The sequence below is a fragment of the Halictus rubicundus genome, chromosome 14 (genome assembly GCF_050948215.1).
Source record: "Halictus rubicundus isolate RS-2024b chromosome 14, iyHalRubi1_principal, whole genome shotgun sequence".
In the NCBI taxonomy this organism is placed as follows: Eukaryota; Metazoa; Arthropoda; class Insecta; order Hymenoptera; family Halictidae; genus Halictus; species Halictus rubicundus.
The window spans coordinates 148778-220866 of NC_135162.1; the positions used below are offsets into that span (position 1 = coordinate 148778).

Genomic DNA, 72089 nt, shown 5'->3' on the forward strand with positions numbered 1-72089 from the left:
TGAGCAGCTGGCCGTAGAGGTCAGCTCCGATAAGTAATTCAATGGGGTACGAACTCATGGGATCGTCGTCGGCGAATTTCAACCCTGCAAGGTAACCCAAATTAGTGATGCTTACGTTGGACTGCGGCGTATACCTAGTTATATTTTGCAGTATAATTGCCGTAGTCAAATATGCAGGCTCAACTTGATCGGTGGACGAGAGACGCACGATCGCTGAGTGCGTTGAAATCGACGCTGAAGATCCGATCCCGGTAACGCAGACGGACTGCTGATCGCGCTTCAGTCGGAGGCGGCGTGAGAGGTCAGCGGTGATCAGTGTCGCGACAAAGCCCTGATCCAGCAACGCACGCGCTTTTACGGGGTAACCGCTGTTCGAGTACACATGTACTCGCGCTGTCGAAAGTAAAACAGTACGGTTAGTACATGTTTTCGTGACAATATCAGAACTTAACTCGCTCGTGTTTTCGTTAGAGGTCGCCGAGTCATTCTGACCGCTTTTGTTTTGCTTCAGCGATTTGGTTGGGAAGTGCAGGAGCGTGTGGTGGGGCTGGTGACACTCCTTACATTGGTGGACGCTCCGGCACTGGGCGCCGTCGTGTTTCACGGAGAAGCAATTCAGGCATCGACGTTGCGATTTTATGAAATTATTTCTTTCGGCTGGCGTTTTCGCGGGGAATTGATCGCATTTGTAAATTAAATGCCCGCCCTTGCACACTGGACAAGTGATTGCAACAGCGGTGGCGGCGTGAGCGGAAAGGACCTTCGATTTGGTGGGTTTGATGTTTAGATCGATCGGTCTTTCTGGTCGAAGTGGAATAATAAATTCAAGCGCACTAATTTGCGACTCGAGAAACTCGTCGAAAATTTTATACGCGGGAAAGTCTGTTGTGGTTCCCAAAGTTAATTCCCACGCTTTTCGAGAGGATCGATCCAAGCGCTGGACCCCGAGAAACACCAAAATGTCGCTCCAAGAATCAACCGGGCGGTTTAAATTCTTAAGCGCTTGGATGGCTCCGTTCAAGCGATCGCGAAGGTTTCGTAATTCCGTCGGCGACTCGGTTGGAACGGTCGGCAAAGAGAACAGAGCGTGGAGGTGTGTCGTTATAAGTCGACGATGGTTCGCGTATCGCGATGTGATAATTTTCCACGCTATATCGAAATTCGCGGCTGTGATGGGAAGATGCATTATCGCGGCTTTCGCTTCGCCCTTGAGCGCGGAACACAGATACTGCATCTTCTCTACGCTAGAAAGATTGGTGTTGGTCTTTACCATGGACGCTAATTGGTCGTGGAAGCTCTCCCAGAGGTCGAGGGCGCCGTCGAACGTTGGTAGCTGCAGGCTTGGAAGATGGCTGCCGGAACGCGGGATGTCGAAGCGGTCGTCTTTCCTTCGTCTGCAGGGTTTGGCTTCGTTGGGGCCAGACCAGTGAGCCACTCCGCCATGAAGTCCATGGTCTCGTTGAAGTTTGTCTCGCTGGCGGCGAACTGGTCGTCCGAAAAGTAAGGGATGGCGGCCTTCTCCTTGTCGCTCACGAAGTCGTGCAGCTGGGCGTCCAATCTCGTGCATTCAGCGAAGATTTCCTTCATTGTTTGCATGCGGCTTTTCGTGACCGCGGCGGTCATCTTTTCTTTACCCAATTTTTTAAAATTGGGTAGAGTGCGCTCGATTGACCGCATTGCGCACGTCTGCTTCGTCAGCGTGGATGTTAACGCACTCATGTTCACTTGTGGCCTTTCGGTTCACTTCAACTGAATTTTCCGCGACGAAATCTGGCTCGAAGGACCAAAAATGTTCGTGGCTGGATCTATCCCAGAATGGGGGATTTCTGCTCGCGGTTGGTCGAACCGAAAGAAAAACTAGCCTTTTGATAAGTGAACACGTGGTGTGGTCGTGTCTTTATTATAAGTCACGCGGTCGCGCACTTCCTGTGAACGAAAGTAACTCTACGATTGACAATAAAGTCGGTTGAAATAGCTGGTGGGTTTAATGAAACCTTCGAAATACAAAAATCGGTCCGCGTGCGTGGCGCAAGGCAAAACTAAGTACAATTGGTCGCACGTGGCTTCTCTAGAACGACAGAGACGGAAATGAGAGCGAGACGAACGTGTAACGGGCCGACGTTCGTCTTGCCTAGTCTTGGGGGAGGGGATCGCCGGCGTAATTAATTGGCACGCGTGTGTGCGCTCGGACGGGAATCGCGAATTGCGAAGTCGCGGACTCGGTCGAGTCGACGAATCGCGTCATTACGTTCGCGACGGCTGATCCGCCAAACCGGCGCGATGTTAAAATCTGAACACAGGTAATTTTCCTCAGCCTTCTCGAAGTGGTTGTCCGTGAAGTAGGGATGGCTCGTTGTGGCTTTCGGGTCAGCAGCAGCGGTGAGTCTAGCGTCGAGGTCTTGCTCTTGGTTGAAGGCTCCGTTCTGGACGGCCATCCGGTTCTGCGTGGTTGCTGAAGTTATCTTGGCCTGACCCAGCTTCTTGAAATTCGGTAGAGCCCTCTCGATGGATCGGAGAGTTTGGTTCTGCTTGTGAAGCAGCTCGTCGAACTGGTTCCATGGCGTCGGCAAGGGAGTCTTCGTCTCAATGGCGGCGTTTCCGGCACGTGGTTCCTCGATTCCAATCCGGCTCGGAGGACCAAAATGTTTGGTAATGGGTGGCTGGGACAGCCTTATCGAAAGGCTTGGAAGATCGAGGCGGAGGGTCGGAAACGGGTAGGGCGAAAACTCCGTGCGCGCCGGATTATGCGGGCGGAAAATAGGATCGAGCACGTGGTCGGTCGATAGGAGAAGAATGTACCCCACTTTGTAGAACAACACTTGTACTTTGTAATAAAGCTCGGTATACAATTGAATAAACTATGCGTGTTCAATACAATTTCTGTAAATTGCACCGTAAGCGCGGTACAGTTCAGAATCACGGTTCGACGAGAGACGTTCTGGATTCACGCGGTGTCACGCAGACGGTTCGCGGAAAAAGAGGCTCGATTCCGGGAATCGCTCGCGGATGTTCGCGGCTCACGAGTGCGGCAATTGGTTAACGTGCCGTGCGCCGATTCGCGGAGAGGGACGTGCTCGGGAACTAATTAGCGCCGCGCTTGAGCGCGCGCGGGTTTAAAGAATCGTTACCGATCCCCGAACAAATAGGAACGTTGTTTCAATGGGCAACCGAAATCTATTTACGAATTGCTTACTGAATGTATCGGGTGTCCTCGCGTGTTTCTAAATTATACTCCGACAGCACGAATTTGGCGCAGTTCTACCGCGAACGACGGAAACGCGGAGCGTCGTTTTATACGCGAACGGCGGAATTACGGAGCGTCGTTCTATACGTGAACGGCGGAAATACGGAGCGTCGTTCTATACGCGAACGGCGGAAATACGGAGCGTCGTTCTATATGCGAACGGCGGAGACGCGGAGCGTCGTTCTATACGCGAGCGGCGAAATGCGGAGCGAGTTGGTCTTGTCGTTCGAATAGAAAATCGGGATCGGTTTCTCGGCTGCGGATGGACGGCAGGAACCGCCGCGGCTCAGCTACCTTTAGTGAATCGTGTTTCCTGCGTACTGCTGAGCTCGCGGGGTCGCGATTCGTTGCGTCGCTGGACCGGCGGGACGCCTCGCTTGCCGCCCCCGCCCAGACCGCGGTGTGGGTTCGTATGTACAGGACGTATACCCTAGTACGTATTTCCCCGCCACCGGCCCCGTTACCCGCTTGCGGGAGTATCCCACAGAACGAGCTCCGGACGCGGCTGCGACTGAGCGACGACTAAGCGTACGAGACGTGAAGCACGGTCGCGGTTTGGAGAGCGGATCGCAGGAATCTGGAAACGGATCTCGAGGAGGGGGGAGAAAGAGCCGGAGTGTCGTTGCGTCGTTGAGCTCGGGAGCACAGCCGACGAGCGACTGCCACCTCAAGGCTTGCTCGCGGTCTTGGCTTTCCTCGCACTGGACGTATCCCCTAGTGCTTGTACGACCAACACCGGCGTGCTCACGCACACACACGGTAGTATACCGTAGAATGCGCGTTTACACGCGGCGGCGAGAAGTCCGGAGCTCGGAGATGTTGCTCCGAGAGCTGCTCCAAGCCAACTCCGGTACTGGCTCGTTTCGGCCGGACCCTTATAGACGAGCGCGGATCACAACGAGAGCCTCGCTTCGCGAAATGCTCTCTTGGCGACGGCGCTCGCGGATTGGTTCGCACTTCGGTCTCGTTGCGGATTGGCGCGCGGTAAGGTCTCATCGCGGATTGGCTCGCGCCTGGTTCGGAATCGCGAGCTCGCGACGGAACGCGAAAGTCGTTTCGTCGCAAATTAAGAAATAACAAAATAAATTAGGAACTAACGAAATAAATACTAGATTACCAGAATGAATAAATAGGCAACGAAAATGGTGAAATAGCGTCATAAATTAGAAAATGGTTTTCTAGACTCTATTTTAAATTATCTTGAGAATTCCATGCTTTTACTAGTCATACTATGGATTTATTAATTTCTGGAATTTTTACTTGATTCCATGGAGATACACATTATTTGTTGCGAATTATTAAATTGCCTAGTAATTGAATACTGGAGGTGGCTGGAGTGGTTCCAGTCCACTCCGTGCTATGCCGATCGGGAGCGGAAAACACAACGTGGTTGGAAAAACGTGAGGTCGGAGGAACAGCCGTACACCGAAACGGATCACGTCCTCGTTTTGATAATTAAGTCAGAATGATAGTTTAATTCTCCCTTACGGGACGTCCTTACACAATACACAATTCACGACTTTCTCCGGCGGCGTTATACTTGCCGAAAAACGGGCAGGAGGCAAAAGACGGCGCGTGCACGTGGCGAAAAACGGAGAAGAACAACCGGAAATCTTCCTCGACGCGAGAAGATAGAGAGTGGGCAGGGCGGATGACGGCTCGCGACACCACACGTGAGCACGTTAATCCTGCTAATTAGCGACAGGTAAACTGTATCGCGTCGCACTCATAGATAGCGCGACAGGTACCAACTAGGCGTCTCAATTAAATAGCGCATGTAGTGTTTGGGGGAACCGTCATCCGTCTCCTTGCCGGAATTCGTGCAGAATTCCGAACATTATTGAATGATCATTATACACACTTTTTCATCAATAACATCTCAACAGTATGTAGAATCACCATTGCTGAAACATCATTTGAAACATTGCATCGATAAATAAATCATCATTGTAAATAACATTTCTGTTTCGGCGTCGACCGACGGTCGGAGCAGCCTGATGCCGGGACCACTCAGAGTTGAGCGCGCAAAGGAATCCACAGGATGGGTCAATGAGAGGTTGAGACAGAGAGAGAGAGAGAGAGAGCTGGTATTAAACTGCACTTTATTTGCCGAATACCGATCACAGGCAGCACGAACGGCTGGTCACTCGCGAGCGATTGAGAGAACGAGAACGTCGCGAGCGCTAGAGAACGGGAACGTCGCGAGGTGCGCACGATTGAGAGAGAGAAAGCGCGAACGAGAATCGCGAGCCGGCGGATGAACGGATATCTTGCGCGTGCAGATTTCTGCCGTCGGATCGCGAAGCAGAAATCTTGAGCGGTACGAAACGCGTGCCGCCGCGATACGGAAATCTTCAACGCGGGCGACGGAGATCTTCAACGCGCGGCAGAATGCACGTAACGCGGCGCGGAAGATTGCAGAAATACTGCGAACGAGCAGTTCGAGATCGCGAGAGTCTCCGAGCGAAAGATTTTGAAATCTGAACTGAGCGAGACTAGCACGAGCAGCAAACGAGCGCGAGAAATATGACTGTGAAGACGAGCGTTAAGAGCGTTAAGCAGCGTGATGCGAGTGACGAACATTAAGAGGGCGAGAAGGCACGCGCAGGTGCCTTAAATAACAAGGACCATCGAATGTGGAGCACCGTGATTGGTGATCCCGAATCGGATGATCCTTGTTTGTCTCGATTTGAAGGATTCAAGCGTTGAAATTCGGCCAATGGGAGACGAAACTGTTGCTACGCGGTGTCGAGCAACGGCGACACGCGTTCTTGCCGCGTGTTGACATACGAGACAAAAACCGTATGAAACAGCGGACGCCAGCTAAGACAATAGCCGCCGAATTCCAACGCTTGAATCCTGAACAATTTCATATATAGCATATCATCATAAATAGTATTTCACAAATAAAATATACCACATAATAAATCGTTTGACAAATTTTTGTGTCGTTGGCTCGTCTTTGTAGCGTTATTCTATTAGTTCACGAAATGGGTATCTGTCTTCGCGACGCAACGGTACCGATGGCGTTCCGACTTTATTCCCGGCAACGGAAAAGAATTTTATCTGTGAGTGTCCCGCACTCTCCGCGTATCTCTTTTTGATGGAAAAGCCCTTGGACAGTTTACTTTCCCGGCGAGATATCCAAATGTTCGGGCGCCAATTTGTCACGTTGCCCGAATTTTCATTCTCGTCTGACGGGAGAAAACCTGGGCAACACCGGGTTTTTACAGGCCGTGAGGCCGGGCCATGCTCGGCCGCGCGATACGTGGTCCACCCGGGACAAACGGCAGCTCGCAGACTCGACTTTCCCGACGGATGTTACGAGGTTCGGGACTCAGAACGGGCGCCGGACACTTGGAAGTGTCACACGAACAATTTTGCCAAATTCGAAAAGCGCGAATCGCGAGTTCGAGCCTGCGAGAGCCGCGCGATACCTTGGATAGCGGCAGTCCGGGTCAGGGTTCTACGCGGAGGGAATACGGGATGTTCCTCGTGGCGGGAAGGTTTCTCACAAGAAAGTGTAAACGGGTATGGGCTTCTAATTAACATTTATTCAATCCGGCTGTTACAGAGGGCTGCTAGGAACGCCCGGCAGCGATGGAAAAGAAGCCCGCGCGGTTTTACAAAATACACGACAGGTGAACGGTCGCTCGCGCTTATTACACCCGAATCTACTTTTCTCCGCGTCGAACTCGATTGCGGACGCGATGTATGGCGCACAGTGGGCAATTTGTACAAAATCGGATTCAAAATCAAGGAACTTTCGATAGGAATGAGGTAGAGCGATGAAATTTTTTTTAAATGAAAGCTGCAACTTTGTAGAATATGGGAAAAATAGAGAGATTGTGGTATGAACGTTTGGTAACCTCGAGAAAATTCGTTAAACGCGCACAAATTCAAGAAAATTTTAGTTTTTCCAATACCACGCGCGGAAAAAATTTTTTTTTAACATGCTATACATCATTTTCCATAGATTTTTTCACGCTGATTTCAAATCTGGTCTCAAAATTTGTCTACGACCTCAGGATTTTGCAAAAAATAGATTTTTGTGACAAAAACTAATGAAGTCATTTTTTCGTTGAAATGATCGGATGGTAATAATCTCTCTATTTTTCCCATATTCTACAAAATTGCAGCTTTCATTTTAAAAAAATTTCATCGCTCTACCTCATTCCTATCGAAAGTTCCTTGATTTTGAATCCGATTTTGTCCAAATTGCCCACTGTGCGGCGTCTATTATCGACAATTAACCGGTCGAGAAGCGACCGGGTTCAGATGGACTACGCGGCAACCAATTCTATACGACTGTGGCCGTCGGAAGCAGTCGGAAACGGCGATACGAACACCGTAGGACATCTCGAGATTGGCCAAATACACTAAAAATCGGGAACGGTACGGATCCCCCGCGAATCCGCGACTCCGCGTTACGAACCCGGCGACGTACAACCGCCTCGTGGCGGTCACGCGACCCCCCGCTGTCCGGCCGGATTCGCGTTCTCTCAACCCGTTCGTTTCCCCGACCGACGACCTAGAACCCTACACGATCTTCTTCTAGTCGCGATTTTCGGCGTTACAAGGTTACGTCTGTACGCGACTCGATGTACGGCCGACATACAAAAACGCTAGCCGAGCCAATGCGACAGAATCGTTATTAATTGAAGCCTAATCGGCACTTACCACTCGGTCTTACGGCTACCCGAGGTTCTCTCGATACGGCAGCTAACCCTCGATCTACTAAAGGTCGGCTCAAACAAGACCGGGAAGAGACCGTGCATGTTTGGCCGCTGGATTCGAAACCAGGGTGGAGGGTTTGAGTCGACGGAGCTTCAGTGTTCTCGACTATATTTCTGCTCGCCCCGGTTAAAAAAAAATGTTTTTAGGGCCTTCACGGTTCCTTAGGTAATCTATCGGTATCTCCCCTTTACGATACCATGGAAATAGGAAACCTTCCTGCCTCTTGGTGAAACAGCATCATACATCCTTGTATTATATGTAAATTATACATACATATATTGTAAAAACGAGAATAGTTGTTATTTTTTTTTAAGGAAATATCCACATTAGGAAGGGAAGGACATTCCATGTGAATTCGATCATTTTTTGGGGACTATGTTTCGAATTTTGATGACATTGAAGTATGTTGTGGTCCAAGAGAAAATGGGAGGCGGGGGTTGAGCCTGGTTATCACAATAGACTGCTGTTTGTTACGTCCCGCGGGTTACTCGCGTAAAAGCGGAGCGATTCGCGATTCTACCGCGGAATAGAGGATTGAAATGATTCAACCTTTTGGCTCAGGCGACTCGTACGTTCGACGTCTAGCCGGGTCCACGGTTCTACGTGCATATGTTGAATGTCTCACTCACCGACAGTCCTGAACAGATTGCGTGATACAGAGACAGTTTCGGATACGCGTCCTTCCTCGGGTCGTCCTCGCTGAGGCGGTCGGTACCCTTTCTTTTTTCCGTGGGGAAAATGCTTTTCGCATACTCCGGCTCCCTGGGGAGGGAACCTTTTTTTTCTTTTTTAACGGAATTTCTCTCTATTTGAATATTCAGGTAAGTACAATTCGTGTAAAATCTAATATAAAACGCCGCAGTGATCCTAATACTAAATGGTTCGGTAAAACTTCTAATTCTATTTTGGCCTCATTTAATCGCAGTTATATTATTCTAACCGTTTTATTCTATTTTACTCCTAATACCTAGAATAGTATAGTTTATCTAATCTTTTTAATTGATTGTTTATTTATTTTCTATTAATACTCGTCTAATCTAATATTAAGATTGTTCGCCTTATCGTTATACGCTTAATTCTAGTCCATTAAATTTAAATTAAACTAATATTACGGTATACCCGAGATTTTAACTCTGTTTTTTACACTAATTTTCTAAAGTAAAGATCCTAATTCTATTTTGTCCTATTTTATTCGCTGTTTAGCCCAGTTTCATCGCTGTTTAGCCTAGTTTAATCGCTGTTATTCTACTTTTTTACTAAAAATCGCCCTTTTCGGGGGTCGGCCCAAGAGGGAAGTGGGGGTTTTTGTATAATTGACCCCCAATTTTTATTGCAGATCTGGATAGCCCTTGGGCTACCCAGCGATCGGCCCTTCTTGAGTTTTTTCGAAACTCGTCTCCTTCTCGTAGTGGGTGCCGATATCTCGAAGGGGGGGGGGGGTAGGGGAAAGTTTTTTTACCTGGGGGAACTATGTTCCCCCCTCCCAGGTACTTTCTTACAATCCCGGCCCACACCCACCCACGCGCTCAGAACAAATTTTGGTGGTCGCTACTTTGTGGTCACCCGTTATACTAAAGTACTACAAGTTGTCCGATCTCAACGTGCTACGGCTCGTTGGAAAGCCCGAGCCGAGCCCTTTGCTTTTCCCCGGACACTTTCCCAATTTACGCCTAAATTCGAAAACTACTTCCCATATCTCGGAAAGGGGTGGGGATTTTTGAAAATCTTTTCCAGGGGGGAGAATACTTCTCCTCCTTTGCCCCTTCATTCTCGCCACCCTCGGAAATAGGTCTCTGTAAATTTTCGTCCCGATTAGAGTTAATTGACAATCTATCTGCCCTACCTTGTTAATATTTATTTATTAACCTCGAGAAACGACAGACACCTCGCGTTGTGGTCTCCTTTCTCTGTCTAACTCCCTCGTTGGTTTTTTTCCTTTTCGAGTATCCTCCCGTTCGGCACTTTTCATTAAAATTGTTCAACTTTTTCACTAATTTCAGTTATTAATGTTCATAACTTTCTTTCTAACTGTTCTAATTTTCACTCTGTCTTTTCTTTTTCAGGTACACCTTTCCGGATAAAACTGTCGGGAACTGCGCGACGCGGTTTTTTCCGGATAATGCGGCCTTTTAACTCCTTTATTCACCCGAGTTCACCCGGCTGAACTAGATTTTCCACGTGAGTATTCCCGAAAAATAAATCAAAATTTATTTAATTTTTGTTTCAGGAACTACTGCGCCCGGATTTTCGAGAATTTCTCCCTTCCCGAGAGGTTTTTAGCCCTGCACTCCGCGTTTTTATTCGCGTACTGGCTATTCACTCGGATCTACTTGAATCTTGCTCACTTTACTTTCAAAATTGAAAAAGCTAGCTTAAAATTCGTAACTCTGCGATTTTCTCCCGATGCGTGTTCGGTGAAATTTCGATTCGCTCTGGTTCGAAATTTTATCCTTGGGGCTCGGGAGGCCTAGGTGACTTACCCCCTCTACTTAGTACTCCAACCGTTTTTCGGTCGTGACTTGTTATGTTGAGCCGCGACAAAGGAGTTGAACTCTAGTAACCCCGATATTCCGAAATTTAAGCGTTCTTGTTATGCCTAACTGTATTCGCGCGAGGTCGATCGTGTCTTGTCTTTTTTTACTTTTACCCTTGTACTTTCGTTGTCATAGGGGAGCGTGTCCCATTTCTTACAGTCTATTGTAACCTAAATAAATAACTTAATAAATTAAATAAATTATCAACTGTCTGATTTAAAAAATTTGTCTAGTTTAGGTTCATTGCCTTACCCACTCGTTTCCTGGAGTCGACGAATTGAACCTGTACCTTTATGAGGAATTAGGTCGCGTTCACACCGTTTCATACTTTATAAAGCCCCTGTAAATTCCAAACTGTTGCGACAAGGATTGTCAGGAGGATAGCCGGAATTATCTTGACGAAGATATACAGTGACTCGACGAACACCAAAGAAAACGACACTTATGGTTTGGACGCACAACCGAAAAGAATTGACTTTTTTTAACAAAAAAGTATTGAAAATCACGGCACACTCCGGAAACGATAATATATATATATATATTAATAACGTCGAATCCAGAGGGGCGCGGAAGACACACCGTGATTGGCACGGATAGGCGACTGTAAGCGATAAGCGCGTGTGGTTCGTACAATGTCTCGTGATACAAGTGACGAAAAGTGTGGTCTCGCGATGACAATAGACGAAATCGATCCAGTTTAGCGGTCGACTCGCACTTTTCGTCGCTGTGTTGTGTAGCGCTCCCGCGAGGTCGTATCGCGTAACGATATTCACAACATCATAATTCGCGGGAATCGTTGAATCCTAAACACAAACTATTTGTGCTATCAAAAATCTAACTTCGTACAAGTGCATTAAAAGATGCTGGGCTTTTAATTATTTATTCATTTTTTAACTCCCCCCACCCTAAAAAATATCTTCTAATCTAGCCATTTTTGAGAATTCAAACCTGTCCCAATACATTCGTCGAGCGGCAGGTTTCCGAACCGAACCTCCTATCCCTTTTAATTTGTAACGGTACGCGTCTCGTACGGGAAGCGTAGCGAGACGGGTAAGCCCTCCCCGGATTGGCTCAGCGGCCAGGGTTCTTTGGGGAGGGAGGAGAACAGGTGATTAAGTGAAATACCTGGTTGCGGTGAAAAACAAAAGAATATTTATTCAACTTGAGTAACTAGGTTCCTCCCGGATTGCCGGTGGGTCCGGTCCGGGTCGGTCCGACACTCGGGCCCGCCTCTCGGCCGGCCTGGTACACGAAAGAAAAGAAAAGAAACTATAGGTGGACGCTCGGTGCTTAATTCAAAACAACTTACTGGTCTAAGCTTAATTACTATGACATCATTTATTGTTCCCCTAGGGGTTACAATCCGTTCCACATCTCTCTTCTTAACCTAACTCTTAACCTAAAACTTAAACTATGCTTAACCTAAGTTAACCTAACTTATCTTAACTTAACTTAACTTACTAAACTTAACATACTTAACTTAACTTAACTTAACTCTAATCCATAAGAGAGAGAGAGAGAGAGAGAGAGAGAGAGAGAGAGAGAGAGAGAGAGAGAGAGAGAGAGAGAGAGTTCTTACTCTTGCTTACGCTACATTCCCATTTTACCCCTCACACACACACTCATACCATTGTTACGTGCTATGGCCTCCTTTTGGGAGAGCCTGTAACCAGGACCGAGAATAGAAGAGCGGCAATCCTATTCTATTAGGCGGATGATTCGCAATTTCGTTGTGGAGAGGGGAAAAACCGTGACAACGGGTGAAGGTCGATAAATAAGGTTTTTAGATATCTGGTAAATAGATAATTTATTCAAAAAAAAAAGGTAAATGTATGTACATGGATGTTGGGCTGATAACACGAACACAGGGTGTTTTAAGCTGTTTTACTAATTTATAACTTATCACTAGAGAGGGTAATATATAACGCGTAATTAAGTTCTACTACTAAAGGGTGGAGAATATCCTAGGCTCCGACGTGCTAGAGACACGCACCGACTTTGCTTAGGATATGCGGGGGGGGGGCAGCGTCTTAGTTCTGGACGTGCAAGAGACACGCACCGTCTTTCACTATCGGCTGGGGATTTTACTAAAAGCTTATGCTTGTGGAGTATTTTTCCAAAGATTCGGTATTTTGTCGGGGTAATTATGCGGGTGGTTGAACATTTTTAGCAGTGAGAGGGTGGTTGAGGTCGGTGGCCATCTGGTGGCGGTGGTGGAACTAACTGTGCTGCAGAGCGGTTTCTAGACACCGTTACGTTCCGTGCACAACTGCGTGGGAACGTGACACCATCTCAACTCCCCCCCCCCCCCCCCTCCTCTACCACTCACCCATCCTTTCCCCTATCCCCTGGACCTCCTCTTCCGGCTGCACTCATTCTTTCCATTCCTAAGCATTCATACCTTGCCCCCCCCCCCCGCGCCTCTTCCCTCCGTACCTTCCCTCCACTCCTCTAACCTCCTCATCCATTCCTCTCCCTCTCCTTCATCTCCTAGCACCTCCCCTACCCTACCCTGCCACCCCCTTCCCTCATCCCCTCCCCAGCACAGCTCCCACACATGCTCCCACGTTTCCATCCCCCACCCACAGACCCTACACCTTCTCTCTTCTTCTTCCATCCAATACCTTCCACCCCTCATCTCATTACCCAACCTAAATCTAGCTACTCTTTGCCATCTATTCTCTCCCCACCCTTTCCTCATATATCCTGGTATCCCCTCTCCCTTGACCCTCCCATACCACACATTGTATCTCGCACTCCTTATCTTTTCCCATCTCTCCTCCTGCTGCTTCCTCCTTTCCCTCTTTACTAACTCTCCACTAACTACCTCTGTCTTCTCCTCCATCATCACCTCTGTCTCCTCTGCTGACCAACCTCTCTCTCCCCAGAAACGTCTTCTCTCATTCTCCCACCCATCTACCTCCCCTCCCCAAGCTTAATTACTAAACGAATTCTTAATCTACTCGTTACCCCTGATAACGAAGGAACCCTTAACCTACTCGTTAACCCCAAAGAACGGATGTTTCCTAAATCTAGACGCGATTATTAACGCGGGAGCGGCGGAGCTCCGTATCGGTGGACGAGGTCGAACCTCGCGGCGGTTCCCGGAATTTCTCGGCGGAGCGCCGTCCGCCGGTGGACGGCGGCAGGAAACGGAGCGGTATTCGGTGCGGTACGCGGTGTTCGGTAGCGCGCGGAGCGCGGGGCGAGCCGGGCTCGCCGGGTGTCGGCGCGAGAGAGAGACTCGGCGCGGCGGTCGGGTGTTTCCGTCGCGGGCCCGAATCCTCGCGATTCCTTCTGGCGCGGTCGCCTCGGCGAGGTGATCGGGAATCGCCGCGGCCCAGCACGTGGTTGTGAATTGGCGACGTTCCTTACGTCGGCTGGGCTCGCGGGGCGCGGAGAGGATTCGCGGGATTCGCGGAACGCTCCGTTTGTCGTCCCCGGATGGCCGCGGCCCGAGTTCGTATGCACAGACGTACACCTAGTGCCTACGGCTCGATGTCGGCGTGGTCGCTCGTCCTCGGTGGTACACCGCGGGGCGAGCTCCACACGCTGCTGCGGTCGATTGGTGACTATACTCCTGGAGCGCGAAGCGAAATCTCCGGTCAGGAACGCGGGATTCAGGAACGGGCCCGAGGAGTGAGGATGACGGCCGGAGTGTCGAAGCTACGGTGCTCTGAAAAGAGCAGGCCGTCGATCGACTGCCTCCCAGAATCCGGTCGCGGTCTCGGTTTCAACGTATGGGACGTAAACCCACGTACGCTTCGGCCGATCCCGGCGCTTCTTCGCGTTCGCCCGGTGGTACACCGAGGCTCGCACGACTCTGCGCGGCTGCGAGAGGACCTGGGCTCGGGTGTTCGCCCGAGAGCTGCTCCAGGCCAACTCCGCTTTCGTGTGGTTCCGTCGCGATCTTTATAGCCCGAGCGCGGACCTCGTGTGCTCGTTCGCGAATCTTCGGCACACGATTGGTCCGCGCCCGGGCCGGTTTCGCGGATTGGCGCGCGGCTGGTCCTAGTCGTTGATTGGCGCGGGCCTGGTCGAAAACTCGATAGCAACGAGACGTACGTGTCTTGTTGCAAATTTATTGAAATATTATTCGCCTCGTGTATTTGGCGTCGTCCGCCATCTTGTCGCTCGCCACGTGCAACACGCCGCTGGAGAAGCGGCCCCTGATCTCCCTAGACCTTGTCAACAGGTTACCTGCATTATCGCAAGTGACATTTATCCGCTCTGTATTCTACTTTATCGGCCGCGCCTGTGCAGCCGCAACCCGCTATGCAATAGCAGTAGGGAACTGCACGCTGCCGATATTCGCCCCTTACTAACTGCAGCCGACGCTGCACGCAATACTCCGCTATCCCTCGCCGCAGTTAGGAACCTGTATTCTGCCGGTAACCGCGCCCTTGTAGCTGCAGCCGGTGTAGCATGCAATACGCCGCTGGTCCTCTCGTTTTACGGTGGAATTCGTTCTGCGCTCCAGCCCCTCACTGGGGTGGTTTCCGGGGGGAGGAACGGCATTGGATGCTGGGGTGCATTCCGGGAGGTCCCGGATCTCTCTCTGGATTGTTGAGGTTGTCGTCCTGTTCGCCACCTTAGCCTGGACCCGCGAAGTACGCGTTTACTCAGGCATCCGGTGACTTTGGGCTTTCCTCCACCATTCCTCAGGATGTCCAGGCTCCTCGTCGTTCTCTGGCCCGTGCCCCCCCCCCCCCCCCGGGCCTCGCCCGGAGAAAGCTGGAACACAAAACATATATTTACATTTTTAGCGCTTTTACAATTCTTTTCGTAGTTGTGCGGTATTTATGCACTTTTAACAAATTCAACATAACTTTTTACAAATCTCTCATTCTGTCTGCATCCGCTGACTCGAGGTCGTCCTCTGTGCCCCTCATGATCAGGTTGTCATTGGCTTCTCGTTCTCTTCTTCTTTCTTCCTTCTCCTTTTTAGTTAGGATGTTTTTACAGAAGACCGCGAAGGTCCTCCAGACGTTCTCCTTCTCCAGCATCCCGTCCATTATCTTCTCCACGGTGAGAGTTTCCGCCCTGGTTTTCAGTACCTCCAGTAGTGGTTTCCTCTCAACGCTCCATTGTTGGCATACGACCAAGGTATGTTCTGGCGTGTCTGCGATTCCTTGGTGGTACCAGCAATCTTCGGACTCGGCTTTACCAATCCTCTTCCTGAAAACATTGAACACCCCATGCCCCGAGAGGGCTTGGGTTATATAGAAATTTAAATCTCCATGCTTTCTGTTTACCCAATTTTCTATATTTGGTATCAGTCTGTGGGTCCATCTTCCTACGGTGGCCGTGTCCCATAGTTCCTGCCATCTTTGGAGTGTTCTCTCTTTAGCTTGCCTTCTGATTAATTTCTTAAGACGGCTTCTTATTAGTTCCTCTGTTTCAGCTATACTTTCTCCTGTTTCCTGGGTAGTGAAAGTACTCCTCCTGCATTGTCTCCTTGGTATTGGATGATCTCCGTCTTTTCCTTTTCCTCCTCGAAGATCTCTCTCCTTTCCCTAACTTTGAGATCCCACGGGGTGACTCCAGCGAGGACGACGAGCGTTTCCAAGGGGACGGATCTATAGGCTGAAACCACTCTAGTTAGACCTTTTTTTGCGTCCTTTTTAGTATCTTTTTGTTTGCTATTATAGGGGAAGGAGGGGATTCAATAGTCACGATTATCTCCAACTCCTACTAACTATATTTATTCGTTTTTAATATAAATTCAGGCGCGTGTGCGGATGCCGTGTTGATGGGTCGCCGGTTCGCTGGTAACTAATTACCACGATTCGTTTCTTTTATGCAATTAAAACAATTCACCTGGCAACGATAAAACACACGAGTCTTCTCGGTGTACTTTTGTCACCGAGCTGTTACAATCTTCGCCACGACGCGCGAGCACACACATACACACATACATACTGAATGCAAACGCGCCCGCAGTCATTCCAAACAATCTTATTACCATTACTTTCCTACAGTTCGGCCATCCTGACCTGTTAGCCGTCCCGGCTAACCCGAATACAATATTTCGCTTCCTTAGTTGCTACTTACTATGTACATATTTTTGATAAATACATTATAATATGAAATATAATATAAAATATACATTCTTATCGCTATCAACATACCAAATTCTTAACGATCATATCGCTTTATAACGTCGCATGTTGTCTGGGGACAAAACTCCATGGTACGGCATTTGCGTTACCTGGAATCCATCAATGTCGCTGATTACATAACGATCATGATCTAAAACCTTTTTAACTACATAAGGTCCCTTGAATTTGGGTATCAATTTTTTATTAACCCCTGCTGATGTGTCAGTGTTTTTAATCATGACATAGTTCCCGACATTATAAACCAATGCATCCTTATGCTTATCATTGTAATTCTTTTCGTTAGCCGCCTGTATTTTATTAATATTTTCTGCCGCTTTTTCCCGAATTATTTCTAAATTTCTGTCGTCGCACGAACGTGACTCTAACAATAAACGTAGGGAATCATTCCGTTTCTGTAATTGTTCGACTCCAAAAAGCAAACGACTAGGGGTTTCTTTTGTCGATCGGCTGGTTGTATTATTTAAAGTAAATTCTACCTGCTCTAAAACTCTGTCCCATTTACTCGGTTCTTCACACGGTTTGGCCATCATTGGTGTTATAACACGATTAAATCGTTCAATTTGACCGTTGGCTCTAGGGGTGCCAACTGCAATTAAAATGTGTTGGACATTTTCATTATCCAGAAATTCTTTAAAATTATTCGATGTGAAAGCAGTACCGCGGTCTGTTATTATCCGTTTTGGCCTGCTATATACCCTAAAATATTCTTTTAAAAACTTTATCACTTCCTGGGAACTCGTTGATTTACAAGGGTATAGTCTGATGAATTTTGTAAAACCGTCTACCACACACCACACACCACACCACCACACACATCGCTAATAAATGTCTGTATCCCTTTCCTGTTTTTTCGAGCGGACCAAGGTGGTCTTAGTGCAAAGTATGAAACGGTACTTTTCCGTTCTCGATGCTATGCAGGTATCCGTCTTGTTTATCACTAATTGTAAGCGGTGAAAATTCGATGCATCGTAAACAATTGGAAATATATTCTTTTACCTTTTGCTGCAAATTTGGGAACCAATATAATTCCACAATATTTTGAATAACCTTATCCTTGCCTTCGTGTCCCAAATCGTCATGACATCTACGAATTACATTATCTTCCATCGAACGCGGCACATAAAATAACAATTTTTTAGTTTTATCTTTCCGGTATACTAGTCCATCGCGTAATTCGAAGTATTTTGATTCTACTTGCTCTAATTCGTTTCGGATTTTCCTAATTTCTGGGTCTTTATCCTGGCATATGGACAATGTCTGCTCAAAAGTATTACCCTCAACTACTAAAACGCCATGACAACGACTGAGAGCATAAACGTGATTTATTCTGTTTCCCGGTCTATGATGAAGTTCATAATCAAAATCTTGTAAATAAAGCGCCCAACGGGAAATTCGCGGATTTATGTTTTGCTTGCTTACCGTCAAACGAAAACTATCGCAATCCGTCAGTATTTTAAAACGAATACCCGCAAGATAAATTCTGAACCGTTTAATTGCGTTTACTACTGCAAGACATTCCAGCTCAAAACTATGATACCTAGCTTCTAGCCGTGTTGTTCGTTGGCTATAATATGCCATTGGTTTTAAACGTCCATCTGCTTGCTTCTGTAACAATATTGCGCCAAATCCGGACGCGCTCGCATCGCAATGAAGTTCGGTTTCGGCCGTGTGAGAATAAATCGAAAGAATCGGTTTTTCTGCCCCTTCCGGTCTTTCTGACCCTTTAACGTTTCAAAAGCGCTATTTTCTTTTTCGCCAAATATAAATCTAGCATCCTTCCTGACCAGGTCGTACAATGGCTTAGCAATGATGGAGAACCCAGGTATAAATCGGATTACGCGGAATCGGATAATTAAGAACGGCCTTGATATTATCGTCACTCGGTCGAATTCCTTCGATACTAACGCGGTATCCTAAATAATCAACTTCGGTTTGTGCAAAGGCACACTTATTCAATTTAAATGGTAACCGACATCGTCCGGCAATACGGAAAACTTCTCGCAGAATCTCTAAATGTTCCTCGAGAGTTTCCGTCGCAATTAGAAAATCATCGAAATACACTAAAACTTTATGGGCTCTAATCAAGTCGCAAAATAATTTTTTAACAAATCGTGCGAATACCTTCGGGGCGTTAATCAGTCCAAAAGGGCAAAACAAAAATTCATATTGCCCGAGAGGGGTGACAAATGATGTAAATTTAATCGCCTGATCCGCCATCCGGACATTATAGTACCCGTCCTTCAAATCTAATGTCGTGTAATATCGTTTATTCTTTAATTGATCTAAGTTGTCCTCAATTAACTGACTCGGAAAGTTGTCTTTAATTGTAATTTTGTTTAATTCCCGATAGTCTACGCACAACCTGGTTTCCCCGTTTTTCTTCCGTACTAAAACAATCGGGCTGCTGTACGGTGATTCGCTCGGGCGAATGATTTTTCTGTCTAAGAGATCATCTAAAAGACCTTGTAATTTTCCTCTATCGGCATATGAAAGTCGTCGCGGTCTAAAACAAATTGGTTGGTCATGTTTCAAAACTATGTTCATTTCAAAATCGACCTTATCAGTACTCGATTGCTTCAGTTGTAAATAATCCGATTGGAACGACTCTTTGATTTGTTCCACCACCACCGAGTCCAATTCTGGGTTAATTAGAAGTTTCTCCGGTGTCGCAACCGGTTCGCTTATACAATCAATGTTCAAAATTTGCTCGATCGCCGAATCTACATCGTTCGCGGACTTGTTATCTCTTCGAGATACTACGAACCCGTTATCAAATGACAGTCTGATTATGGAATTTGAAGAAAAGTCTCGTCCTAATACCGCCATAAACGCGAGAGGCCTTCAGTTGCGCACAATACGATTGCGCACGTACACATTGCGCACATATCTTTTGGACACAGTATGATTGGACACAAGAAGAATTGGTCACGTTTCAATTGCGCACACGAAAAATCGGACACATCTCAATTGCGCACAAATAGAATTGGAAACATATTTATTGCGCACAGATAAAACTGGACACAAGCGAATCGCGAACAAATAGAAATGCGCACACTAATTTTAGACAGTGATGGAAATGCGGCCAAGTCGTGATTAATTTCGGGTTATGTGCGCTTGATGTTAAGTGTCAAATCCATGTTTAGGATTTCCTGTGATGAATCTGTAAAATTAACCGAAACTAATTAATATTTGAAGTGTTAAAATGAATGGTTTTTAGAGTCTGTAGTAAATGTTAGGATATAATGATTTTACTCGAAATATGATATCGATGAAGTCTATATTAAAATATAAAGTTTATGAAAGAAGAGTACAATAATTAAATGTGAATATAATATATCCCACGGAATGCATGAATTATTCAATTTTTGAAATTAATCTGATTGTGAATTAAAATAGTGACAACGAAGAGCGAAGAACTGCAAAATTATACAAATGTGTAGAATTGCTTTCAAGGCTCCTGAATAATTCTGTGTAAAAAAGATAATTTAGATAAGTATATTCTGCCTATAAAACATAATCATTTTTGTAAGGAATGAATACGATACTTTGTGATTTTTCAAATTTATCTTTTACATATGGTGTACGAAGCAGAACTATTAGCGGAATTATTTTCATTTCAACTTGGACAGATCATGATTATTGCGGGAAAATGTTTTAACGGTGAGTAACATGTAACTTGTGATCTTGAAAAGTATTATATTCTCAAATAAAAAGCATTAATAACTTAATTATATGTTACGTACATGATCGTGCTTTTTACAATTTGTTTTAAAACTGTTAATCACCGTGTAATGTCACGGCAGCTTTTAGAATGATAAATGTAAACGGAGATTGAATTTCCCCAATCAGATGTACGTGCTTTTTTATAGACACATAATCACTTTTCTTATTCATTTTAACTATATAATATACAGTGAAAAGTGAACCTTGCGTTTGAGCTTTAATTCATGTATTTTAAATTGCCATGGCTGCTACGGAATTTGTCCGCTTCAATGTATGAAATAAGTAAAGGAAAAATTAAGTAAGCAGTGCTGCGTAGAATTCAAATATACTTCAAATATTATATATACTTTTATTTTGCCTCCCCTAAGGGTTACAATTCCTTTTCCCTTACACCACCTCCTTCTATCGCCGTCCTTCCATCTTCGCTTACCCTAACTTATACCTTATCTATCTTAGTCTAACTTAACCTAACTTATACTTATACTTAGCTTAAACTAGACTTATATACTATATAGCGAGAAAAGAGAGTTTATTTACAATAGACCTTATATTTATGACTTAACCTAGCTTATACATAACTTATCTATGCTTATGAACTATGTGGAGCTATGTAGAGAGACAGAGAGAGAATTGTATATACAAAAGACCTTATATTGCTAATCTTATATTTACCCCCCTACCCTTTGGACCTCCCCTTCCGTTCGCTCATCTCCCACTCCTCTCTTTTCCTTTCTCCCCTCTCTCCACTCTTCCACTCTTCTCATCCATTCCTCACCTCCTCCCTCATCTTCCAACACATCCCACATTCTCTCCTGCCACCCTTTTTCCTCATCCAATCTCATGCATACTTCCCACCCATGCTCCCACGTCTCATTCTCCCATCCGCACACTCTGCACGCTTTCTGCTCCTCATTCATCCAATACCACTCTCCTCTCATCTCGCATCCTAACCTAAATCTCGCCACTCTTTTCCATCTACTTTCCCCCGATCCTTTCTTAAGGTACCCCGGCAGTCCCTCCCCTTTCACCATCCCATACCACTTGTTTGACTTTGACTCCTCTATCTTACTCCTTCTTTCCTTTGTTTGTCTTTCCTTTTCCTTTTTAATTATTTCCTCGCTCATTTTCTCCCTTCTTTCCTCAATCATTTCATTTATTATCTCACCCGACCATCCCCTCTCCTTAAAGAACTCCCACCTCTCCTTTTCCCACCCATCTCTTACCCCTCCCACCCTATCCCTTCTTCTTATTTCTTCCCAACATAATCGTGCCAGCTTTCCCCCTTTCCCTTCCGCTAATTTTTTCTCGTATCCCCATGCCCTCAGTCCTGCCTTTCCCCTTAATAATTCCCTTTGCATTTCCTCCCTCACCATGTATCCTGGCGTTGTCCTTTCCACTCCCAGGACCCACCTTAAATATCTCTCCTGCAGCCTTTCCATGCCTTCCCTCTCTTTCCATCCCCAGATTTCCACCCCATAACTTATTACCGACCATACCAATTTGTCAAAAAGCCATACTCTCCTACCCCAATCTTTGCCAAACCTCCTTTTTCCTATCCCCCACACCTTCCCCATTATTGCTGCTCCTTTCCTCACTCTTTCCTCCACTTGCGCTTCCTGCCCACCATTCCTCGCTATCACGTATCCCAGGTACTTGTACTCCCTTACTTCCTCAATTTCCCTGTCCTTCCACCTCCACTTCATCTTTTGCCATCTCCCCCCGCCCTTCCTACATCTCATTATTTTATATCCTGCCCACCATTCCTCGCTATCACGTATTCCAGGTACTTGTACTCCCTTACTTCCTCAATTTCCTTGTCCTTCCACCTCCACTTCATCTTTTGCCATCTCCCCCCGCCCTTCCTACATCTCATTATTTTAGATTTCTCCGCGTTTAACTGCAGCTTTTTCTCATCCAGGTACCTCTCCATCTTCCCCATCATCCCTCTCATCCCCTCCTCATCCTCCGCCAGCATCGCTATGTCATCAGCGTATGCTAGCGTATAAATTTTCTTCCCTCCTACTTTTACCCCCCCCCCCATCCACCCCTCTCCAACTCTTCATCTACATCTGCCATTGGTAATGTAAATAGTAGTGGGCTTAGTGGGCACCCTTGCCTCACTCCCCTTACCGTCCAGAAGCATTTACTTTCTTCCTCCCCCACTCTGACTTTACTTTTCGTCTCCTTCATCAGGTCCTCGCACCTCTCCACTAGCCCCTCCCTTTCCCCCCTCCTCCTCATTGCCCTCATTAGCACTTCCCTGTCTACCGAGTCAAAGGCCGCTTTTAAATCTATGAACATAATAATCAACTTTTTTGTTTTCTTTCTAACCTGTCTATTTATCAAATAATTTAACACATACACATTGTTTATACACCCCATCCCCTTCCTAAAACCTGCCTGATTGTCCGGTAGTAACCCTTTTCTCTCTATCTCCTCTCTCATCCTCTCCGCCAATACCGCCGCGTGTATTTTATACGCTATCTGTGTGAGCGTTATACCTCTATAGTTCTCCACCTTACTATTGTCTCCCTTTTTGGCTATTGGCACCACTATCCCTTCCTTCCAGTCTTCCGGCCATCCCTCCCCCCTCCAAACCTTGTCACAGACTCTCCATAACCATTCTTCCATCTCATTCCCTCCATATTTCCATACTTCATTCGGTATACCGTCCCCCCCGGCAGCTTTCCCTTCCTTCAAACCCCTAATCACCCTGCTGACCTCCGACTTATCTAGCTTCCTCTCCCCTTCCCTCTCACTTCTACCCACCCCTTCCTTTCCTTCCCACCTATCTACTCCTCCTAATACTTTTTTAAAATATTCGTCCCACTGTTTCATCTTTATCCTTTCGTCTATCCTCGCTCCCCCCTTCCTTTCCATATTCACCACTTTCCATATCTGACTCTCATTTTTTAGTCCTTCCACCATCCTTTCCCATTTCTCTCTCTCTACCTTCTTCTTCTCTTCGCATAACTCCTTATATCTTCTCTTCTCTTCCTTAAATTTCTTACCCTCCCCTCCCTTCTTCCTCCATCCCCTTAGTTTCTCTCTCACTTTCCTTTTCCCTTCCCTACACTCCTCGTCCCACCATCCGCCCCTCCTTTTTCTCTCTTTCTTCCCCATCGTCTCCAACGCCTCTCCTATTCTTTTCTTCAATCTTTTCCACTCTTCCTCCACTCCTTCCTCTCCTCCCGTAAAGGCCCCAAATCTTTCTTTGAAACCCTTTATTTCTTCCTCTGACCAGCGACCCCCCTTATTCCCCCTTCCTTTCCCTTTTTCCTCCTTTTTAAAATCCCCTCTCTTCACTCCTTCTATCCAAACCGTCACTGGCATGTGATCTGAATCAATCTGTTCCCCTATTTCCACCCTTTCCACCTCTTCCCTTGTTTGCTCATTCCCTATAATATAGTCTATTACTGAGTTCCCCTTCCCCCCTACATATGTCCACTCTCCCGCCTCGTCTCCTTTAGTGCTACCGTTTAGTATCCCCCATCCTCTCTCTCCTAGATATCTGATCAGTCTCCTCCCTTCTACGTTTATTTTCTCATCCTTCGACTTTCTACTCCCTTCCCCTCTCTCCCCTTCTTCCTCCTCTCCCACTTCCCCCCTTCTCTTCCCGTCCTAGCATTGAAGTCCCCACCTATAATTACTCTTTCCCGGATCCCTCTTTCTTCTGTCCATTGCCCCATTTTTTCCAACTTTCTTTCCAGATCTCCGTTTACGTAAACCCCTACCACCCTCCACCATTTCTCGCCTATCTTCACCCTTACCGTCATCATACCTTCTTCATCTCCTCCCTCCTCCCTTTCCCTCTCGATCTCTTTCCTTACTCCTATTAGCATACCTCCCATTGCCCTTCCCCTTTTTTCTACTCTTCTTGCCCACTGTGTTTCCCATATGTACCCCTTTGGTAGCCTTCTCCTTACCCCGCTCCACCCCCTTTCCTCGATCCACGTTTCCATTAATACTATTATGTCCCACCCCTCTAACCCTTTCCAGAATTCCGTGTCCTTATTCCTTAATCCTGCCACATTCCAGAAAGTTATTTTGTACCTTGCTTTATCTATTCTCCTAATTCTTCTCTTATTTTCCTCTATCATTTCCCTCCCTATCCCTCCTTCTCCCCCTTTATTCCTCTCTTCCTCTTCCTCTTCGCTTCTTTCTATCTCCTCTACCCTTCCTTCTATTCTTTCTAACCATTTTTCTATCCTTTCCCATCTTTTTTCCTCCTCCTTTCTCTCTTCCTTCCTTTCTTCCCTCCATCTCTCCCTTTCATTCCTCCACTCCTCCATCCACCTTTCCCCTTCCTCCCTCAACCTTTCCTTCATACTCTCGACTTCCCCTATTAGCCCTCTTATTACTTCCTCTATCTTCCTAACTTCTGTCCCCTCCTCCTCCTTTCCCTTCTCTGGCGATCTTTTTGTTTTGTCACTTCTTTTAAACATTCCTCTTTCGTCCCTCCCCTCTCCTAACAATTCCTCTCTGCTCCTCTTTTTCCCCACACTTTCCACATTCCCCAAATTATCTAGACTAAACCACCGTTCTAACCTCTCATCCTTCATCATCCTTCCTACTCTTCCTTTTCCCGCCCCCTCCTCTATTTTCCCCACCCCCTTTTCTTCTCCCCCTCTCTCACTCATTTCTTCTGCCCTTTCCTACTTTGTAATTGTCACTCTTTTCAAATTTCCCGCCTCCTTAAGTTATTCTTCTCCCGCTAGATCGCGCCACCTTCCACTCCTTCCAGATGTAATCCTGCGCACTCCCCTCTACCGTCACCCGGACCTAACCTCTCTCTCACTCACTTTATCTTTCCACCAATGCTCTCTATCTCACTTCCCCGCCCTTATCCCTTTCTCCAACACCTGACCCTAACCTCAAGACACCCTTCTCCACACACTTTCTCCCCACACACCTCTTTCTCTCAACACTTTCACCCTAAGTTTCCGTACACTCTCTTTCGCACCTCAATTACTCATGCGACCGGAAACGGAAGTCTTCTATACTTGAAATATTATAATATGTAAATAGTTTAAGACTCTATAACAATAAAAAGTGGGAACTTAGTAAACTCGACTCTAAACAGTTCTGTATTTATTTCATTTTATGTTTTGTAAAGGCTTTTTTATTGATAAGTACTTGTTTAGAAAGTATACAATAATTTTCTAGTCACAGAGGCTACATTTTTTACCATTTATTAGATAAACTCAAAGTGTCTTATGATATACACTAATTTTACTGTGCACTAGTTTCTATTATGTGACATACGTAGTATGTCACAATAAAAAAATGGTTCAGGTAAATGTTATTCAGTTTGATGAGAGTTATCACAATAATGTAAATTGATACCGCTTTCCATTTAAAAAACTTTAGGAGTCAAAATAATTTGTTGTGTATTAAGAGATTAGCCTCTGTGGAATAATTAATTTAATAGACAGATGCAACGAATACCACCATTAGATTCTCAGTAAACAACTTGTAACTCTTTATTTGGCAAACTCTGCATATTTAATTAATATTGGGTTATTCGGAAAGTAATTTCGTTTTTCGGGTAAATATTTGAGAAAACCCTATTTCGCAAACAAATAGTTATTGAGATACAAGCTGAAAAAGTTTTGCAGAATTTGACTTTGTGGTGTTATACGTATAGACAAAAATAATCAAGATAAAATGTTCCACATTCTTTTTCAGCGTATATCTCAATAACTACTTGTTTGCGACATATAATTCCTTTCAAACTTTTTCTCTTCTCGATGAGTAGGATATGTTGATGTAAACAAATTTTTAACAACAACGTTCTTTGTTATAACTAATTTTACGGCAAGTTTCTATATCATCGATAATATCATAAAGAAAAGAATAAACGAAACCAAACCAAAACCGAGTATATCTTCATTTTTATGTTCTTCACAAGCATTTGTTTAGTCAGCGACCATCATTTGTTATTTTACATGGACGCAATTTTACGCACGCAACGCGTAGCTAACAAATATCACAATATACTGTTTGAATCAATTATTCAAGGTAATTATCGTATTTCTATATTCATTCCTATAAAATGTGTAATCTTAACTTTACCATGTCGTTAATGTTTTACCACTTTTTTTTACATTTGTTTAATTGTGGCTGTTCAAAATTCATTGTATAGACGATAATATTTTGTTTTCTGAAACTACGTATATTGTTAATAGATGGAAAAAATCGCAGGGAAAGCGAAAGGGACTTTTATTTATGTACACAACGATTATTCTTACAATAAAGATAGTCGCAGTGAAAACATTTATCGGTGCAACACTCGACGAACTACACGATGTTGTGGGGCTGCAATGACTCTTAGCGATGGTTCTGTTTCGTTAATAAAATCCCATAATCACCCTGGTCAAGAATATCTTGCTACACGGTATTTGATGATACAAGAAATGACGAAGCTGAGTCGGGAGACATTGATCCCATTTAAACAAATATTTGATGATGTTTGTAGAAAGTATGTTTATGCTTACTGTTCTTATGTGTTTCTTTTATTAACTTTTTTTGGAGAAATATTGATCTACCTATCGATATGTGACACTCTCACCGATTTCAAAGATTTTTGAATATGTTGCAGAAATGATTAGGGATAGCAGGTGTACACAGGAAAGAACAACCATACGGAGTTAGTTTGTGTTAGATTTTTAGAACGTGGGGGGGGGGGGGTATTTAAAACACATTAAAAAATCACAAAAATTAATTGTTGACAGTGTCACATATCGATAAATTCATTGAAATATTATACAAATGTTTATTTAAAGACATCCAGATGCTGCAGCTTATTGTTCATTTACAAAATTAAGTCCAACGTTGCACAGACAGAGAGCTAATTTCAAACCCGCAATTCCACAATCCTTAGAAATTTTGTATGGCCAGATGAAAATTTATCAACCATTGGAAAATCTAAATGTATGTCTTGTGAAGTCATTAAAAGACGAAACCGCTGTAATAATTACAACTGATGGGTTGCTGCAAGGATTGAAGAAATCAAAAGAAATATTCGTTGATGGAACATTTGCAGTAAGTAGCATAAAACTCTTAGAAATTTTATAATGTTTTTCTTTAATGATTTAATTATCTTAAAATCTACATAACTACAATACTTATACTATGTTATATAAATTACAGAAGCTATTTAACTTAGATGTTTATATCAAGTATATCAAACTTTTCAAAGTAAACTTTTAATGTGTATATACTTAATAGATAATAATAATAATAGTAAATAATAGTAGTCGTCTGTAATTTTAGGTTTTACCCAAGGAACCTCACATGGGGCAGCTCTACACCATCCATATACGCTGCATGGATAATGTAAAACATAATTTATATTAGATTTACTTCTTAAATTGTATCCAATGCTCCTTCACGAACATAAAGAATTGCTTTTTTTCAGGGTATTGCAACTATACTTGTTCTATGTGAAAGACGGACGGCTACACTATATCCTGCTATATGGAAAAAGATATTTAATTTAATACCTGAATTGGCAAATAATATAAGATTCATAATGAGTGATTATGAAGCAGCCGCTGTTACAACTCTACATGAGTTATTTCCTAATGCACATATACATGGTTGCTGGTTTCATTATTGTCAAGTTTGTGATACTGTTTGAAGTTATATGTTATCATACATATTACAATTTTGTCTATTATAGAAATCTACATTTTTTGTCATACATATATTGCAGGCTGTTCTTCGAAAGTGGCGCAAGCTTGGTTTGACTAATGTACCTAATACGGTTGTGCGTATGGCAATGTCTCCGGCTTTAGTACCTGAAACAAAGTTTCAACAAGCCATATTAATTATACAAGAAGAGGCAGACAATATAGCAAGTAATTTTCCCAATGTTCTTTTATTTATGACTTACATGCGAACTAATTGGTTAAAAAAGGCATCGCAAGTAAGCGTGTACAATACCGAGCGTCGAGCTCTGAAAGTCGAAGAGCCAGCGACTGAAAAAACGGTATACATACAATGTAAGCAGATGGAGAATCACGCACGATTGAAAGTTTAAACTTTTAGATTTTTCAATATACCTTCATAAAATTATTACGAGTGAATTGAGGTACTTTTCCTGATGAAAATGAGTTCAAACTCGAGTGTAATCGAACAATTTTTATTGATACGTAATGTTACGATAAAAATTATAAGCTTATTGAAGATAGTCCAAATGATGTCATGTTTAGACTCATTTTCATCGCTATGATAATTCTAGACTTATGATTCAATGAGAAAAGGGTAACACGTTTTCTTATATGTCTCTATAATCAACAATTTTTAATATATCAAAAAGTCACCATATTTAAATTTGAACAAAATCCGAAATTTAACTCCAAAATGTGTCCGTTTTCGCGTGGTATGACCCATCTGTGAAAGTCAATTAGAATCTCGTTGTAAATATTGAAGATCTCTTAGTAAATAATTATCGCATCCGCTGTCTAGTGATAGCCGTACCGTACACCCAAAAAGGCCAATCGCCAAAAATTGTGTTAAAAACTCAAATATTGAGTTTTTCTAATATTACAAGTGGCGTATTTAAGTTTGTAAATTTAGCCTTTTTGCCCAGCAATTGTGTATGTCCACGTACGTTCAGATTATCTGTAAAAAACAATTTAGTAAGAAATGAGTTCTTCTCTAGCAATACTAAATTTAGTCCATATAAATTTTACTTTTGTCCTCCAATTCTTCGTTGCTTCTTTTCTTCGTACATTTTTTATATGCGCCTGGAATTATTTATATAATTATTAAGATTGTAGTGTTACGTATGGAGACGTGTCTCCACGTTCATTTCGATTAGAAGTTCTAATCTCTTTTCTGAGAACGAAAAGCGTCCCAACAGGCCCCTTGTCTAATGATTGTACTCCGGCTGGACGCAGCTGGCACGAAGCATGATTCAGTAACAGCACCGTACGATTTCCTAATATGGAAATCTTCAAAACATCCCCTTCTGGAATGTTTTGTCAAGATAGTCTTTGATAGGAAACATCCTGGCTAACCCTTCGTTTTACCCCTATAAACGAAGATCCAGCTGCAAACCTTAAACTCACTAGAAACGACAAATACGAGTATGCGACCGTAAAATAAAACAGATACATTCCCCTCTCATTTTTAGGGTATATAAAGTAGTACGGATACTACTTTATAAACCCTCTTGAAGTTTGTCGCGGGACGGGTAGGTAGGTTAGATTACAGAGGAGACGAGAAACACGTGCACGAGGATAAGAGAGAGATTGAGACTGAAAAGTATTAAATACTATTAGTAAGAAATATAGGGAAGAATAGGCCGTAAATGCCGTTTCTCTATTTATAGGTAATGGATCTGTAAATATTATAAATATTGTTTAATTATTGTTTAATAAATATCATCTCTATTTATAGTGAAACCCAATTTGGTTTATTCACCCACAAAACGCCACATAAAAGAAAGAGACATTATAAAACGGCATTTTGCTTACTAGAACAATGGATAAACTACGTTTTGAAATTGAGATAAAAGCAGGTCAAGATCCAAAATCAAACATCTATGCCATAACCTCAATTGAAACGCCACATGGAGAGGTTTATGGCATCCCAGAGGAGCAACAATATGCGGCATATCATGCAGAACTGATAAAAACAGAAGCGTTTCAGAGAGCAAGAGCCACTATCAAATTGAGACACCAATCGAGGAAAATTTGGATAAAATTAAATAAAGAATTAAAGGAATTCTACACGGATAAAGAGGAAAACATAATATTAGGAGATTATTATTTAGAAGAAATTACAAATAAGTCACAACCTATAAGTAATTTAACGGAGGATACATTAGCGAGGATCTTGAAAGCTGTCTCCATAAAAAACGACGAACATAAATCACAAAGTGGGCAAAGTAACTTAAAGAAGGTAACAGAAAAATTTACCATTGAAAAGTTTACAGGCAAAAATGCTAATGGGATTCAATGGCTAGATACATTTGAAAAAGAATGCAATCGTTTAGGCATACAAAAAGATGAAGAAAAGATTGAAATTTTTAGGCTAGTTTTAGAAGGCTCTTGTCTAGATTGGTATAGTTCTATGCTTATAAAACATTCACTAGCATCGGAATGGGAAACCTGGAGAAATAATTTCTGCGAAACCTATGCAGACAAAGGTTGGTCTCCAGTTAAGTATGCAATTCTATATAAATATATAAACGGCTCATTATTAGATTATGCTCTAAAGAAAGAAAAGATTCTATTAGAGATGAATAAATCAATTGATAAAAGTACCCTGATCGACCTTATAGCAGTAGGATTACCAGACTTTATAATAGACAAAATTGACAGAAAGAAATTAAAAGAGACTGAAGATCTTTTCAATGCATTGCGAAGCCTAGAACATATGACAAAAAAGAAAAATACAGAATATAAAACTGCCAATAAATACGCCAAAGAAGATCCAGAGAAAAGACAACAAAAAAGAGCATGTAGGATTTGTGAAAAAAAAGGGAAAATGAATCGCTTTCACCCGGAATCCTCATGTTGGTTCAAAGGAAATGAAAATAACGGTAAAGAGAAAAACCAAATTAAGTTTGTAAATAACACAGAAATAGAAGCTGAACTATCTGACACGGAACAAAAAAACTTGTAGTTCCGCCATTAATCAAGGTCAAAGTGCGATTACAAGATAACGTAGAAATTCTGGGAATATATGACTCAGGTTCAAACGTTTCTTTAATAAGTTCAAAATTATTAAAACTGAAAAAAGGAAAAATAGATAGCGTGCAAGGAGCGAATCTAATGACGATTAATGGTGTGAAAAGAACTAATGGGATGGTGTCAATAAAAATAAAAATCTTTGATATAGAAAAAAGTGTAGATATATTTGTAATTGATGAAGATAAATTTCAATATGACTTTTTAGTTGGACTAGATATAATAAAGAAATTCCAATTAATACAGGATGAAAATTTGGAAATCAAACAAAAAATATATAAGGATATCACAAAAGAGAACTTAGGAAGAAATAAAGATAACAAAACTACAGATAAGTATTTCATAAATTTTAACGAACATATAAATACATCAAATTTTAGAATTGCTATAGATCATCTAGACTATAAAAGAAAAACAGAAATAAACAAATTAATAGAAAAGTATAGTGCAATATTTGCCAAAGATAAATACGATGTAGGGAGGGTGAAAAATTATGAGGCTAGAATTGATCTATTAATGGACAAATTCTGTAGCAAAAGACCATACAAATGCAGCATTGAAGACAAAAAGGAGATAGAAGCACAGGTTGCAAAATTATTAGAAAATAATCTGATAGAAGAATCATACAGCCCCTTCGCGGCTCCAGTAACTCTAGCGTACAAGAGAGAAGAAAATAGAAAAACAAGATTGTGTTGCGATTTTAGAGACTTAAATAAGATAGTTGTACCACAATCACAACCCTTTCCGCTAATAGAAGATTTAATGGTAAAAGCTAGAAATTGCAAATTTTTCTCAACATTTGACATTAATTCAGCGTTCTGGTCGATTCCTTTACGAATAAAAGATAGAAAAAAAACAGCCTTTGTCACGCAGGAAGGACATTTTCAATGGACGTGTCTACCATTTGGGCTAAAAACATCGCCAGCAATATTCCAAAGAATATTAAGCAACATAATCAGGAAACACAAACTTACAAATTTCACAGTAAATTACATAGATGACATACTAGTATTTTCTAAGAATTTTACAGACCACATACACCACTTAACAAAATTACTAGAAGCAATAAGAGAAGAAGGATTTAGACTAAAATTCACTAAATGCAAATTTGCAGAGAATTCAGTAAAATATCTGGGACATATAATTGGTAATAATTCAATAAGACCAATGAACGATAACTTGATTGCAATTAAAGACTTTCCGACTCCAAGAACACAAAAAAACGTCAGACAATTCTTAGGAAAAGTGAATTTCTATAATAAATATATACCAAACATAGCCAGAATATTGGATCCACTACACAACCTATTGAGAAAAGGACAGAAATTTATTTGGACCGAAGAATGTGAAAAAGCATTTGAAAATATGAAAAAATTATTATGCTCTCAACCTGTATTAGAAATATACGACCCAGATCTACCGATTTATATTTACACGGATGCGAGTTTACTAGGCATAGGAGCAGTAATGAAACAAAGACAACCAAATAATGAAGAGAAACCAGTAGCATACTTTTCAAGAAAATTGAATAATAGTCAAAAAAAGAAGAAAGCAATATACCTAGAATGTCTTGCAATAAAAGAGGCGATACATTATTGGCAATACTTGTTAATGGGAAAATCGTTCATAGTTTATTCAGATCATAAACCCCTAGAAAACCTAAATATAAAGTCGAGAACAGATGAAGAGTTAGGAGATCTAACATATTATCTATCGCAATATGATTTCATAGTTAAATATGCCCCAGGAAAATGCAATTTAGAAGCCGATTGTCTTAGTAGAAACCCAGTATTAGAAGCTAAAGAAAACAAAACATTAAAAACTATAAACTTAATCAAGCTAAAAGATATAATTATAGACCAGGAAAAAAACAAAGAACTGCAAAATAAAACAAATAAGATGATAGAAAAAAATAATGTATACTATAAAAAAGTAAACAGAAAAGAAAAAATAGTCTTATCAGAAAATTTTAGTAAAGAATTTATTAAAAAAGTACACGAAGAATACTGCCACATAGGAATAAAACAAATGGAAAATAAAATTACACCATATTATACAGCAAAAAAATTAACAGAAAATATAAAACACATTTGTAAAAATTGTGTAATATGTATAAAAAACAAATCGAGAGGACAAAGGAAAAATGGATTAATGTCACATTTAGGACCTGCAAAAGAGCCATTCGAGATTATGTCAATTGACACAATCGGAGGATTCGGCGGATCCAGATCAACCAAAAAATATCTACACCTTTTGGTGGACCATTTTACGAGATATGGATATATTCTAACATCCAAGACACAGAACGCAAACGATTTTATAAAACTAATCAAGATGGTCACAGATAATAACGAAATTGGTATAATCTTGTCGGATCAATATCCAGGAATAAATTCAAAAGAATTTAAAACATTCTTAAAAGAGAAAAATATTCCAATAATATTCACGGCAGTTAACTCACCATTTTCTAATGGCCTCAATGAAAGACTAAACCAAACTTTAGTCAACAAAATAAGATGCAAAATTAACGAACAAACAAGAAACCGGGCATGGACAACAATAGCACAAGAATGCACAAGGAAATACAATGAAACGGAACATACAATAACAGGTTTTGCACCGATATATTTAATGCAAGGAAAAAACACAACAATTGTACCCGAAGAACTCCATCAAGAAATAAAAAACAACTTATACCAAGACAGAAAGCTTGCTTTAGACAGAACCATTAAATCGCATAATTACAACAAAACATTATTCGAAAAAAATAGAAAAAAAATGGAATTCAACGTTGGAGATCGAGTATACGTAGAAAATGGACATAGATTAAACAGAAAGAAATTAGATGAACTAAAAATCGGACCTTTTGAAATAAAAGAAAAATTATCCAACTCCATTTACAGAATTAATACAGGGCACAAGAAAGAAGAATCAAACATTTTTCACATTACGAAGCTCATTCCAATACCAGAAAGCATCAACGACGATGATGAAGAAAATCATGAGGAATACTAGCAGACTTGTTGAAGGATTTTGTAGCCAAAGAAAAACTCTTTCCGCGGTGGGGAGATATAAAGTAGTACGGATACTACTTTATAAACCCTCTTGAAGTTTGTCGCGGGACGGGTAGGTAGGTTAGATTACAGAGGAGACGAGAAACACGTGCACGAGGATAAGAGAGAGATTGAGACTGAAAAGTATTAAATACTATTAGTAAGAAATATAGGGAAGAATAGGCCGTAAATGCCGTTTCTCTATTTATAGGTAATGGATCTGTAAATATTATAAATATTGTTTAATTATTGTTTAATAAATATCATCTCTATTTATAGTGAAACCCAATTTGGTTTATTCACCCACAAAACGCCACATAAAAGAAAGAGACATTATAGGTATATAAACCCATGCATTTTCATCCTCTTTGGTTAGTCGAGAAGCGGTGCAGTCAAGATTCAGACGCGGTTCAGTACTCGTGCAGTCACGTCGCGTCAAGTCTAGTGAGATCGGGTTAAAGTCCCTTTCGAATCAATTCGTAACCTTATAGATTCCGTCAGTTCGGTATATATTCTATTTGGCATTTAACAATCGCTATCTAACCCCGCATTGCCAGTGCGTCAACACCGTGCATCATTAGGTAACAATTTCTCTAATTGTACACTTACTACATCCACTCGCGACACAAACAATCACACTTGTAACTATTCCAAATCAGAATATATTTGTCTTGTTTGTTAACTCGCGTAATCTACAACCTTTAATTATTGCCTGATATCCTAATCTAATAATTGAACGTTCCCACATGATACAATCTTACCGCTCGGATTGTATCCATTAAATTATATATAAGTTACGAGGCTTACTAATCTTAGATTCAATTCAACGAAGATTTCTCCAACCTAGTGGCTCCCCGGTTTCGCATTGGGTGCGTCCACCAAAATTATACCATCCTAGCGGAACCCTGATTTCGCATTGGGTTCTTCCGTATCCTAGCAGCTCCCTGGTCTCGCATCAGGTCCGTCTGTGAGTTATCCACCTTCCTTTAAATCGGGTTCGCCGCGTGTCTCTCCTAGTGACTCCCCGATTCCGCATTGGGTGCGTTCACGAAGTTTCATCCTCCTAGTAGCTCCTCGGTTTCGCATCGGGTGCGTCTGCGTTTGACTCCAACCTCCCAGAGGTTCCCTGATTTCGCATCAGGTGCGTCCTCGACGTCAACTATCCTAGCGGCTCCCCGATCTCGCATTGGGTGCGTCCGCGTACCTAACTAACAAATTGAAACCATATTCCTGGGGTAACAACCCCTCGCCGGCCTCTCGCGTTGCTCGCAGCCCTGGCTCGTAACAGTAGATTTACCGGTTGTTATTATAGTTTGGTTAAATGTTGTCTCTCTACTGTACCCAGACAGCACTGAGACGTCTTAAATATGTCTCTAATCAAGTAAAGTCGTTTTTCCAGGATTGCAATACAAAAAGTTTGTTTTCAGTAGACAATTTGCATTATTCAGAAGCATACAACTGCGCATATAGCTATTTTCATAGGTACATGCTTGCCGAATAATGCAAATTACGCCTCATAAACGTAAAAATAGGACTATCGAGGGCGATCGCGGCCTTGATTAATCTTTTATCTAGCACTTTTCACTGCTGAAAAATCCCATCTTTGTATTATCGAGAAATGAGAACGCGCATCCTGCACCCTTGCAATTCTGGAAACGAGTCTACCGCCTTAAGTATTAACTTACTTTGATTTTGATCAGTAATTTCATTTTCTATAACAGAAATCGGTTCTGGAGTAGTGCAAACATGATCCGCTATAAATAAGGAAAATATTTTATATATTTTATTAAAGTGATTATTAATTTAATATTAATGCATTATTAATTAGATGATGTCTACGTATAAGTAAAATGTTGAAAATTTTGCAACCTCAGTAAATCAATAAAAGAGATTAAAACATCAACATCAGAGATTTAAACATCTCTTAATGAGATTAAATGATTTTTTTATGAGAATCCTCATTACACATCGTTTTAACCAGTCCCGCGTGCTTAAATTATTAACACATTCGAGACAGGTAACGTAGTCCTACGACATTTCAAATTCTGTAGCTAAATACCGATAGCGTAGTCGTAGACCTACGTTCTTAACCTTACGGTATTCAGCTATAGGCGGTACACAGCTAAAAGTCTCACTCGATAACCGCCAGTCGTGAATGTGTTAACAGTTCAAAGTAAAGGTGGATGGAAGCTTATTTTGACTGAGGTCATTGCGGTTCTGGGAAAAACTAATGTGCGATGAAAACAATGCGCGATTAGAACAATCCCTATTTTTGTCTACACCAATTTTCATACTTTACCTTCACAATCTCCATACATTAATATCTTATGACCCTTATGAAACGATAATAAAAACTCTTTCAAAGTTAATCTAAAAAACAATAAGTAAATATCTTTTATGTGTAATTATATTTTTTAATCTATGTATTTTATAGAGCATTATAAAGAAAACAATCAGACGTAGTTTAAGGAACCTAAGCATAACATTTAGGACAAAATCAAACCTTCCACTAGCAAGATGTTTTTGTAGTGTTCCAATCTTATTATCTCTTATTACACTTTTCTTGTTGCTTTTACGACGTACACATTGTCCTTCATGGAGTCTTCTTATTTTAATTTCTTCATCTATTATTAGTTGCTTTAGAGTTTCTGTAAAGTTTACAGTTAATTTAGCTTGGATGAGAAATCGTTTTATAAAATTTTGTTTTATACACAAATAAAAATGCATAAACGAAATAAAATTAATGAAAGAATTACCCAAAAATATCCATATGTTTTTTTTCCTCTTCCTAGCTTCAATGAAACAACATTATTGTAAGACTCGGTGGTATTGTTTGTTCTCATAGGACAATCATATACTGAAACTTTTTCTGCTTTTGGCCACCACGTGGATCGTATGTATTCGATAAAAATTTTAATTGCAGCATGCTCAGCGGTTAAAAAAGCTGCTTCTCTTTCAATTTCAGTGAAACCTTTTTCAAAGAGGTCTGCAGGAGCTAAAGCTAAAGTCATTGCCATTGACAATACTTTAGTTGGTGCATCTGTGAGACCTAAATGGCGCCATTTTCGTAATAAAGCCTATAAAACGTACAATTAGTTTAAAATTATATCTTTTTATGGACAGAAACTTTATTCCCTATAAAATTATATAAACCTGATTATAGTGGAACCAGCAGCCTTTTACACTGCTCGATGGAAACTGCTGCTCCAATGCAATCATTGCTGCAGTTTCATAGTCAGTCATCGTAAACTTCAAATTCTTATGAAGCATTGGAGCTAATTCTTTTATCTTCCTCCATATTGCTATATACATAGCTTTTGTTAATGTTTCGCACAATATAAATATTGTACCCACTCCCTTCGAAAGCAAAACTTTAATAAGTATAATACAAGCTCTAAAATTTGGTATTACTATCAATACGATGTGCATTTTTACCCTGATCATAGGGCAGTTAACATGTATTAAAGGGAACGAATAAAAATTGTATTCACTTTTATGCTTGTAGTAAAATAACAAAATAAATAATGTTACAATGGGATATTTAAAACAAACGTAAAAATTTCGAATGACAAAAGATAGAATTTATTTATTACGATACAGATTTATTCGTTACTAATAAATAATTTTTCTTCAAATAATATCGTTACTCGTGATTCAGGAATAAATTCTTTCGTTACCCTTTATAGTCAAAATACAATTTTCCTAATATTGCCTATACACATTATACAATTATAGTATAAAAACTAAAATAACATACTTTAATAATGCATATTATACTTACAGTATCCATGTATACAATGTGAATAATATAAAGTTGTGCAATTGGTGGTTTAGAAGGTAAAATCTTGAATGGAAATAAAATACAAATTGTGTAGAATTGAATAGAAATAAAATATAATATACAGGGTGGCCCACATAACTCTGAACAGCTCAATATCTCGAAAACTATGCCATCGATTTTAAAGTTCTTAGTCTTAAATTGCATGGAACTTGAAGGGCCTTTCTGACTACATAAACGTGAAGTGGCCTCCCTTCCCCTTTAACGGGGGAGGGGAGGTACCTTTGTAATTTTAAATGGAACCCCCTATAAAATGTTACATATTTAGATTCTACCGGAAAAAACAAGTCAATTTTGTCTGAAACATTTTTTTGTCAGATACTTCCATGATGATATATAACAGTTTGAAGTTTCGAGTTGTAGGTACTTGAAGCGCTCGGAAATAGCGTTATGGAATTATACGCGCTTCATAATTTAGAAACATTTCATAATTTAGAAAAGCGGCTTAGTAAAGCTGTCACTAATGAAAATAATAGTGCCAGTATTCATGCTGCAATTACATTAAATCCTCATATTAGTCAACGTACACTTGCACAAACATCACATATTAGTCATTCATCAATTCAACGAATTTTGAAACGGCAAAAGTATCATCCATATCACATGGTTTTATCACAACAGCTTTCGATAGCAGATTACGATCACCGCGTAAGATTTTGTGAGTGGCTGCAGGGTGTTGAGGAAAATGACTTTTTGTGCAAAATACTTTTTTCCGATGAGGCCACTTTTATGAATTCAGGGCATGTAAATAGACATAATCTGCATTATTGGGCCGTGGAAAACCCAAATTGGATGCGATGTGTTCCCTTTCAACGTCGATGGTCTTTAAATGTTTGGTGTGGCCTAATAGGAGATTTTGTGATTGGACCTTATTTTTTTCAAGAAACTGTAACATCTGCAAGTTATTGTGATTTCTTAAAAAATCATTTGCCTGCGCTTTGGGAAGATGTGCCACTGCACGTTAGAAGAGAAATGTGGTTCCAACAAGACGGCGCTCCTCCACATTTTGCAATCATCACCAGGCAATTTTTGAATGAAAAATTTGGGAACAAATGGATAGGTCGTGGGGGACCTCGTCAATGGCCTCCTCGATCCCCGATCTAACACAATTAGATTTTTTCTTATGGGGATATGTAAAGGACAAAGTTATGTTTGAATCACCGACGACAAAAGAGGATATGAAACAAAGAATACGTGACGCTTCAGTGACTCCCGAAATGTTAAAAAATGTTAGAACAACTTTGATGTTTCGAGTAAATAAATGTTTACAAGCCCGTGGTGGACATTTTGAACATTTAATTTAAAGTACATTTTATTTCTTCACGAATAAGCAAAGAACTCAAGCGCGTATAATTCCATAACGCTATTTCCGAGCGCTTCAAGTACCTACAACTCGAAACTTCAAACTGTTATATCTCATCATGGAAGTATCTGACAAAAAATGTTTCAGACAAAATTGACTTGTTTTTTCCGGTAGAATCTAAATATGTAACATTTTATAGGGGGTTCCATTTAAAATTACAAAGGTACCTCCCCTCCCCCGTTAAAGGGGAAGGGAGGCCACTTCACGTTTATGTAGTCAGAAAGGCCCTTCAAGTTCCATGCAATTTAAGACTAAGAACTTTAAAATCGATGGCATAGTTTTCGAGATATTGAGCTGTTCAGAGTTATGTGGGCCACCCTGTATATAAGAGATATAATATATGTACGTAAAAGAATACACACACACATCACATGTATCACATTATGTCCCCCTTCATATCAAACACCTTTCGGAAGAACATTTTTTTTAACATTTTATGTTCCTTCTGAGAAATTAAAAACAGTCCACTTATTATATAATCCGTTCATACATAATGTATACATTCAGTATTATGTCTGTACTACATATTACAATGAATACCAGGTATTTCGTTTATCTTATCCATTTTAATGTCTTCATTACTTTTACAGATTAAAAAATGTACAAAAAAATAGTTGTTTTCATTTTCATGTTTTTCTGTCAAGAAAATTTTTTTCATGTTTCAAAGTTCATCGACAATTTTTTTATAACAGCGACACATTTTTACTATTGTAGCTAATAAAAATGGATTTTAAACACGTATGTTGATCTTGAAATGACCAAACAATTCATAATAATTTGAAGGAAACTAATAAATTTAATATTTTCTTGTCTTACCAATGTCTTTGTTATTTTACAAGAAACGGTCCTTGCCTGTCCAAGTGGCGACAGTTCACGGTAATGAAATACCGTGCTGGAAGTGAGGACACTACATCTATAGTCAGCAGTCGCTCGAAAAATTCTTGACTTAGAACATAATTAATAAAGTAAACCTCTATAGAAATATTTTCTTCGTCTTGAGAGTGATAGAGGTCATATGAAGTATTTCTTGATAGCCTCCTTTAAATTATCATGAATTTTCAAACTTTTGCAAATTTTGCAAATTTTTTTCCAAGCTACTTCAGTCTAATAAACTTTTTGAATTTGCAAAAACAACAACGATATTAAAGTGGACAAAATCATAGAAATACCTTATATATTAATAATAATATGTATACACAATTTACACGCTGATATAATGTTGTGTGTATTGTCTTATGTGTCTATGCACACATAAATTGTACAAGGTGTAACAGAATATGTGCAATTCACTTCAGAAGCTGATTGTACATCTTAAACAATGAAAAAATTCATATAAACATATGCTTGATCTATCTTTGTTTAAGAGATGTAACGAATTTTGTAAAAAGAGCAAACTCTGTCCGTACACTGCAGTAAACCGATATATCTCATAAGTATATAATAAATTTTATGATTTCGGCGCAAGGTTCGATCATTTATAGAAAAACAGCAAATGTGTAATTAATTAAACATGTTTCTCGATGCTTCGATCCTTATGTGGATCATTCTCAAAGAGACATTTTTTGCGTCACAAAATTAAAACAGAAAATTCGTTTTATCTCACAACTAAAGACAGAAAGAACATTCATTTATATGAATATTTTTCACTGTTTTTAGGTATAGTATAATCACAGTTCCTGAGTTCATTCTCATATGTTCTGTTACACCCTATATATTTTACTTTACTTTATAACTTGCATACTACTTACGGAAAAAGTACCATCAGCATAGATACAGTGGGAGGTATCAAGAACCTTCAAAAGTGTGCCGGTAGTGAATAAAATTGCTGCTTTACTCTCTTCATCCTTTATTACTATTTTAGTAATGTTATCCATGAAAGAATGAATCTCAATGCAGTCACTTATCGCGATTAAATTAGTTGCAACTTGTGGGTAGCTTTTTTGTCTTTCTCGGAAAAGTACAGCTTTTATACTGTTATACGATAATGTGCTTGCAGCAATAGGATACCTAGACAAAAAAATTTTTTTAGTTTGTTAATATATTTTTAATCTATTTCATATTGTTCAAAGTTTCTTTCAAAAATATGGGACAATAATTACTCTCTACAGATGTCATCGAATATCTTTTTTAATGGGATTAATGTCTCCCGACATAGTTGAAGCATATCACTCTTCATTTTCTCCCGCTGGATTGTATGAAACAATTTAGAATGGTTGTGGGGTTTTAATAAAGTAACACAACCATCGCTAAGAGTCATTGCAGCCCCACAACATCGTGTAGTTCGTCGAGTGTTGCACCGATAAATGTTTTCACTGCGATTATCTTTATTGTAAGAATAATCGTTGTGTACATAAATAAAAGTCCCTTTCGCTTTCCCTGCGATTTTTTCCATCTGTTTGGGAATGGGTGGCTGGGACAGCCTTATCGGAAGGCTTGGAAATTCGAGGCGGATGGTCGGAAACGGATAAGGCGAAAACTCCGAGCGCCGGGACTATGCGAACAAGGAAAATCGGATCGAGCACGTGGTCGGTCGATAAGAAAAGAATGCACTATACGTTGTCACACTTGTAATTGGAAATAAAGGTTCACACTTGATCGTTAAACCCTGCGTACACGATATATGTTGTGTGAGTTATCCGGTACGCGCGGTACTTTCCGAAATCACGGCTTAAAAGGAACGGTTTTGTATCACGTGCGATCGCTAAGACGGTTCGCCGAAAAAGAAGACCGATTCCGGGAATCGCTCGCGGATGTCGTCACTCGCGAGTGCGACGATTGGCTGGTGTGCCGTGGGCTTATTCGCAGAGACGGACGTGCTCGGGAGCTAATTAGCGCTACGCCTGAGCGCGCGCGGTTTTGAATCGTACAAAGTCGCGGGATCGGCCCGCTGCCCGTGTTGCTCGGAGCAACTCGTCACCGATTCCCGAACACCATCTATTAACAATATACGTAGTTTCAGAAAACAAAATATTATCGTCTATACAATAAATTTTTGAACAGCCACAATTAAACAAATGTAAAAAAAAGTGGTAAAACATTAACGACATGGTAAAGTTAAGATTACACATTTTATAGGAATGAATATAGAAATACGATAATTACCTTGAATAATTGATTCAAACAGTATATTGTGATATTTGTTAGCTACGCGTTGCGTGCGTAAAATTGCGTCCATGTAAAATAACAAATGATGGTCGCTGACTAAACAAATGCTTGTGAAGAACATAAAAATGAAGATATACTCGGTTTTGGTTTGGTTTCGTTTATTCTTTTCTTTATGATATTATCGATGATATAGAAACTTGCCGTAAAATTAGTTATAATAAAGAACGTTGTTGTTAAAAATTTGTTTACATCAACATATCCTACTCATCGAGAAGAGAAAAAGTTTGAAAGGAATTATATGTCGCAAACAAGTAGTTATTGAGATATACGCTGAAAAAGAATGTGGAACATTTTATCTTGATTATTTTTGTCTATACGTTGTCACGGGGCCCAGGTTTTCCGACCTGTCCGACGGAAGAAAACCGGGGTCACGACGGGCTAGGCACGCTCGGCCGCGAGGAACGCGTTTCGCCCGGTGACAAACGGTATCTCGGATGTTCGACTTTTTCCCCGACGGAAGACTTTACCGGGTTCGGGACTCGAAACGGGCGCCAGACACTCGCAAGTGTCGCACGAACATTTTCGAAGATAACGCGAGACGCCAATTATTCCGCCGAACCTCCGAGAACCGCGCGAGGGCCTGAATAGCGACAGTCCGGGCCAGGGTACTACGCGGAAGGAATGCGGGACGTTTCCCGCGGCGGAAAGGTTTCTCACGAAAGAAAGATAGACGAGAATGGGCTTCGACTTTACATTTATTAATCTTGCTGATTACAGAAGGCTGCCGGGGCGACCCGGCAGCGATGGAAACGAAGCCCGCGCGGTATAGTACAATGGTTCGACAGTTTATTTCTCCCGATTCTACTCTCCTACGCGTCGAATCCGATCGTGGGCGCGATGTACGGCAGCTACGAGTGGCAATTAGCCGGTCGAGAAGCGACCGGATTCCGATAGAATACGCGGCAGCAAAGTTCTAAAGACTGTGACCGTCGGAAACAGCCGGAAACGGCGGTACGGCCTACGTCGCGTCGTCCCACCGTGGGACACCCCCAGATTCGCAAATATCGCCAAAGGTCGGTATCGGAACGAATCCCTCGCCCGATGACCGACTGACGGTCTCACCCCCTTCGCGAATTCCCTCGAACCGCGATTCCCGGCGGGCGAGATTCCGTCCTTATTTCGACGGGAAGTCCGGCCGATTCGCAAAACGCTTACCGAGCCAACGCGAAAATAATAAAGGCACGAAAAGCCTAGTCGGCACTTACCACTCGGCAGCGTGGTTGTTAGGTTGTGTCGTTCGCTCGGTGTTCTGTAGCGGTATCACGTTCTTCCGGCAGCAATAGATTGTACAAAACTTACTTTCTTAGGCAATTGTTAAATGTCTAAACCCGACTAGATCTGGCGGCACAGTGACCCATTTCGCGAAGCCTCGCAAACGCGGAAGCAAGGCGTCCCCCACTTTCCTCATTTTTCCCGCTCCCGCGCGACGCTCGGACCTATTACTCGCTCGCACGCGGCAGGGCCGCACCTAGCGGTCCGGGGACTCCGGCAACAAACTTATTGGTTAACGCTCTTCCGATGACACGCGTCGATTGGCTAACTCCCGCGGAGGAAGACCTCGGGCCTATCCCTTCACGGATCCTCTTCAATTTTTCCGGGCGAGGCGACGACGAGGTCGAGACGAAGGCCTTCTCTGATCCGTAATTCCTCGGCGGCGCCTCCGGGTTGGCAAACCCGGGCTCGGTGTCGTCCTCGATGTACCCTTGCGGGCGTTCTTTGTAGCCGGCCCCTCAGCGTTCCTTTCCGGATTTTCCGCGCTCCTGGGAGAAGTGAAAAGTATCCGGGCCCCCCAGGGACCCGGCCACGGTCCTGCAACTTCTCGTCGCGCCAAGTGGCGCGGCGTTTAAACCGCGTCAATTTCTCGATCTGGGATCTCGGGTGCTCCCAGGGAGATCGATCACGGCAGCCGTTGTTGCCGCGGTGCTGCCAAAGGGCGGCCCGGTCTTTCGACCTTGATCGGCGGGACGTGGACAATTATGCCACGTCACAACGTATAACACCACAAAGTCAAATTCTGCAAAACTTTTTCAGCTTGTATCTCAATAACTATTTGTTTGCGAAATAGGGTTTTCTCAAATATTTACCCGAAAAACGAAATTACTTTCCAAATAACCCAATATTAATTAAATATGCAGAGTTTGCCAAATAAAGAGTTACAAGTTGTTTACTGAGAATCTAATGGTGGTATTCGTTGCATCTGTCTATTAAATTAATTATTCCACAGAGGCTAATCTCTTAATACACAACAAATTATTTTGACTCCTAAAGTTTTTTAAATGGAAAGCGGTATCAATTTACATTATTGTGATAACTCTCATCAAACTGAATAACATTTACCTGAACCATTTTTTTATTGTGACATACTACGTATGTCACATAATAGAAACTAGTGCACAGTAAAATTAGTGTATATTGTTACGATGGAAGCTGTCGATTGCGGCGATCGAGAGAAGTTGGCCGTCGTATCGATATTGTGGTATCCGGCCAACGGGGTTGTTGTCGCAGAAAATCCTGAACATGTTGGGAATTGTGATGTTGTCCAACATAGGATTGATACAGGAGATTGTGCACCAATCAAACAGGCACCGCGACGTCTCCCTTTTCACCGACGAGACGAAGTTAAAGAATTACTCGCGAAGATGGAAAGGCAGGGAGTAATTGAGGAGTCGAAAAGTCCATGGTCCTCTCCTATCGTTCTCGTGAAGAAAAAGGATGGCAGCACGAGATTTTGTGTGGACTATCGGCGGTTAAATGATGTCACGAAAAAAGATTCTTATCCGTTGCCGAGAATTGAAGAAACGCTAGATGCTCTAGCTGAATCGTCTTGGTTTTCAACCATAGATCTGCAAAGTGGATATTGGCAGATTATGGTTGACGAAAGGGACCGTGAAAAGACAGCATTCTGCGTGGGAGAAGGGCTTTGGCAATTCAGAGTGATGCCTTTCGGACTTTGTAATGCCCCTGCCACGTTTGAACGTCTTATGGACACGGTATTGAAAGGCCTTTGTGGGAAAATCTGCCTAGTATATCTAGACGACATAATTGTTTATGGAAGAAGTTTCGAAGGAAACATGGACAATTTGAGGACTGTCTTCGTACGCCTGCGCCAAGCCAAATTATTAGCGAATCCAAAAAAATGCAATTTCTTCTGCAAAGAGGTGCGATACCTTGGACATATCGTTTCCGAACGCGGGATTAAAACGGTTCCCGAAAAGATAATGGCAATCCAGAAATGGCCAATTCCGAGAAGTAAAACGGAATTAAGGAGTTTTCTCGGACTTTGCACTTATTATAGAAAATTCGTCAAAGATTTTTCTTCCATCGCTAGGCCACTACATCGCCTGACGGAAGATAAAATTACGTTTGTATGGTCGGAACAATGTCAAAAGGTATTCGAGTGGCTGAAGCAGCGTCTTTCCGAATCTCCGATATTAGCTTATCCTTTATTAGACGCAGATTTCATTTTGGATACAGATGCGTCGAATTTTGCCATTGGAGCAGTCCTCTCGCAAGTTCAAGGTGAAGAGGAGAAAGTTATTGCATACTTTTCAAAAATGCTGGGAAAAGCAGAAAGGAATTATTGCATTACAAGACGGGAACTTTTGGCGATAATTAAGTCCATAGAACATTTTCACCCCTATCTTTATGGTCGAAAATTTCTGGTAAGGACTGATCATGCTGCTTTAAGGTGGCTATTGTCGTTCAAGAATCCGGAAGGACAAACGGCTCGCTGGATAGAAAGGCTGCAACAGTATGATTTTGAAATTAGACATCGAGAAGGGAAGTTGCATGTCAATGCAGACAGTCTGTCAAGAAGACCATGCGAAATTTCGCAATGTAAATATTGCCATCGCCTTGAGGAGAAGGAGTCACGTGAAGAAATGTGCGAAAAGGAAGAGCACGTGTTCAGGACGATCTGTGGAAACGCCAATTCGGAGGAATGGAGGAAAGCGCAAGAGACCGATGGAGAAATAAACTTCATTTTGCGGAGGATAATCGAACGAAATAAGCCAAACTGGCAGGAAGTTTCCACATTTTCCCCCGTAACAAAATTTTACTGGAAAATTTGGGACTCTCTTGAAGCGAGAAAGGGTTTGCTTTTCCGGAGGTGGGAATCTACGGTCGGGAAGGAAGCAGTTCCGTTACTAATCGTCTCCTAAGGCAAAACCGAAGGTTGTTCACGTGAACCGGCTTGCACCTTACAGTGGTTTAGGATAGGAATCCGAATTCCTAGACACTTTTCGCCCACGAAGAGGACGCTGCATCGAAAGAAGGCGAGGGTGCGACTCCGTTCCGGCACCTCGATCACTTTCCATTTGTGGAAGAGACAGTCCTAGGAATTCGGGGGAGGAAGTGGTATCCTCGCGAGGATACGTCCTCAGGAGGGTACCCCCTCTCCCGACTGGTCCACAAAGAGTGGTGCACCAATCACCATATTATCGCGGATAGATTTCGCGATGATTGGAGGTGCATCCTGGAGAGGACTCGGTGGTCGCCCGGGGGGAAGGCAGCACCCGGGAAAACGTCAAGAAAGAAGCACTCAAGCCACAAGAGTCAAGGGGAAGGGCGAGAAGTCGACGGAATAACTACACTGAAGCATTAAGGGAAATACCTCGTGCCAGCGTCCTGCTCAGGGTTTTTAGGTGGTTTTCCCCTGAGACAGAGGACAAATGTCGGGACGTTTACTGTCTGATTAAGGCCACCGGGTTAAAGCAAATTTCTTTTCTTTCACCGACTTTTCAGACAGAGGTTAACATGTCAAGGAGCCGTCTTTCGATTACGAGGCATGAAGTTTGAGACGTTACCACAGACGAATTTAGCCGCGGTCGGGACGCCCGTTTTTCGAGAGGGGGAGCAGTGTTACGATGGAAGCTGTCGATTGCGGCGATCGAGAGAAGTTGGCCGTCGTATCGATATTGTGGTATCCGGCCAACGGGGTTGTTGTTAAGAAGAAGACAGACGACAGAACCTCTCGAGTCGACGAAGCGAGAGCACGCACCTGTATCGCATCTTTTAACATTGTCCGTTGACAGCAAATAAATAGTTATTTAGTTGTTGGTAGTGTTCGGTGTTGTTGTTTGGTTGAGGGATGTGTTCGCCGGCGAGGCGGGGCCGAAGCCTCCGCAACAATATCATAAGACACTTTGAGTTTATCTAATAAATGGTAAAAAATGTAACCTCTGTGACTAGAAAATTATTGTATACTTTCTAAACAAGTACTTATCAATAAAAAAGCCTTTACAAAACATAAAATGAAATAAATACAGAACTGTTTAGAGTCGAGTTTACTAAGTTCCCACTTTTTATTGTTATAGAGTCTTAAACTATTTACATATTATAATATTTGAAGTATATTTGAATTCTACGCAGCACTGCTTACTTAATTTTTCCTTTACTTATTTCATACATTGAAGCGGACAAATTCCGTAGCAGCCATGGCAATTTAAAATACATGAATTAAAGCTCAAACGCAAGGTTCACTTTTCACTGTATATTATATAGTTAAAATGAATAAGAAAAGTGATTATGTGTCTATAAAAAAGCACGTACATCTGATTGGGGAAATTCAATCTCCGTTTACATTTATCATTCTAAAAGCTGCCGTGACATTACACGGTGATTAACAGTTTTAAAACAAATTGTAAAAAGCACGATCATGTACGTAACATATAATTAAGTTATTAATGCTTTTTATTTGAGAATATAATACTTTTCAAGATCACAAGTTACATGTTACTCACCGTTAAAACATTTTCCCGCAATAATCATGATCTGTCCAAGTTGAAATGAAAATAATTCCGCTAATAGTTCTGCTTCGTACACCACATGTAAAAGATAAATTTGAAAAATCACAAAGTATCGTATTCATTCCTTACAAAAATGATTATGTTTTATAGGCAGAATATACTTATCTAAATTATCTTTTTTACACAGAATTATTCAGGAGCCTTGAAAGCAATTCTACACATTTGTATAATTTTGCAGTTCTTCGCTCTTCGTTGTCACTATTTTAATTCACAATCAGATTAATTTCAAAAATTGAATAATTCATGCATTCCGTGGGATATATTATATTCACATTTAATTATTGTACTCTTCTTTCATAAACTTTATATTTTAATATAGACTTCATCGATATCATATTTCGAGTAAAATCATTATATCCTAACATTTACTACAGACTCTAAAAACCATTCATTTTAACACTTCAAATATTAATTAGTTTCGGTTAATTTTACAGATTCATCACAGGAAATCCTAAACATGGATTTGACACTTAACATCAAGCGCACATAACCCGAAATTAATCACGACTTGGCCGCATTTCCATCACTGTCTAAAATTAGTGTGCGCATTTCTATTTGTTCGCGATTCGCTTGTGTCCAGTTTTATCTGTGCGCAATAAATATGTTTCCAATTCTATTTGTGCGCAATTGAGATGTGTCCGATTTTTCGTGTGCGCAATTGAAACGTGACCAATTCTTCTTGTGTCCAATCATACTGTGTCCAAAAGATATGTGCGCAATCGTATTGTGCGCAACTAGCGCCTCCCGCCGTCCCCAGCCTGAGGATTCCTGATCTAGTTACCCTCCATCTGATCCCCTGTTTTGTCATGGCCCTTGGTATTTCGTCAGCGGTCTTTAATACTGAAAACAGGTATTTATGATCAGACGCGGATTCTGTATTAAGAATTTTGCTTGAAATTTCATAATCTTTTTCCTGCAGATCTTTCGTTGTTGCCAGGAAATCCAAGTTTGAGGTGGATTTTCCTCTTTCGAAGGTGTGGCCTCCCTCAGGGGTACAGGGGAAGATATTCGCTCCTAGCAATTCTTCCAGCAGAATGGAACCCTTTAGATTTTGCTCCTTTGACCCCCAGGCTGGGGATTTGGCATTAAAATCTCCTCCTATTATTATACTATTTCCTCTCAGAATTTCCTGTTTTAAGAACTGCATTAGTTTTTTGACCTTATATGCGTATAAGTCAGTCGAGATGTTGGGTGACAAGTACGTACTTACTATTGTCAGTTTTTCTAATCTTACCGCAGAGTAATCGTTCTCGATACTGTCCCCGTCTTCAAGCCTCTTAACGCCGTTCTTATTTGTGACCCATACCGCCGCGGTTCCTCCGGTAGAGTATATCCAGTTTCCCGGGTTAAATAGGGGCTCTGAAATAAGAACAATGTCCGCGTCCAGCTCTGCTGCCATCTGCGTTAGTAGGCAGTGGGCCAGCCTGCAGTGGTTCACATTTATTTGAAGTATTTTTAAAGTGAATGTTACGTAATACTTCTAGCGGTGCGCTGCATATATTTTTTATATTGGGGGCAGTTCGCAGCCCCTGCCACATGCTCCGCTTTTGAGGCGTGAATTCCTTCCCTTGTGCAGAGGACGCAGCATCTAACTGCCTCACACCCGTTTATTTGGTGGCCTAGCCCCCCGCACTTCCTACAAATTTCCTGCCCCTTGAGGTCAAGCGAACAATTATATGACATATGGCCAAATGCATGGCATTTGAAACATCTCAGTATGTTAAGCGTCCTCTTGACCCTACAGTTCGTGAAACCTATTTTTAATTTATTTTCTTGCCCCAATTTTTCGACTTCTTTGGCCGGTAGTGCAATAATGGCCATTTTTGTTCCGCCGTATCCAAATCTTATCGTTTTCACTTCAATTTCATTTTCTTGTAATTGAAGCAGTCTTGCTAGCTCCTCTTGCAGTTCTCCCCTCTCAATGGTCGGATTGAGATCTTTAATTTCATAAATCACCTTGGGGGCCATTCTCCTGATTTTACATTCCTCCCCCAATGTGTCTTTCGCGAACTTTTCAAGCTCCCCTCCGTTTGTTCCTTTCTCCATTTCTATAACGAGATCCCCACCTCTGGACTTCCTCACTGTGTGGATCCCGTCCATTTTCTCACCGGCGTTCGTTTTTAGCTGTTTGAACAGATCAGCAAATGTTCTGTTTTCCGTAGTTTTAATTATTATAGCTTCCGATTTCGGTGGAGGGGGGAGCCTGTTCTTTCTTTCCTTTTCTTTTTCCTGTTCCAATTTTCTTCTTTTCTCGGCCTCAGCCATCTCTTCCTTCTTTTTCTTGTTTAATGCTTTCTTTTCTTCGGCTTTCTTCTTATCTTCCACTATTTTCCAGCCCTTTTCTTGGTTCTCTGTATTTCCCAATTCGTCTTCTCCTGTGTTGTAGCCATCCTTGGGTCCTTTTACCGTGGATTCCACTGTTCCGCTATCTTCACTTTGGATCGTAATTATTCCTCTAGTCATTTGCTTTTTCTTTCCTTTTGCTTTACTTGATTCTTTTCGTTCTGTTCTCTTCTCTTCGCCTCTCACGGATGGTGAACATTGCGTCCCCATATCTCTATGAAGGATGCTGTTTTTCAATTTTTTGTTTTCGATTATAAGTTCAATATTCTTCAAGCGAGTAATGGCCGAGTCCAGCTGTCTATCTGCTTGGGCTGCATGTAATTTTGTCATGCTTTTAACCTCCATGAGCGGGTCCGAACAGTAAACTTTCACCTCTCTCGTGGAGAGTTTGGTTTTCCTAAGGAGTTTCCATAATTCGCTTATTAGTCTGAGGACATCCTCCTCCTCTTCTTTGTCGTTTTCGTCATCTAGATTAATTCTGTAATTAGTTTGGTTGCATACGTCATCTAATTTACTTTTTTTCGAGTTCAAATAGTTTAGCGACGCAGCGTCCGAGACTACAGAATCTGTGTCGCTATCCTCGTAATTTTGTCTTGTTCTTTTACTTCTATCCTTTTCTTTAGTATTTTTATTTTTCCCGCTAGTTGTATTGACTGGTTTCCCGGGCTGTAATGGTGTTAGAAATTCTTCCTCTTCCATCTTCGTCCCTTCTTATGTATCGGTCGTGTTGCAGTGCTCTGTCTTTCGTGTTATATTTGATGTGTCTGTATGTGTGGTGGATTGTGTATGTGTTTGTAAGTGTCGGTGGTGGCAGTTAGTTTGCCCCCGCTGTGTTTTTGTGTCTGTGCATCTCTCTCTATTTCTTTCTTCTCTTACGTGCTCGGGGTCGCTCGTTCCGTTACGTAACGCTACCCCCCCCGGTCTCCCCGTATCCCTCCTAGCTTTGTCTACGAGACGTCTCGCCTCTCCCTGGGGAGGGAACCTACCTGGGGAGAAAAGGCTACCCACTAAAAAACCCACGCCCACCTAAGCTAAAGGCGAGGTGCCTGGATCACGCGAGTACTCAACAGGACACCTCCCAGCTAACATACTATCCGAGGGAGGGGGTTAGCGTCCCCCATAGCCCACACTAGAAGTCCCCGGCGGAGGGACCCGCCCGCTGTCCCCTTCCCTGGTGCCTTCGGATTGGGCTTCCCGAACCCCAGCTTGGTCCACCCACAGCTCCCGGAGTCTTCGTACCCCGCTCGGAGCCGGTGTCCCAGAGGAACCAGCCCCGTCCGAGGCAAGAAGACGCCGCCACCGGAAGGAAGATCCCGCTCCCCTGTTGGGGAGGGACGGACCGACCCCCCCCCCCCATACCGGGAAACTAACCCGTGGGTGTGGTCCTATCACGGTGCCCTCGGGTACCCCCGCGCTCGCTCGGAGGCCTCCTTCTGGAACATCACGTCATCGCAGAAGGAGGCCACCACCATCCACGACCTCTCGCTGCCGACCATGTGGTCGACCACGGTCGCCAGCGAGAGGTCTCACCCTTCCACCGCGGCTCTAAGGACACGACGCGGCTCGGCCCAAGCTGGGCACTCCTCCAGAGTATGCCGCGCCGTGTCGACATCTTCACCGCAGTAGTGGCACTGCGCTTCATGGCCATCAGCTCCCCCCTGATGGCCACCAGCGTCTCACGGGTCTCCCTCAGCACCCTTTCGAGGGACGCACACCTCTCCCGTAGCGCGGCATTAGCGGGGTCGGAGGAGACGGAGCCGGCAGCGGAGTGTCCCCCCCTTTTTTTCTGAGGAGGTAATAACGTTACGGCTACCCAGCCCCCTCCAGGGGGGTGGACCGGGTTATGTGGGATTCCTCGCCAGGTGAGTGCAATGCCGAGTATACCCACTAACTCCTCCCCGTCCGTCCCTAGGCTCCTGGGTGCAACCGTGTTCCGCGCGCATATCAGTCCAGTGTGCCCCCGCCTTAACATACCGCCCTGGGTGGGGGGTGAGCGGCCCCCTCCCGTACCTGCTCTATCCGAAGGCACCACGCAACGGACGACGCGGTGCCCCTGTTAGGCCGCCCGATGGGCATCCGGTCCCCCGCCCGAGATGCCTGACAGCCTTCGGGGACGCCGTTGGTGATCGAGTGTAAGTGAATATCCGATCGCAACGGGCGTACCCTGCGCCCCCCCCCCCCTTCGGCCGGGATCGTGATTACGCTCTCGATCCCGCAGCGGGGTGTCCCCTCTGGATGCCCCTAAACTCCAGCTCTCGCACAGACTCCACGATGATGCGGGAGGAGTCCTTGAAGGCCTTTTGATAGGTACCCTTCAGGCTCCCGCATCTGCCCGCCATATCCCCGATGTCGAGACCAGCTCCGTTATGAGAGACGTGATCTCGCCGGGGAGAAGGGCACGGATTTCTAGCCGGGGCTGATGCACGGGTCGCGGCCGTTTATCCACCGACGGGGTCAGTGAGGTCCTCCCCGGAGTCGGGGTCCGTGGTCGTTTCGCGCCCCCGCCGCTGGAGGAGAGGGGAGCTAACTTGGTCGACTTCACCGAGGCTCTGTCCCCCTCCAGGTCGGGCTTATCACCTCCCGGCGTTCCCTTCCTAGGCCGGAGCTTAGGTCGGTCAACTACGGCCGGGGGTGGTCTCATCTTCGATGGTGCTGGCACCACCAATCTCTCCACGACCAGTTCCGGGCGCGGTAACCCCTCCACAACTTCTTCAAGATTTGTCCGAGGCACGTCCTTTGAAAAATCCATAGTTATCATTAGCGGGCCTGGTTACTACGCCCCCATTTCTGGGGGCGCCTCACTCGATACCCTAAATACAGCACGCGGAAAGGGGGTGTCCACCGGGGCAGAGCCCCTTGCCCCGATAAGCCTAGGTACAACGGGAGGTCGGCAGGTGTCCCGAGGTTGTACAACGCTTAAGAGCTGGTGCATCCACCGCCCACCCCCGGCGCTTACTCCGTGAGTTTCCCATCGCCACGTTACGATAGCTTGGGATAGAGACATTTTTATAGAGGTTTACCCTCCTCGCAGGCCGGCTGATTAAGGCAAGCCCCCAGTGCCGGTAAAACATGACCACCGGTTTACGCTATGGGGCCCTGCGGCGACCTCCCCGGTCGTTTGCAGGACACATTGAAAGCCCGCGGTTTTCACCTCTCCGTGTGAGCCTTACCGGCATGGGAGGCCCTGCCAGGATGCGAAGATCCCGCCGGCATCGCCTCACACATTATTGGGACTACTTCTCGCGGAATGCCCCTCGCTCCGTTAGCAACACACAACCATGTGTGTTCCCAGGGTCCACCACGAGGAAGTGGAGCGAGAGGACTTTAGACCTGTGACATCCCTCAAATACAGAGAACGGCTCGACAATGGAACAGATGGTCCCACTGTAGAGGCCACAGGTCCTCGGACCCCAGGCGGTCGGTATCCTTGAATCGGTGTAACTTGATGGGAATCTTGATCTGTGCAGGCTCCGCCCAGGTGATCCGCCCGAGCTGCGGTCGGATGGCCGGAACTGGGGTCGCAACTAGAACTGGACCGGGATGCTGCGGCGGCGTGACTGCTACGATGCGTATCTTGCCCGTGAAGATTCAAGATTGGATGATGTGCGGATGTATCGCGACACCGAGATATGTCGAATGTATCGGGATATCGGACTCTAGAGCGCGGAATAACTTACGTAACTGATATTCACGTCCGGCACGACGAGGCATGTGGTACTTAAGGATTATATGAATTGTGAAACCAACGTCACTACCTGCATCATTATTTCCCGTTGAAATCAGTTCACACAGATCCAGCGAAACAGATTGTGCTAGTAAGAAATGTACCGAACGACTGGTGGGCTCAGCGTCCAAGTGGAAATACGGATGAGTATATATGTCGAATGTAGAAATAAAAGAGGTACCACGATGCACGATTCGGGAGGGATTGTTTTTATGTCATTTTTTTAGAGATATCAAGGTCACCTTGACTTTTTAAAATGAAACCAGCCTTTTTTAAACGCCTACAATGATAGTCCCTTTCATTAAGAATGCAGTGACTATATTATTCCAAGGTCATTCAAGGTCAATGACAGAAAAAACGTATGAAACTAAAATATGGAAGCAGAATATCTGTATTTTATAAATTTATAATTGGGCCATGATTAGTGATTGTTGCTTCGTCCGTAAACAAGACATTAGAAAAAAATGAATGATTGTCGTGAGTTCGTGCCGAGGATAAGGAAAGGATACACGTTGATTTTAAAGAACAACGAATATATTTCAATTAACCTTTATCCCGCACTTGTCGCCGGCCGAATTAACATTGGGCGACTTGTTTTTGTGTGGATCCGCGGTTGTAACAATTCTAAAGGGTTCGGAATTTAATATGCGTTAACCGATAGTTAGTTGTATTAGACGACAGTAGCCGATAGCTAGTTCGAAACGTCCGGAGGACGGTTTTTTCCTTTCTGCCTCACTGCTTCGGAGTAAGTTCGCAAGTCACCTCGCGGAATGCCTCGATAAGGCCCGTTTGGGGGAAAACATCCCTTTCCGAAAAATGCCGAAGACGGTCGAAAATCCGCGAGTGACGTTACCCCGAAGCAGCGCGACAACGCGGGCCCGCATGGCCCGCCGCGGATTTATGGCCCTTGGCCTGGTTACGGTCCCGATGGCCAAGGGGATGGTCGATTTCTCGGAACACGGGTCCGAGGGTACCTCGAGTAGGTAATAACGGGAAGTACGCGACGTGCCGAAAACACCGCAAGTGTTTTGCACGTGCGGCACAAGGGATGCGGACCCTTGGTCGCTGGCCGCTGATGGTAACCATCAGGCCTGCGAAGGTCCGAATCCGGGACCCTCTGAAGCGCATGGAAATTCTAAAGGGCGGGCCCACGGATTGACGTCATGGCCACCTTTCCAATACTGTCAGCTCGAATCCTCGAATGCCGTATACGACACTCGAGGATTAGCATTCTTCTAAAGTATCGAAGGACAGTATGAAATCGGAAAAGGGCCTCCAACGACATCTGGAGACAATGTGAAAATGCAATAAACATAAAACTACGATATTCTATGGGGGCCGCGGCATGTATCCTTTCGGAACCGTACAATGATTTTGAAGCATTCCCCATTGACAAAAGTTAATTCTATTTTGAAAATCATTTCCGCGCAATTCTTGATGGAGCGATATGTGGAACGGATGAAATTTATGTCGGGCCAGAATTCGTATTACGCTACTTTGACTTATGCCTGCTTCCCGGGAAATTTTTCTCGTACTCACGTGAGGATTGACAGCTATAGCTGCTAAAATATTAATTTCATTGTCTTCATTAGTCGTGGGATTCTTCTGTTTGTGCTGTCTTGCATGTACACTTCCAGTACTTCGAAACAACCTGGACGTATTAATGAAAGTCTGTCTATAAGGAGTGTTTCTTCATAAAGTAATCGGGCATGCACTGCATTTTGTCTACATTCACAGTAAATCGTGATCATATCACACTTTTCAATCATTGAATAAGACATAGCGAAATCGCGTTTGGTAACATACTGATAGTAAATAAGAATGCTGAATAACAATGACATTGAAGGACCTTAGTATGTTTACTTTAACTACGACCATACTATGTTTACTATTTACTACAAGTCTCAACCGTGATAAACGTATTCTGCTTTCATATTCTATATCTTATACGTTTTCTTTGTCTGTGACCTTGAATGACCTTGGAATAATTATTGTCACTGAATTCCTAATGAAAGGGACTATCATTGTAGGTGTTTAAAAAAGGGTGGTTTCATTTAAAAAAGTCAAGCTGACCTTGATATCTCTAAAAAAATGACATAAAAACAAAATTTTTTTGGCATCGTGTCAGCCCCATTGTACCATTCAACTTTGTCCTTACCATATTTTACGTATCTTTAGAAACAACAAAGATATTTGAGGTGCAAACGTTAGGTGACTCACCCTGTATAAATACAATTTTAACTTCGTGTACCCGAAGATTGCAAACTTTCGGGACCCCGACTCGACCCGACCCGACTGCCATTTCGGGTGCCACTGGCGGTGAGCCATCTCGTTATCAAAGATCTTATCGCTTACAGTCGAGCGATGTATAAGAGCGAGACGCGTGTTTGTACACTGAAGCGGATAGCGAAGTATAAGGTATCGAAAGAGTTAAGAACGAGTGATGTAGCGTAGCGGCTGAACAATACGGGGAACTTATGCTATGATTGTTGGGTATATATATATCAGCAATCATTTGCTTCGAACACATATAATTCAATTTTACAGTGGAAGAACTTATTGCTTTCCGTACGAAGTAGTTTTTAATGTCAATATGTTTGGTCCTGTTATAGGGCATTTGTTCTGTCGCCCAAATTAACGCTGATTGATTGTCGTTAAACAATTTTATACATAAGTTTTGATCAGTTATCTCATGTACAAGGTTCCTTAAAAACTTCGCTTCTCGACATGCTTCTGAAACAGCTACGTACTCAGCTTCGCTACTAGAAATAGCTACGTTTGATTGTTTTTTGCTTAACCACGAAATCGCACCATTTCCTAACATAAATACAAAGCCCGTATAGGATTTTCTATCTATCGCATCGCCTGCAAAATCTGCATCAACGTAACCTATGATTTCTAAGTCTGTTTTTTGATAATGAAGTCTGTAGTCAATAGTGCATTTCAAATATCGCAACACTCTCTTGGCTGCAGTCCAGTGCTCCTCCCCGTGAGCATTATTAAATCTACTAAGGTAACTAATAGTGTGAGCTATGTCTGGCCTGGTACAATTTGCCAAAAAATTGAGACATCAAATGAGCTCCTGATACGGGTCTGCACTGACTGCTATTTCATTTTCTAATTTCTTTCCTGCAGCATAAGGAGTGTCTGCGGGTATACAATCGTTTAGTTTAAATTTATACAATAGTTCCTCAATGTACAATTTTTGATCTAAATAAGCATTGTTTTGTCATAAGTTAATCTCATTCCTAATATGGATTTTGTTTTTCCTAGATCTTTAATGTCGAACTCTGAACTTAATTGTCTTTTTAGTAAATTACTTTCTTTAGAGCTTTTACTAAACAAAAACATGTCATCAACGGAAATCGCTACAATAATTTTTGAATCTGCCGTTCCCTTATGATAAACGCACATTTCACTCACACAACGCTTAAATCCTAATTTGGTGAAGACGGAATGAACTTTGTTGTACCAGACCCTTGAGGCCTGTTTGAGTCCATATACTGCCTGCTTCAATCGACAGACCTGGTTCTCATTTCTGACGTAGCCTTCTGGTTGATTCATATAAATATCTTCTTTTAGTTCCCCGTTGAGAAAAGCAGTATTTACATCTAAATGGTCAATCTGCATTCCCGTTTGTACTGCCAGAAATATTAGTAATCTTATAGTAAAGTACCTGACAACAGGGGAGAAAGTTTGATTAAAATCTGAACCATACTTTTGTGAACAACCCTTAGCAACTAATCTTGCTTTGAATTCGGACGGTTTGCGATCCGCGTTCTTTTTTACCTTGAAGATCCATTTATTTTTTATTGACTTTTTACCTTCGGGAAGTGTCGTCAATTACCAAAACTGATTTTTTAACAGTGAATGATACTCTCTATCCATCGCTGATTTCCATTGTTTTTTATTTTCTGAAGTTAGTGCTTTTTCTATGGTTTCAGGATTCTCGTTTGGCACCAGAAACGCTTGGTGTCTTATCGTACCTGGGAATTCTCTATTCTTCCGTTCTCTTTGTGGATATCTTCTATTTTCTGGCGAAATCTGAATGAGTGTTTCGTCCATTGAGTTATATTCTAAAGAGGTGTCCGTTGATGAAGACTTGAAGCTGGATTCTTCACTTTCAGCTCCCTCTAATTCAACGTTTTCATCTTCTTCACTATGCTGTGGGGTACTGACATGTTGGTCTGGAAGTATGTGTTGCGTAAAATCTAGTGAGTTCGTTTCCGAATTAGAGTCTATTCAAACTTTCCGGAGGCGACGTTAGTATGAATACTAAGGCGTTTTCCTAATTCATATTTGCCGGGACCCTCGCTGGCAACCTGAGAAGGCGCTCGAGATGCTCGCAACAAAAGCTAAGAGCCGCACACAGCGGGGGTTCGCTACCTAACACCAAACAGTTTACTCCCCTCTACACCCCGGGGATGCCTATGCATCCGCCGAGAGCTGGGCATCCGGCGTCGGCCCACCGATCTCGCCCGATGCTCCCCGGCCGCCAGGCACGCCTGGTGCCACGACAGCATCTGCACAGAATCCATTTTCGAAGTAGAGAAAAGAATATTCTCCATCTGAGTTGTAATGTTAATAAGTAATGGTTCAAACTATAAGGAACAATAAAATTCAGCTTCACAAATAAATTTTAGCATTGTTAAATTATATGTTTAGCTCTGTCCTTCTTCATTAAAATTCTGTGAATTGTGATGCTTATTTCTTCATATTGTGTTAAATCTCTACGCGTTGGAGTATAATATTTTTCTTATCTACAATTGTACCTTGATGACCAGAATAATGAAATTTTAATGTCACAATTGCTTTCGTGATTACGGATGAGCACGTATACAGTTTAATAAAACAGGATTTCATAAAGACAAATTATTTTATCCTACTTCCATCTTAAATAACTGTGGTGCCATTCCAGGATGGAAGGAAAATTGTTCATCTGAGTTGTAATGTTAAGAAGTAATAGTTCAAACTGTAATCTAATATAACGATGGAACGATGAAAATCAGCTTCACAAATCAATTTTAGCATTGTTAAATTATATCTTATATGTTATAAGTGATTATAAGCCAAAACTCCGGAGAACAAGTTAAAAATAATTAGAATTCATTGGTTGGAAGGTGTATTCGAAAGGTGGTGGGAATAGTGGAAAATTGGAAAAGTGGAAGTATACGTACAACATTTGGTTCGCAAGCATCTACGGTTATAAATCTGAGTACGCTAACGGTGTACAAGGTTCAGCATATGCTGCTTTTAGCTGCCTTAAAAATTACGAAAGTGGTAGGTACATACATTCGGAAGAATTTTTGATTTATGACGTCCATGGTCGGTACGTCGTCGATGGGAATTGTTATACCTGGCCTTGGTCGCACGCTTGTCGCGTCGTACGTAAGGTCTTACGACGCAATAAAAACAAAAAAAAAACCATTTTAATTTCGCCATTTTTTCAGTGCCACCATTTTTGGGGGTCTATCGTTAGGTCCGCCAATGCCCATATCAGCCGCGCTCGTAGTCCTAGTGTTTTGGCTTCGACGTCACACGCTACATAGTATGTGTGACCGCTGTAGCCAATATTTCGACTGTAGCCGAAAGTACGTGTGGAACGAGGCCTGTCCGTTGCACTCTGTCCAACGAGACCGAGGCAGTGAAGCACCCAGCGTGCGTCCGTTGCTAATTGTCTTGTAAAGGTAACCTCAACTCTGTCGCACTCGAGCGCTTATGTTTACGTCTACTGTCTCGTCTCATTGGACAAGATATAGATACGCCATCGCATTCCTGCCAGGGAACCTTGCATCTAATCATTTTTAGGTCATTATGGACAAGAATTTAGAAGTTTCCATATACATTTTTTAGTGTCGTAAGACAAAGCGATGCAATTTATGTGGAATTAATTCTTCTTATTCTACAAATTATCATGTAATTGAGTCATTCCACGCGATATCGAACACTTTTGGGAGTATTGTTTCGGATTTCTTCCACTTCCACTTGGACCACAAGTGAATACTTCCTTAAAAAAAAACAACTATTCTCGTTTTCACAATATACACTAACGAAATATACACTAATATGTGTACTAATGAATAATAACTAATAAATATATGAAATATACAATAATCAAATCCGGATTCCCGGTTGGTCCGGCTTGTTGGTCTGCGTCCCGGGCGATCTACGGTACAAACGGAGAGTGGACAACCGGTTACATTTGGCGACTAAACGAAACGAAACTTAACCTATGCTTACTTCTACGGCTACGTAACTTAACCTAAACGGGGAGGAGCGACGATGCTCCGAGTCGCGGAGCGAGACGGGGGCGGGACCCCGACGGAACGCCGTCCACCGGTTCACGACGGAGTAAAGAAAACGGAGCGGTACGCGATTCGGTCGCGGACAGCGTTACTCGGGAACGCCTTAGAACTACGGTTCGCGGAGCGTGGGGCGAGCGGGGCTCGTCCTGTGACGGCGCGAGAGAGAGCGTGGCGCGGTGGTCGGTTCTCTCCGTCGCGAACCCGACTGCGTACGATTCCTCCTAACGCGGCCTATCGGTGAGGTGTTCGGTAACCGCCGCGGCTCAGCTGATGGTAGTGAATTGCGACGCGTTCCTTCGTCGGCTGAGCTCGCGGGGCGCGGATGGGTTCGTCCCCGGATCGGCGGGAAGCCCCGTTCGCCGTCACCGATCAACCGCGGCACGCGTTCGTACGTACAGACGTAAACCTAATACGTACGGCTCGGTGCCGGCGTGGTTACTCGTCCTCGGTAGTATACCGCGGGGCGAGCTCCACACGCTGCTGCGGCCGGTCGACGACTAAGCGCACGAGGCGCGAAACACGATCGCGGATCGGAGAACAGGAATGCTGGATTCGGGAGCGGGTCCGAGGAGTGGGGAGGACGGGCCGGAGTGTCGAAACGACGGTGTGCTGAAAAGTACAGCCGCCGATCGACCGCCTCCCAGAGCTTGCTCGCGGTTTCGGTTTCTGCGTACGGGACGTATACCCGCATACGTTTCGACCGATCCCGGCGCTTCTTCGTGTTCGCCCGGTGGTATACCGAAACTCGCACGTTTCTGCGCGGCTGCGAGAAGACCTGGGCTCGGGTGTTACCCCGAGAGCTGCTCCAAGCCAATTTCGCTCTCGGAGGATTTCGTCGCGATCTTTATAGCCCGAGCGCAGACCTCGTGTGCTCGTTCGCGAATCTTCGGCGTTCACCGATTGGGCCACGCTCGGGCCGGCTTCGCGTATTGGCGCACGGCTGGTCCTCGACGCCGATTGGCGCGGGCCTGGTCGAAAAGTACATGTTCGCAACGAGACTCCCCATGTGTCTCGTTGCACCCTTATCCTCTGATCGCTCTTGTATTAATTCGCCTCCAGCATCATTTTCAACGAAAATCACGTCTCCCCCTTTGAGTATCCTTTTCGGATTCTTTGGATTAATAAGTTTGTATCCCTTTGAATTCGAACAGTATCCAACGAAGATGCATTCTTGAGCTTTTGCAGCAAATTTTTTTCGTTTTTCTTTGGGTATATGAAGATAAGCTTTGCACCCAAAGACTCGTAAATGAAACAAATTTACCTTCCTTCCGGTCCAAACTTCATATGGAGCCTTGTTTCTCACGGCTTTCGAAGGAGAACGATTTTTTAAATAGATCGCAGTTTGTACCGCCTCTCCCCAAAATTTCGAATCCAACGAACTGTCATTTAGCATGTAGCGAGCCTTCTCCACGATTGTTCTATTGGCTCTTTCTCCGACGCTCATATATTCATTAACAAATTCTTTTCTATTGTCAGTTCTAATTGTTTTTATTCTTTTTCCTTTCTCATTTTCAACCCAAGCTGCAAATTCTTTGAAGGCCATTAAAACGTCATTTTTATGTTTAAGAAGATAGCCGAACGTCATGGCAGAAAAATCGTCAACTATAACGAATATGTATTGAGCCCCTGACCAGCTGGGAATATTAATTGGTCCACACAGGTCAGCACGTAATAATTCCAAAGTGTCATGTGCTCTCTGTCTAGTTTCATGACTGAAAGGTTTTCTGGTTTGCTTACCGTTTGTGCAAGCAATGCAGGGTGTCCTGTCTGTTAATGAATAGTTAACTCCGGTAGCTAACCTTTTGCGTAATAATGCCATGGACCTATCGTTTAAATGTCCCAATCTTCTGTGCCAAAGGTCTTGGCTATCCGAACTATTTTTCGCAGAATGCGCTGAATTTGAATGTGTGTCTAACTTGTATAAACCATTCACGTTAGAACCAGTGACTATCAGACTTCCAAAGACTTTAAAATTATTTTTGGAGTATATTTTGCATTTGGCATTATCAAATAGTATTGTTTGAAACCTTTCGGATTTTGCCAGAATTGGAAAAATCTCCGATTGATTTAAGAATGCTGGTAGGAATCGACGAAACAAGGGGATCGAAATCGATGCTCGATTGTTGTCGGTATTCACACGTGAACTAGACTGAGCTCGAAGCGCGCGACACCTCTCGCTCGCCCCTTGCCCCCCGCGGTGTGCGAGCTACTCGGTCCACCCGCGGCACTCGCGGGTTCTTAACCCGAGCCGCTAGCGTAGATTCTGTCCGCGGAATTATAACCGCGAGTGGTACCGAAGTATCCGCGCGACCCGCAAACCCCGAACACGCCGCTGCGTGCTGGAATACCTGGAGCGCCGACCCGAACGCCGAGCGATCGAGACCGGAATTGCGACCGCCGACCCCCGAAACGCGAAGCCGGGACAGTGACGAACATTTAGAAGACTCGTGTCGTTAAACACCCGTGCTCGACCGTCCGCGTCCCGCCGTAACCCTCGCGTTATCCCGCCGCGAACCCTGGCACGGCGAGCCAAATCCGGCCGCGAGGGACCGGTTGTATCGAGATCCGCCGGGAAGCAGACTCGTTACACACTTACAGATAACACATTGGAATTTAAACTTGGTACATATAAAACGTTTAAAATATTTCTGTGTTCTGACTGACCTTGTAGTTTTATGGCAACGTGTCCGTTTCCCGTTGTGTCAAGTGTCGAGCCATTTGTCACTGTAATCGTTTGATTCTGAATTGTTTTAAAGTCTTGAATCCATTCTCGATTATGGGTCATATGAATTGTTGCTCCTGAGTCAATGTACCAGTTTTCTTGATTCATACTTGACGAAGATACGCTTAGTAGACTCCAATTTCTGTTGCTGTAACTTTTTGAATTTTTGAACATATGTGCGGAAGTGTCTGGTCTTACCTTTCTACACTGAGCTGATGTGTGCCCTGGGTTATTACAAGTAAAGCATCTTATATGCTTTTTGTAAGAGTTTGTAACGGGAGCGTTTCCTACGCGAGCCTCTAACCGCGAAAGGAAGGTTCGTTCTGTCCTCTCCTGGATTTGCTCAGCGGCCAGGGTCGACGGAGAGGACAGCAGGTAAAATAAACGGAGGCTGTTTACGAAAAGATAAGCTTTATTGCCGGCGGCGGTTCGCCCCGGATTGAGACGATGAGTCCCGGCTGGCGAATTCCTGCGAGAGACTTAACTGTCCGTTATCAACTATTCGACTCGGGAACGATACACTTTCCTTCGTCTCGTTTTAGTAATTGTTTGGTTAATGAATCAATATTTAGTTATTAACTACGGCCGTTGATTGCCGCCTGTAGGATTTTATATGCCCGTGTCGTGCGGTTTGCACGACACTTCCTGAGTTTGAGGTTAGCACGAGGCGAAGGAACGCAGTCGGTTTGACTGTGTCGTCCCTGAGTCGGTTTGACTCGCTCGCTGCGTACCGGACCGCCCGAAATTCGCAAGACCCTAACTAGATCGCGCCCAGACGTAGAGTGTCCTAGTTTCGTCGCGCATCGACCTCCTTCGATCCGTATCGCGTGGGGATCGATGCGCGCGCATACTAATTAGTGGGGGAACCTGCGATCCTTCATTAAGACGAGGATAGCAGGACGGCCGGACGTCGTGGTGGGGGCCCGCGTCGATCATACGACACGCTGCCCAATCGATTTGTAATCGATACGGTTACAATGTAATCTCTGAAAAACTAAAACTAGTCTATGTAACTGTTCTGCATCACTTGTCCCCGTAATTTTTAAATTAGGCAACTGTTAAGCGACTAGTTCGTACTAAGGCCAACGACACAGTGACCTCCTTCGCGATGGCTCGCTAACGCGGAAACGAGGCGTCCCCCACTTTCTTGACTTTTCCTGCTCCCACGCGACACTCGGACCTATCGCTAACGCTCGCGCGGCAGGGCTGCTCCCGGCGGTCCGGGCCCTACGGCATTCGAATTATTTGCTACATCTTTGGCGATGATCCCCGATGATTGGTTGTGTCGGATTCTGGCTGCTTTCCGGGGCGAGGTAGCGACGAGGCGGAGATGATCTTCGTTTCCTATCCGAACTGCCTCGACAGCGCCTCCAGGTTGGCGAATCCGGGCTCGATTTCTGCTTCGTTGTCGTTCTGTGGGATGTCTTCCGAACCCGTCCCCTAAGCGCCTCTCGTCGAGGTTTCCCGCGTTCTTGGGAGGAGGAAAAAGGGTCCGGGTCCCCCTGGGACCTGTCTATGGTCCTACAAATTCGCGTCGCACCAAGTGGCGCTGCGTTCAAAACGCGTTATTCTCTACCCATGGGGTTTTCGACTGTCCCAGGGAGAGCGACCGCGACAGCCGTTATCGCGTTGGCGCTGCCAAAGGGGGCCCGGCCTCTCTATATCGGCTCGGAGGGACGTAGAAAAATCTGCCACGTTACAGTATACATACGGTGCTCTTCTCCCTGTTTCCATTTTTTCGCCCGTGTGTCTGTCTGTAATATGTTGATGGCAGCAACATTTGACGATCCTTGGTCACATACAGTGGCAACAACTTCTAATCCAGTTTTCTTCACTGCTTTCACGATGTCCTTGCTGCACTGTATTAATTGTGGCGTTTTCGTTTGGCCGTCGCAATAATTATAGGAAATGGGCATTTTCCACCCACTGTACAGTTCTCTTAACATGAAGACAAGGGCCTGATCGGCAAATATTGAAGTTCATCTTCTGCCCCAGTCTTCGAAGCCTACTATTTTTCCCTTACTAACGTCGTAGTCAACGTGAGGTTTTAATGACATTTCGTCCCATATTAACACGCACAACTTCTTTTCAGCGCTCATGGTATCCTCTTGACTGCGTAGATGTGTCATCACAACTTGTGATACTCCAGTCTCGACTGGAATTTTCCTTAACATTTTCTTTAGTGTATTTGCACTTGGCAAATTACACAGTTTCCTCAGAAGCTTGTACGATTTCGTCGACTGCTTGAGAAGTGCTAAGGCCAATACCGTCTCATCTGTTGTGTAGCGTCTTCCCTGAAAACATATTTTATAATGTTACAAACAAATTACAATAAAATAATACAATGAAAATACAGCATATATTACACAGCAGCAATAAATAGTTAGAGATCAAATACAATCCTATAGCCATGATCAAACACAAAACCAGTTATAGTTAAAAACCGTAAAAAAACGTGTCACCCTTTCCTCGTTAAATTATAAGACTAGAACCAACAAATCGATGTAGAACCGAGTAAGTAGGAACTATGTTTTAGATATACGGGCGTTTCCAAAATGAAACGTTACCGATACTCTAAGGTAAATGTAAAAAGCGGGGTATCGACGAAACGATTAAGTAAATCTACGCATAGGTGAGAACTCCGAAATCGAATGTCGTTTGTGCGTGTCAATAGACGAACTGAACTATCAGCTGGGCGCGTCGATCCGCCGCGTCCGCTCCCCCCGCCGCGCCCGCGAGGCCCGAGCTGCTCGATCCACCCGTGGAGCTCGCGGGGGGCGGTGGAACGGTACGGGGCCGACGGCGCGCCGGGCTGATCGACAGATCGGAGTCATATTTATTACAAGTTAAAATATGTACAGAGTTAAAACTTGAAGAGGTATTTACAATAAAGATTTATAATAAAGTAAAATCTCGAACAAACTATGAAAAATAAGTAGAATATGTTGTGGAGTGAGCAAAAATGTTGTGATGTAATTTGAAAGAAACTTTCACTGCATGCTCCGCTTCACTCGCTGAATTAACGACGAGAGAATATTTATTTTTACTAGGGTGGATGATGAATGAGTTTCACTAGGAGAACTAGTATCTTAACTTTATTATAAAAATACGAATTAATAGTTGTTAGGTTTACACAGCGACGAGTGAATGTGTTTAAAGAGTGTGTTTCCTGATTGATTGACTGATCGGTTCTGAAGTCGTGGGATGATTTCTGACGACTTGGAAGTTGTTGCTTGGGAGTTGTTTTTTGGGGGATGGTTTTGTAACGCTTGCTCGGATTGGTCATTTTGGTTTTCGAAGGAGTTTGCTGGTCTATGGATCGTGATTGGTGAATGGAAACTGTAGGCGGCCGGTTTTAACGTTTTTTGGTTGGATGTTTGACTTCGTGGCAACGGTTCAAGTCCGCGTGGAGTGCCTTACGCAGGTAACGCGACAGAATGGTCCGTCCCGGTAATAAATGTGACCCTCTGCAGGGTTCGCTAGTAATTTCCGTCCTTTAGATATTTAGCGGATTCTAACGGTGATTTTTAAGCTGCTAATATTAGTTTTCGTCACGTCTGAGTAATAAAGTAATTTAGTCGACCGGCATTTGGGAAGTTTCGAATTTTACATTTTTTGGTGTACCTTATAGGGGTCTGTGTTTATGGTGGGTTGTTACGCCGTAACAGTACAGAAGAAATTTAGTAGTAGTTATATGAAGAAACTATAAGCCAGCTTCAGTCTTTCAAGCACAATCAAGCATGTTACGGATTGGGACGGAGAATAAACTCTTCTTTTACGGACGAGTACTTTAATCATCGTCTAGCGGTTCGTCACTGACGAACTTTACAGAATTTATATACAATGTTAAAGCCAACTGGTAGGTTGGACTTTGGTTGACAATAAATGTATGAAACCGAAAAAACTGTATAATTATTCTCAGCTGAGTTGCTGGGAATCCAGATAACCGAATCGCTGTAGCTCAAGACCGGTCCCACGACGCGCGACGTCTTAGCTAACTGATTAACGATTGTAGAGAAGAACGATCGCGACTGTTAACTTGGGGATGAACTAATGATCGTCGGCGAGTCGCGAGCGGTTTTCTATCACCGCCGGAACGATGACTGGCAGAATTTGAACCCCGGGCCAATAGAATTCTATTAGCCGCGTCGATAATCGATCCGGCGATGACAGCCTATGATACGACTCGCCGTCGATCGACCGTCGATCTAGCAGCGACACGAGCACCCGCCAATAGTAGGGCGGCGCGGTGGATCTCGCGTTCGAGATCTGACGCCACGCGCAGCCAATCCCAAACAAAGCATGTAGGGTGACTGGGTTCATCGTCACTGGAGCGCATCTTCAGGCACATTGTGCAACTTCATGCATGTAAAAAAATATCCCAATTATAAATATTACCTTTCTTGCGGCGTGCATCACATCATGTTGACCCATGTGAACAAGTATTTATTACTTTATTTAATGTAATGTGTCTGGTACGATTTGTTGTGGCAAGTATTATATTATTATATAATATATAATATATTATATATTATATATTATTATATTATTTATTAACATGTATATTATTAATAGACTGCAGATTTTATGCATTTATGACAGAAATGAATAGGTGTAATTTAGAACAGTAATAACAGTAGAAAAATTTAAGGGTACTGTTATATTATTTTCAATCTATTAAACATAATCAAAAACAAATTAAATTTTTATTTCAACCCAATTTGTTGCAATTCAGATAGAAAGTTTTTATTTTGCATAAAGATCCACAGTCTAGTTATTAACTACATCTACAATTCTATTTACCTGTGGCATGGATTTGGATGTCCGTAATTGCATTTCGATGAACATCCTCTGCGTGGTGGATAGATTTTCAAATCTATTTATCAGATTAGATTCTGACAACGCAGATGCTCGTTCCAGTCGTGCCCTTAAATCGTCCCACTTCTTGTGCGCATAACGATTGCGTTTCATTAATCTTTTAGCGACTTTGTATAATCTTGCTGCATTAGGAGTCAATTGTCATCTTTTCATGTTGCTCTGCTTTCGTGGAGTTGAACACGATTCTATCTGTCCTGATACTGTTGAATGACTTGGACCAGCTACTTCGTTTTCGTTAACATCCCACGCTGTCTCTTCACAAATTGTTTCGCAGCGTTGATGTGTAGCAGAGGCTGGATATTCTTCTGCTTCTATACTTCCAGATGCATATTCTTCGTTGTCACTCTGTACTTGCAAATGCAAAGTTGGAACAGCATCATGTCTCAATCTTCTTCGTTGAGTAGAATGCAGAAATGAATCTTCTTCGAAGTGTTTATAACATACCCTGTATTTCCGCCTTCCATTGCATGCCAGTTTAAGGGGGCCGACAGGCATTTGGCCTTGACTGTCACGCTATGTTACACTATGCCTTTTTTACACTAGACATTTTACGTCTTAAATAAGTAAGTAATTAATTAAAAATGCATACCACCGTGTTTGTACATGTCTTTGCTACGTCTGTATAGAGCCTTTTTTCGATATGAACACTAAATCTCTCAAAAATAAGAGAATCTCTCAGCGGTAGCCATCTTGTGACGTCATACTTGCTTCAGAATTCGAACTTTCTGCCGAATATTACAAATTACTCCACGATGAGGTAGAAATTCGCAATTTGGGCTCTATACAGACGTAGATTGGACTTTTAGGAAACACAATTGACCACTTCTAAACTGCTCATTGCAATATTGAAGCGACAGTTTGTCTAGATTTTGACCCTTGCAACTTCATATACGTATATTGCAGAGAGATTCTCTAAATTTCGAGAGATTTAGTGTTCGTATCGAAAAAAGGCACTATACAGACGTAGCAAAGACATTTACAAACACGGTGGTATGCATTTTTAATTGATTACTTACTTATTTAAGACGTAAAATGTCTAGGAAAAAGGCACAGAGTAACATAGCGCGACAGTCAAGGCCAAATGCCTGCCGGCCCCCTTAAGTATCACAGGACACTGAATTTTTTTGGACCAAGACTCTGATTGTTTCACGTCTTTAGGGAAGTAATATGCCGGCATAGTAACACCTGACGAACACCGTGGAACTGCACAAGCTTTTACCATTGTTTTAATGTTCAAATTTTCACAATAATTGTTCACTTAATGTGTCTTATGCACTTATGTCTTCGTTCACTTTTTACACTTACTCCTGCACTCATCTGCACCTCACTATCCTAAAACAAACTTAAACAAATTTTATAATTAATGTACAAAGTAAAATTCGAAAAATAAGCTCAAAAATAAGTTCACTGAGTGTCGCTCAATTTTGAAAAATTTTTTCTAAAATTGATTTGACACTGAGCAAAGTATTTTTTCAATATTTTTTCAATATTTCCTGAGCTTATTAATCGAATCTATATAATAAAAATCAAATGCTGTTCGTTGATCACGACATCACGTGAGAACGGCTGGACCGATTTGGTTATTTTTTTTTTTAAATTTTCGTTGTAGTCCGAATCAGTTTTTTACGCAAAGAAAGTTTGGAAAAGTTGGACGGAAATTGGAAAAATCGTGAAAAAATGAGACTACCCACACCACGACCGCCGCCAGAGGGCCACGACGGCGTCACCTACCGCGGCCACCGCCAGATGGCCAACGCGACGTAGCGAGTTTCTCGCAATTAAAGTGTTGCGCGGGCGGTATTAATATGCGTAGCGGAAGCGGATTTTGACTTTATGTTAGCGATTGCTAAACATATCCATGCTGTTGCCCTATGTTGTGCTGTTGTACTCTGTTGGTTTCCGACCAAATATTAATTTTATTTTTATTTTTATTTTTACAGCATTTCATTTTTATTATATAAAGATTGACCGTGTACATATTGTGTCGCAATCGACCAAATTTGTTTTGAATTAACAAAATTTTATAATCGCATTGCAATGTCGCCAATAAGACGGAGCAATTTAGGTCGCAGAACTCGCAATGCTACACAGCAAGCGAATATTAGATCTAATCGAACTGTAGATCAACGCGACGAGCGACGTGAAATTGAACGGAATAAGATTATCCCAAACACGTTCAGCACGACGTACACCAGAAGAACGAGAAAATGGAAACGAAGATGATATGCATCGAATGAGACATCATCGATCAGTAGAAACCAATCGCGCGACAATGAATTCGAATAATCGTGCAAGAAGACAAAAAAATGTTGCGTTGAATACTCATCGAGCTGCATTCCGTTATGACATGACAATTGATTACAGTGCAGAAAAATCCGTTGCTATTGGAACCATGAGCGTTGTGTGCCCACATTGTAAGGCATTGAGATAAAAAAATGAAACACCTGAATTGTGTTGCGCAAGTGGCAAAGTCAAATTGGCGCCATTGGTCCCGCCACCAGAGCCATTGCGCTCATTACTTTGTGGAACAGGAACAGATTCCACACATTTCCTGACACAAATCCAGAAATACAATAGCTGCTGCTTCCAAATGACTTCATTTGGCGCAACAAATGTGGTTCGGGACAATTTCATGCCCACTTTCAAGATTCAAGGTCAAATATATCATCGAGGCAGGTTCGCTACTGCCATCGCTGGATGCAGACTATAAATTTCTGCAGATTTATTTCATGGGAAATTCACCACAAGAAGTAGATGAGCGTTGTGCACACAACAGTTCGGTGAAAAGACCAATTGTGGAACAACTGCAAACCTTTTTTCATCAACACAATGAATTGATTGCATTGTTTAAAACCGCACTGGACCGCATGCCATCTGATAATCACAAAATTGTAATCAGAGCCGATAAGACGCCTGCGGGAGAACACGCAAGACGTTTTAATGCGCCAACAATTGATGATCGTTGATGATTGTTGTCGTCATTGATGAATATTTCGAATCCCGTGATATCGTTCTACATCGGCGGAACGATCAGCTGCAGCGTGTGTACGAAACGCACCGATCATATGATGCGTTGCAATATCCCATCATATTTTGGCAAGGTGAAGACGGTTATCATTTCTCGATCAAGATGATAAATCCGCTTACAGGCGCTGAAACGAACAAAAAAGTCAGTTCAATGTACTATTATTCATATCGACTGATGGTTCGTGAAAATGAGGCCGTCGTGGACTTTACTTGCGAGAAACTCGCTACGTCGCGTTGTCCATCTGGCGGTGACCGCGGTAGGTGACGCCGTCGTGGCCCTCTCGCGGCGGTCGCGGTGTGGGTAGTCTCATTTTTTCCCGAATTTCAATTTTTCCGGGCAACTTTTCCAATTTGTTTCGTCAAATGCTCATCAAATACGAACATTGTTTTCGATTATATCGCAACATGCTTCCCATCAAAACCGATTGATTTGTGGACCAAATACAAAGATAACAATCCAGATTTGCAACTAAGCGAGGAAATTCACAACGAGGCATTGATATTAATTGCTAAAGTCCAGTCGTTCAAAAGTTGTGATGTCATTGGTGCGCGCATTGTGCGCCGGCCGCAAGGGCAACCCGCCCGGAGGGCCTGGCTGCGAGGGCGTGCCGAAGGCTAGTCTTCTATAATATAAAGAAGTTATATATATGTAAGGAAAGCATCCTTAGTTATATTGAATTTAGCGCGTAAATAGGTCGATAAGTCAGATCTCCAACTGTATCGAGACAACTTAATGAATAGACATGCGGCGGGAGAACGACAAGGTGAGCCACGAAGTGCAATGAGGAAAACCAAATAAGA

General features: G+C 42.9%; 2 long non-coding RNA genes across 2 annotated transcripts; both read right to left on the reverse strand.

Annotated features, from left to right (window-relative positions):
- Positions 1-16400: 16400 nt before the first annotated feature.
- Positions 16401-18332, reverse strand: LOC143361090 (uncharacterized). The gene is made up of 2 exons (XR_013083413.1): positions 17936-18332; positions 16401-16767 (listed from the first exon to the last, which is right to left on the reverse strand). It is a non-coding gene; the product is annotated as an uncharacterized LOC143361090 (long non-coding RNA).
- A 9509-nt stretch (positions 18333-27841) lies between these two features.
- LOC143360861 (uncharacterized) lies at positions 27842-36677 on the reverse strand. The gene is made up of 7 exons (XR_013083359.1): positions 36620-36677; positions 36416-36486; positions 35802-35870; positions 29060-29113; positions 28688-28988; positions 28258-28342; positions 27842-28162 (listed from the first exon to the last, which is right to left on the reverse strand). It is a non-coding gene; the product is annotated as an uncharacterized LOC143360861 (long non-coding RNA).
- Positions 36678-72089: the final 35412 nt, after the last annotated feature.